This window comes from Echeneis naucrates, chromosome 10 (genome assembly GCF_900963305.1).
Source record: "Echeneis naucrates chromosome 10, fEcheNa1.1, whole genome shotgun sequence".
Classification (NCBI taxonomy): domain Eukaryota; kingdom Metazoa; phylum Chordata; class Actinopteri; order Carangiformes; family Echeneidae; genus Echeneis; species Echeneis naucrates.
The window spans coordinates 11815096-11883830 of NC_042520.1; the positions used below are offsets into that span (position 1 = coordinate 11815096).

Genomic DNA, 68735 nt, shown 5'->3' on the forward strand with positions numbered 1-68735 from the left:
TGAGTGTAAACACAATTATTTGAAATGATTGAATTTTGGCCAAATAGCAATAATCACACAGCAGCGTCAACATATGATCATGTGACTCCACCCATAAAATGCTCTTTCGGACATGCACACCCTTGTAACCCAAAAACATTGTCACTGATTTTCCAGCCATTACAATGATCTTAATAGCAACCTACATCAATGTCTCAACACTGCTTTGTTTTCTACAATTTAGTGCATCAGATCCTCTGATTTTACACATATACAAAGTGCGTTAGATCTGCCGCTGCACTACAGGGATGGGCTTTGAGCAGGAGGGCGTGGAAGATACACAAGAAGGTGCTGACATAATTATAGACCTCGAAGACTAAGACAGAGAGGAGGAGGGGAAAATGACGCAGCTGGGACAGAAATGCATGTGACGCAATGACAGAATGGGATTAAAGATAGACACTTATTTTTAAAACCATCTGTTTTGTGTTGAATGAGTAGATGCCACATTTAACTGGGAGAGTGAGAGAAGACATTGGAAGATGTTTTACCGTGCATCTACTTATAGTGTCTCCAGATAACATCTGAAAGTGAAATGATATGAGGAAAATGTACATTTTTACATGTTGATGATAACACCTACCCCTGAAGCCATCCCTCCATTATCCTCTACCTATACGGAGTATATGTACGCAACTACATGTTTGTATATACTATATGTGTACAACCAGGGTTTCCACAGCAGATGCAGCTGTCTGGCCCACTGGACCGTGCCAATGTTACTGTGACTCTATTTTGGGACCTATGTTGTTCAAAGGTCAGATAAAGAAGTGTAGGAATCCTTACAAAGCGGAGGGTGGGGGTGTCGGGTGAAAGGGGGAGAAGGGGGGTATCCATAAACCAACGCACACATCACAAAGTCAAGGCAGCACAGACAGAGAAGGGCAGAAAGGGAGACAGGAGCAGGAGAGCAAAGAAGGAAGTGAGACATAAAGCAGGACTCCTGCGAAGAGGAATCATCTTTGATTGAATGCAAACTTCCAAGTGAAGACAAGGGATCATTGAATTGTCCTGGTCATTGGTTTAAAAACAAAAAAGTCTGATTTGACCTTTGATCTGTTGAATCGAGAAACTTATCTGAACATCATGGATGGAGAAGCGCCCAACCAGGAGACAAATGACTCTACAGAGATGACTCATCAGACCGACACCAACAACAACAACCAGGTGTGGTTTTTATGTTAATATTGAAGTGTAGCAAAGGGTTGGACTGACATTACGATCTGCACCAGAAATAGGCAGCGAGAGTATCTGCAGCTATGGCAGGTGCTGTGTTTAGAGTCAGGCCGGCAGGACAGGGGAAGAGGTTTGCTGTGTTACACCTGTTCTTAAGTCTGGCTCAAAAATTGCACGCACACACACACAAAGACAAAGACAGACACACAAGTTATGCAAAGTACTGCACATGCACTCATACAAACACACACTAGAGTTTCCTATTCCCTCTGATGACTCACCGCTGCAAGGTTTGACCTGAAGTGACTGTTCTTGCAGCGGGTCATTGATAAGCACAGAACATGTACTTAATATTTTAGTGTCATTTAAAAGAAATCGTCATATTCAAGTCTGAAACAAGGTTGGTTTGAAACTGGCAAAATACTCATTAAACACCTCAGAGTTCAACCTCTCTCCTGGAGCTAAATAAGTGAGATACTCAACAAATCCCAGACTAGAGTACCAGGTCTCACATTACCTGTGAAGCCCCCTAGAGTAGAGGCACTTGTTTAAGTTGGCCAGCATTTTACATAATGTTGCGTTCAAATAGACACGATATATTCCAACAAGGCCATCACAGATTCATTTCACCTTCTATATATTTCTTGTTGACAACAAATTCAACTTCAAGTTAATTTTATCTCCACTGCAACTTGGGAGCAACACAGAGGCAGGAGCATACAAATACAAAGTACTCGGCATCCACCCATCTGTTTATATTTGGAGTGACACATGGGATTCATTTTTTTCACCTTCATAATTCAAGGGCATCGTCAATGGCTTTGATCATGTCAAAACTTTTTCAAATGTTCTTGGCAGAGAGGAAAATTGTTCTTCCCAGAGGGAAAGCGTTGCCATTTTTTCTTTGTCTCACAGAAATGAATTAGATGTGTGTTGGAGATTACTGAATTCTGGCCTGTTTCCCCTGAGCCCCCTTGGGAGAAATAATTAGGAAGATAATAGTTCAAGATCTAAAAACCAATCCTGTCAAATTTGTAAATATTAGAAGAAACACACAACAACCAAACACTCGATCACCATCACAACATCAGGGGTGGATCAGGTTCATTTATATGCTTCATCAGTCATGCTTTCTTCCTGTTATCTCAGGAGCTGGCTATTTCTGACCAGAGAAGAAAACGGAAATGAAGTGAAAGAAAACAAGAGTTTTACATTTTATTTTAATTGGAAATCTAGATTTTTTTTTCAGACGAGAAACAGGAAAAAAAAGTCAAAATTTGATATTGTTGCACTTGTTAAAATGAGCTCAATTATATCTAGGGCAATATAAGTGAGACAAAGAATAAATCTTATTTTCAGTCTTCCTTTCCTCTGGTTCTCTGCAACCCAAACAGAATGAAACGCCAGTTCTGAAAATTTCCACCACAAAATGTGTGTAGATACACAAACATGATTTGTTACTATCAATCTGCGTTACAGGAATACAAAGTACATGACAGAACACAATTTTATGTTTTTTGTTCTCCAGTCAGATGTGCCAGGGCAGGAGGACAACAAAGAAACAGAGACGGAGCACACCAAGGGGGAAACAGCAGGTGGTCAGGGGTCAGTGGAGGCGGTAGGAGAGAGGGAAGAGGCTACAGCACCACAACAGGGAGGAGGAGAGGAGTCCAGCACTGGGGATACAGATAAACCTCAGGTGGCATCAAAGCCTGTTGAAGGTGACACTGAAGTGGCTGTACAAGATAAAGACAAAGCAGCTACTGATATGACAGAGCCCAAACCAGGAAATGGAGAAAATAAAGGACAGGGAGAGGTGGAAGATAACTTGAAGGGGGGACAAGTGGAGGAGGTAAAGAGTGGGAATGGCAGTGAGGAGGTAAAGGACAAAAACAAAGATGAAGAAAAGAGTATACCTGGAGAGGACACAAAGGAAAAAGACAAAAATGCGAGTGCAAAAACAGCTAAGGATGCAGAGACAAAAAAACAAGTCAAAGAAGACGCTGAGATGAGAGACAAGGCAAAGGTGAAGGAGGTAGAAAAGCAAGGGAAGCCCAAAAGAAAGAGTGGACCTCCCCCCTCTTCTCTCTCCAGACCGAGACCTTCTGCCCGCTCTGTGAGAGCCTCCACCAAGAACAGCATCATTGCCAAGTTTGAACAAGCCGCACCAGAGTAAGTCATCAGACAGAGTTTCGCACCAAATATGAATCTGGTGGGGTTTAATCGGAAACTATTTAATACTGTGACACTTTTAGATCACCATTACCGCGCAACTTCAAAATCCAGAGGTCATCTGCAGCCATGGCCACGGGAGCATCAATCAAACAGAAGATGCTTCAGTGGTGTCGCAACAAAACTCGAAAGTATGAGGTCAGTTCAGAGCAGATTATTATCCAAAGTGTCACATTCAGCTGTTCAGGAGATCAGAGAACATGCTGAATTACAAAAACTTGACACTAGGGTGAAAGTGTGCTTTTTGTGTGTCTATTTGGTTTCTGCCCCTTGATCTTTCAGGGCATCAACATAGAAAACTTCTCATCTTCCTGGTGTGATGGGCTGGCATTCTGTGCTCTGATCCACCGTTTCTTTCCTAACGCTTTCGACTACAGCTCCCTCAATGCAGACGAGAGGGAAAAAAACTTCACTCTGGCCTTCCAAACAGCTGAGTATGCGCATTTCTTCTTACAGTTCAGTTTAAAAAGCTTGCTCATGAATGTCAAAGACAATGTTTGCTACTGAATGAATCACAGTGAAGTTGATATATTCAGCAGAAACGAGAATTATTCAATTACAGTAAAGATACAGTACAAACCTAAAAATTGCCTTTAATTGACTACTTCACTACTTTTATGTTGCACCTGAAGCCTGCCCTTTCCTTTCCTCTGACTGTCCCCCTCTCCCAGGTCTCTGGCTGATTGTTGCCCTCTGCTGGAAGTGTCTGACATGCTCATGATGGGCGAACACCCAGACCCCATGTGTGTTTTCACATATGTCCAGTCCCTCTGCCACAGCCTGTCCAAAATTGAGAAGGAGAGGAAGGAAAAAGAAAAGGAAGGGAAGGAAAAGTCAGGCACTGAGGGAGAAGAGGAAGATAAAGGAGAGGCCACAGTAGGAGAGGAAGCAGCGGGAGAGCCATCAGCAGAGATGCATGAAGAGCAGTCTGCAGTAGGTGAGAAAGAGGAAGAAGAAGCTGCTGAGCCAGAGCAAACTGGCAGTGAGGAAGCTGCACCACCAAGCTGTGAGACGGAGGAAGATGGAGCAGCGCTGATCGAGACAGAGTCCTAGAAAACGTTGACAGCACCCAGATGGACTGAAAAGACCAAAAAGATTGCAGATGATTGTGGTGCTGCAATGAGTAAGTCTTAGTTTGGTTTTGGACTGACTACTAATGAGGCACATTGTGTGAAAGTGCATTGGACTTTATTTTTTATTGACTGCCATGTTGTTTTTTCTTGAGCACATAAAGGAGAGACTCCAATTATTCAGTTGGTTCTGTGAAATAGAAAATTAAACATTAATTATTGAACTTGAATCATTGTTTTTTTTGTGCAACAATAAAATTATGAAATGAGTAGCATTCAGAAAAAAAACAAATGAATCATGAACTGTGTGAGGGATAGTGGCAATAATGGGCAACCATCAACCATCAGACAGTAGCATTATAGCACATAAATTATATTAAAGTACAATGAAATTATGTGAAAAATCTAATTTATTGGATCATATAATCTGCATATTTGGTGGAAGGCAAATTTAAAAAGTTCTTTGTTGAGTGTCAGCAATAGAAAAGTTTATTGTGTGATTTCTATCACTTCTTTCACAAGCAAAATGTACGAGAAAGGATCAACTTTCATGTGATTGCATGATCAATCACATGGAAGCTCAGATGGCTCCTAAGACTAATTTTTTCCCATGAATATTATTACAATTATTATTTCTAAAATTAATAAAATCCTTATTATTCTTATTAATGTTGTCATTATTATTACTACTGCAGTCACTAAGGATCCATGTTGGAGCTTTCTAATTTAATATTCTGTTTATTCTTCAGTTCGAACAAGTAAAGTTGTTTTTTTATTATTATTATTAATGATTAATTATTTTTCACTCAAAGCTCCTGAACGCTCCCTCCACCTCTGGTTTTAACAAAGAGCAATACCTCAAAATTGAAAATGATAAAATAATGATTTAAAAAAAAAAACCCGTATAAATTACTCTCAGAGCATCCACTCCTCCTCTGCTATGGCACATGGCTTGTCCCTTTGCTGCTGATTAGTCGGAGTTGTGTGAAGTGTCTTCGCTGTTTGGATGAATAAAACATCAACACTGACCACATGGAGGCTGTAAACCGGAATAAAGGGAGGGCCCTGCTATCGGGTAATTACGGTAATGAACGTCATGCTACCGGAAAGGCCATTGTGTTGCTGCTTTGAGCTCAGTCGGCGGCTGTCTCGCCGTTTTCCACCGTGATTGTCGGCGGTATCGGACCCCAACATGTCCACAAACCTCCCGCCAGGCGGCCTGAACCTGGAGTCCCAGCTCTCCTCCATCATGGAGGTGCTGGTGAAGGCGGCGGTGGCGGAAATCAGCCAACTGTTCTCGGAGGGCTCGGCGTCTCTGCGCCTCCATCTGAGCCAAAGCCTGAAGGAGAACGAAGCCCTGAGGATGAGGATGAAGGTGATGAGGAGCGAGCTGTTCTCCCTCCGTCTGCAGACCCGGACCAACAGACCGATCAGAGGATCCGGACCCAAACCGCGGACTAAAACACAAGGTAACCAGGGCTTTTACTTTGAAAAGCACTTCACACTCGAGTAAAGTGCTGTTGTTGTCCTGCTGACTGAGCAGTCACGCAGTCTGTGCTGGTTCATCAGTACAGCGAGAGTTTGCTCTCTACTTTTATTTAAAACAACCTACACCTGTTGAAAAGGATTTTCTTAGCAATCGATCAGCTTGCTGTCCCAAAATTTTGATGGTGATCATTAACTTCCTAAGAAATGATACTCACGCGCTTGTTTTTATGGCATCATGCTTTTCTTTGTCGGTATCGAAGTGCTTATGTTTGATGTTAATATTTTTACTGACTACTACTTTAACATTTTTCATGAAATAATTGTGAAATAATTGAAGAAGTTTGTCTGTCAGCGCTTGTATTTGGTTCTCATACAATTATCAACACATTTGTAATATCCCCAGACTTTTGTTTCCAACTGTATCCCTTTATATTTATTAAAGTGATGGCCCAGACACCGCCCCATCCACCATCACGAACTTGTCCTAAAATCCTTTCCTCCTCTAGTTGTCATTAAGGCACCAGGTCATCCAAAGGTTGTTGGGGAAGCTGTTTCCATGTCTCTACAATCAGAGAACAAGGCTTCCTCCTCTGCCACCCAAGTTCAGGTAAAAACAGAACCTACTGCAACAAACAGTCTTCTTGATATAAATGTGTGTGTTCATGTGTTTGTATCCTTCTTTGTTAGTGTGCAGATGTGGAGACTCCAGATGTGATCCTGATCAAAGATGAAGATGATGTTGGAGGATGTGGACCAGTTGGAGGTGAGATGGCCTTAAAAAAAAAAATAAAAACGTGACTATCAGTTTGTGAGCTGAGAGGTGTCCTATTTGTTACTTTTTTTTTTTTTTTTTTGGTCAAATTAAGCCTGGAGAAAAAGCTGCTGACCTTACTTAACTCCATCTGAGCTGTTGTGACTGTTCTTTGTAAAGATGGAATATGTCAACAGTTTCTATATTTCTCTGTAGTTTGCTTTAGCAGATGCTGTATGTTATCAGAAACTGGTTGAACCCGACGACACTTGGTAGCAAACATGGCAGTAGCAATTGACGAGAATAAGTGGGGAGGAATAAATGAGCATTACCGAAATGGACACAGGAAACTGTCACCGCATGGTTGAACACTTAGATTTACATATACAGACAGGTGTGCGCCCTCAAAGGGAGGAACAGAGATTTTACACTTTGTGATGTTTTCGTTTCAAAATGTGTCCTTCCAAGATGGGTTTGAAGTGTTGTGGGAAGTAGGAAAATGGTTGCAAATCAGAAATATTATAAATTCATAAGAATAACCCCTCAAATAAGGAGTTGGTAGTAAATGCCTGTATGTAGGTGCCAGTGAGGACAGACTGAGGTAGAAAAACGCCCTGCAAATTGGTGCAGGAGAAAGTAAAATAGTAATGGCATATATATCCAAAGGCATTTTAATATCCTGTCCCAAAATATTGCCACTTGAGGACAGGCCCAGAATTGATGGGGTAAGGAAGCTGGTGCAAATATGCATGCAGTGCAGGTGGGCTTGACTCCGGTGACTAAGCAGCTTATTTTGGACCAACCCACTGCACTGCACTGCACTTTACAGCAGTTTAAAACTCAATCAAATTCTGTCTGTCATTAAAGGAAGATGAAAATATCCTGCCCAGTTCTCTTTCCCATGTGTAATTTACTAACTCTTCACACTCAAAGAGCCTGGAATTATGTAATTGATGGAAACCAGGACCTTTAAGAGCGTCATGAAAACTTTGATCTCAAGTCTCTTGACATCTTGGCCTAATTAAGGACATCATCGTTGGTTAATGGGGGTTTAAGAAGGATGTTGGGAGCACAGGACTGAATGAAATGTCTTTGAGGCATCTGAAGTAATGCTTTGATGACAGTGGAATTTATTTTGGAGCTCTGTGAAAGAGGCAAATTGGTTTTCAACACGAAGTTATAAGAGAAATATCTGTCAACTATGGAGGCCAAGCAGCAAAACTAGGAACAATTCTTTTAATTTGCAAATAACTTTTATCACATTTCAATGTTTTATTCTTTTCATTCTTATGCTCTTTTTAGGGGTGGACAGTAATGAAGGAAATTTAGTTGAGTACTGTACTTAAGTGCAGTTTTTAAATCTGTGCTTTACTTGAGTATTATTTTTGGGGGATACTTTTACTTTCACTTCACTACAGTCCAGGTAAGAATATGGCCACGATGTATAATACTCATCCTACCTGGGGATTATTTAAGCAATACATCACGCCTGAAGTGATGTATCAAGTTTTGCTTCCTCCTGTAACAGCTGGTTGTTGTCATGGAAACACAGTTGCTTCTCTGACAAAAATCACAATACTGGAGAGTAATACACAATCAGTTTTAATGTAGTTTATATTCAATGAGAAATACATAGCCTATTATTAATAAAAAAAACATTTTAACCGTTTCGAATAAATAAATGAAAAATCACAGCTTTTACTTCATACATTAGACATTTATTTTCAATATTTCCGTGGATTGTGCATCCCCTAAAAAACTGTGTAGCGTCAGGTAGACCACTCGTACTTTCAAGTGGAGCGGTTGTGTAGTGTGTGTGTGTGTGTGTGCGCGCCGAGGATGTTCCTCCACTTTCTGCGGTCTTCCTGATTTGGTCTCCGGTAGCTCTGTAGAGACGTTTCACGTTTGTGACCGCTCAGTCACGATCTGTCTGGTGTCGAGGCCTGCATCAGACAGCTTCTGGATGGTGGTGCTGCGGAGGCGGTGGTTGGTGTATCTGCTGTGCGTCGGGGTGATTGACGCCCATCGGCTCTCGTGTAAACCTGAATGTTACCACACACGTTTTAGTTTTCATACAAATTTACCTTTCATCTAAATATGCACTACGCATAATACACTTACCGAACTTTGTCAAACGCGCAATTCATATTTTTTCTTGGATGTCGATAAAATGCTGGTGCGTCATGAGGGCGATGTCAGCTCCGCACGTCGGCTCTTGCTCAGTTTTTTTTTTTTTTTGGAGACAGGCAGTCCTCAATCCATTCATCCATCGTTAGCCCTCCCCGGAGATCAAACATCCTTAATTGTTAATGCCGTCAAGAAAATACAAGTAAAAACCAGCTACTTTTTCGAACTTGCTGTAACAGTTGGTTGTTGTCATGGATACATTGTTGCTTCCCTGACGCGGAAAGCTAGACTAACGGACGTTAACATTAAAGCGCGCCAGTTAGCTTACAGGCAAGCTAACTGCGCTGTTTCTTACCTTGCTCTACGTTTCTCGTCCCAGTTTCACAGTCACCGCCTTTTTTTTGTAGCTGTAACTGCTGTAAGTTTTATAGTCAGTGTGATAAACTCATAAAAATCCTGTGTTGTGATGTTGAAGGAAGAAAAGAGCTGAATAAAGCCGGTGTGTCAACCGATTTGGTTCCCCCCTACGCTGATTTACTGCTGAGTCGTGCGTAGTTGCTAAGTTACCGTGCGAAACACAGCTGGGTGTACGGAAAGCGAAAGGGAACTAGCCAATGTGTAGGTTACTTGTATGGTATTTATTATATAACAAAATAAATTGAGAATGCATTTGTTTGGCCATTCATTGTCAATCTTTGTATAAATGGATACCAGCTAGCATAGCTGTGCGAGAGTAGCCTACGTTAAGTAAACCTCACTGCCAGATCACATACACTAGTTAGTCGCTTCGAAATGGACTGCTAGCTAACTGGTTAGCATGCTCGACTGACGGATTGATGACATTATTTTTGACGTATAACGTAACTTTTGCTTACCGTTCTTTTGGAAACGGGCAGAGTGCCTGCGAATGACATATTTCTGCTCCTCGGAAACACCCACCGGATAGTGTCCATATGTTTCATAATTCACGAACTCGTTGAACACAAGTTTGTCCATTTTATCATAATGAACATACGCTCACATGACAAACGCTCATCCTGGCCTCCAGAAAGTATCAACTTTGCGCCCTTTGGGAAACTGGGTTGGGAATTAGTTTATGCCCTAGGTTGGTTCCAAGTGATTTATCCGAAAGTCAACGATCCATTCACTGAACACTTAAAATATTTTTTCCCTGAAAGCCTACACATTATCTGTTATCTCTTGCACGACATGCCCATAAAATAGGCTATAGGTCTACATAATTATCATTGATCGATCAACCAGTTAAACTGTAGCATATACACAAGAACAATTCAGCAACAAAGCATGGTATTTACTTACTTAAAAATTATAAACAAGTCAACAGGCGTGGACTCGGAGCTAAGAGGTCACATGAGATGCCGGAGCCAATCGCAGCCCACTCTGGGTGCCACGTCATCACGGTTAGGTCAGGTGACGTAAATGTGAAGTGGTGAAGTAGCGCAAATGAATGGGGCAACTCGAGCAGCGCTGTGGCGCAGCGGTAATGCTGCCGCCCCGCACCTAGGTGGGAGTGGTTCGATTCCCGGCTAGGGTAGGTGATGTAAATGTACAATGTAATGTATAATGTAATGTAACCCCGGGGTTAATTGATGATAATGTTAATATGTATACATGATGTAAATGTAATGGTGATTGTATAATGTAACCCTAAATGTATGTAATGTAATATGTATGTTAAGTATGTATGTATGTTCCCGGTGTGGGCACCTGAACGTGTCTACGGAGTTAATTGGTTACGAGTAATGGACTGGGCTAATGCAGATATGGCGCCCCCCCCAGGACCTAGGCCGAACCAGACCAGACGGGTGACGGCACCCCTCCAGGAACGGACCGAGACCAGACCGGACGCGACCACAGACTAGACCAGTAAAGTGAACAAGTCACCCACTGAAATTAACTTTTTTAGTGAAAGATTATGTAATAATCAGTACATTAACTTGTTTTCTTGTTTTTCTCCCTAATTGTAACCACCCCCCCCCCCCACAACAAATGGCCTTCGCTAAGCCCCGCCCCCATTGGTTACTGTTCTGGTTCTGTTGTCTGAAGTTCGGTAGGAAAATATCCAGTCAGCATCAGTCCAGTGATCAGAAAGGAAAAGAAAGAAGAATAAGAAAATAAAGGGTTTAGAAATTTTCTATACAAATGTTTTTTTTAAGAAGGTTGTGACGGTGAATTTGGGACGAGAAACGTAGAGCAAGGTAAGAAACATGGCCGTTAGCTTGTACATCATCTACCCTAGCCGGGAATCCCACCTAGGTGCGGTCTTGTAATCTTGTATGCCAGACAGATGTGAGTGTATATTCATTATTATTCGTGAATTATGAAACATATGGACACTATCCGGTGGGTGTTTGCGAGGAGCAGAAATATGTCATTCGCAGGCGCTCTGCCCGTTTCCAAAAGAACGGTAAGCAAAAGTTACGTTATACGTCAAAAATAATGTCATCAATCCGTCAGTCGAGCATGCTAACCAGTTAGCTAACCAGTTAGCTAGCAGTCCATTTCGAAGCGACTAACTAGTGTATGTGATCTGGCAGTGAGGTTTACTTAACGTAGGCTACTCTCGCACAGCTATGCTAGCTGGTATCCATTTATACAAAGATTGACAATGAATGGCCAAACAAATGCATTCTCAATTTATTTTGTTATATAATAAATACCATACCAGTAACCTACACATTGGCTAGTTCCCTTTCGCCTTCCGTACTTCCGAACTTGGGGGGGAACCAAATCGGTTGACACACCGGTCAATGTGTTCAACTACTCCGCCTCTCCTCTTCTGTGTGCGCCAAATTAGACCGACTGCTAGTTACCATGGTTACCAGCGTCAACAGCCAAGCTAAGGTGAGACAGACTACAGCTACACTAGCATAAGCTGAGCTAGCTAGAAATTATTATTATTATTATTATTAAAAAAATTTTTTTTTTATTTTTTGCATTCCAGTGTGCATTAAACCGCGATGAATTACACAATCACCCCTGATGCATAAAGTGCAGCACTGGCTGATTCATTGCTTTTGTGTGGACCTTGCAGCACCCGTTCTTTTTACAACATTACGACAGACAGAGCAGACTTACAACGGACACGCGGAAGGCTTAGCACTTCGACTTTGATGACATAGGAATATCGCTGAGATTGAATCATTCTCCATTCATAAATTTTGTATTCTTTGGTATTTTCAGGTCAGGATGACTTTGGGAGCCACACTACACAGGGAGATGTTACCACAGGGACTCAGAATGTAGAGCCTCCTGGTTCGTCGTGCCTGATGGGTGATACTGAGGGGCTGAGAATCGTGAGTGTTCATGGCAGAGGAGAAGGGCCTCTACAGGAGGAGGCTGACACCCTCTTTACTGCTTCTGAACTTCAGGCTTTTAGCCATCTCTCTCCAGACCACAGTGCTGCCCACGACAGTCTCATAAACTTTGACACTGATGGAAATGACAGAGCACCAATGAGAGCGATGCAGGATAACAGTATTGGATTGGTAAGAAACAACCAGCTGGAGAGAAATCATTCCACTCAAATAGCTTCAGCCAGATTGAATAATGCAATAAAAACTACAATGTTAGGAGCTGATGATCAAATGGGGCACCCCAGTCGTATCGGCCAGTTTGCTCAGATACAAAACGTCTTTCCTCAGAGCGTCAACAAATCTCTGGACTGCAGCTTCTGTGGCGAGCGCTTCCTCAGCCGCGAGGACCTGATCGTTCACCGGGCAACTCACACCGGAGAGTCGCCCGTTCTGTGCACCTTATGTGGCAAGTCATTCGTCAACAAGACAACCCTGAGCATCCACATGCGCATTCACACTGGTGAGAAGCCGTACGCTTGTCCTCAGTGCGGGAAACGCTTCACACAGAACGGCAGCCTGAAGATCCACCTGAGGACTCATTCTGGAGAGAAGCCCTACACCTGCAATCAGTGTGCAGCCAGCTTCAACAACCCCAGCAACCTGCGCAGACACATGATCACCCACAGTAACGGGGTGCTCTGACCATGGCTGATTAAAAAAGGTTTTGAGCTTATAACATGGGCTTTACATTTTTTATTTTGTTGTACTGAGATGCAAGGGGTTCAATTGTCTTTAAACTAGAACTCTGTATATCATAACAACATCCAACCAAATTCGACTGTTGTAGTTCATGAAGACACAAACACTCACAGCCTCTGGTCCATGAGATGAGCTTCAATTCTTTTAATTTAAAGTAAACAAGCAGTACAACAAAATAAAATGCCTTTTTGTTCACATTAACTTTTAGTTTGAAAATGAAAACAGAAATGCATCAGAACAACTCCATGTCCATCATGTAAGGTTACTATCTATACCATTACACAGCTCTAGACTGCTACCTGATTGGCTGAGTGTGCAACAAATACTGGTGAGGAGGCTTAAATGGACAGTAACGATGACAGTGACACTGAAGTATAAACAAAACGCACTGTAGCTTTAGGTCAGCAGTACGGACCCATTTTCTATCTCTCTAATGTAATTTTATAGTGTGATATTAATATATATTGTGATACAGGACATTTTGTGGAAACTGAAGAAAAGACATTTGTTAATTTCTAAAATAATCAAGCAGGACTTATTCTAGTTATTTATATTACTTAAAGTTAACATATTGAAATGAAGTTAGATTAATACAACAATTATGTCCTTTTAGTTTTAGCCTAAAGCATATCTTGCAGTTATACTACCCTCACTGGCCTTTCAAAGTTAATTAGAGGATAGTTTAAATGTTTTGTTCATCTCTGATGTGGTCCATAATTTTTTATGTTACGGTATGTATTATCACATCACCAATTCACATTTACAATAGAAAATGACAAGTAAGTGCTTATGTGAAGTGATAAAGTGTTTTTAAAAGTTTGCAGAGCCCCATGAGTTGAGTAGTTTCTCCCATCACACACCTGGCGCACAAACATACACTCAGATGCTCTAATAAATAAAAGCATTATGATTAATTAGGAGTGTAAAATGTCCGGTTTGTGTTAGTGCTCTCCATATCTTGCGTAAGGTGAGAGACTCCCCTCCGTTCATTTTTGTATGTATATTTCATCTAAAAAAATTATTTAATTTAAAACCTACCTCCACTATTCACTCTGTTGCAGCCCTTTTTTCACTGTTTTTATATTTCCAAATGGTTCTGGATTGGACAATAATCAAATTAGTGTGGATTATTTGTGTAGGTTTGTATTCTGGATATGTAAAAATAAATAGAGATTAAAAAATCCCACTTCAGTGTCTACATTTTGCACCTCTAGAGTGCAGCATTGTTTTTCTTCCCACCATTATTGCAATGTCAGTTTACTCATGCTGTGGTGCTGTCTTTGGAGGCTGGTGGGGGGCTCTCAAGGAAACTGGGGGAAATTCCTTGCATTGTTCCTCTTTCCAGCCTGCCCACACTTAAGTACTGTTTGTCATGTTCATGTGTTTGTGTTTGCCTTTGATTTCACCTCAAATTCTGGAAAGACAGGAAAATACAAAGGTAGAAATACATTTCACCCCAAATTCTGTTAAGGTAGAATTACATTAAACCTAAGAAACAGGATTTAAAGTATGATGATGATGATAAATGATTTTAAAGGCTGGAAAAAAGAATTAATATAAAACATAGTCACATCAGTGCTTACGGAGAATTATAGTCATGCAGTGATCCCAAAATAGTTTGGCATGATTAACCATTTACTTAACATGTTGCTGATCAGGCACATGCAGATGATGTGATGGTCAGCGGTAACGAGTTCATGAGCCAGTGGCTTTGTCGTGTTGGTGTGGTATGCAGTTGTTGTACTTCCCCAAGAAATGCTGCTTCCTCTCAGGCTATTGTTCTTGGGCAATCAATGAACTAACATCAGTGGGTGTATATGTGAGTGAGAGGGAGCAACAGATGGAAAATGGGAGGAGAGAGGACACTGGGAGGCAGCCTATTTATTACACTACTGCAAAAGAATTTAAAACCCCTATGAGCCCACCCCCCCGTTGTATATCAGGAAATGTGTGATGTTTGATGAGTTTAATACAAGGCTGGTCTCCCAAACTTTCATTACTGACCTACATTATCAACCAAGAGCACTCATCCTAAATCTAAATCTTGTTTCATTTAGCCCTAGTTTTTTCTGCAGTGCAGTCCAGCGATTAATTTAAGCAACTCCGATTGATTCTTGCTCGTTTTCTTTTTAAACGGAAGAAAACAGTGGAAAATAATCTGACCCAACAGTTAAAACCCCAAACATGTTGAGTTCATTGTCACAGGAAACCGGGAAACTCACAGCACATTTGCTGACTAACGAATGAACCAACCAGAATCCTTTACGACATAGGTTGGTGTCTGGAAAAATACTCCACCAGCAGTGTGGTCATAGTTTTTGACTGACGGGGACACAAATGACCGGGTGAAGTCAGTCCGGAGCGGAAGTTGTGACCAAATAACACCTGTACGAGAGGAGGATATTGTGTGTGCGCCGTCTTTACGGTAAAGCCGCCGTGTGGCCCCGCCCCCTCTGTGATAGAAAACTCGGTGATGTCGCTTCGTCTTTAACGAGTTTGACCCAGAACCGGAGCAGGAGGGGAGCCGAGGGGAGAACACACCGAAGCGGAGCAGTCCGGCCAGGGTTTACACGAGCAGGTGAGCGAAACAAACCCACGCTGCCAGATGGTTTCACGGTGGGGACTCTCGTTGTGTGTCTGTGTGCGTGTTTGTGTGTTCTCCCCCTTCCCCACTTTGGAGGTAGTGGGTCCACTGCAGCGTTGGCAAGGAGTGGTCACACCGACATATCAGCAGCACGGCTAGCGCTAGCTCCCCATGCTAACTTAAAGTTCAAACCGTCAGTCCCGGTGAACCGGGAGCCGGTCCGTGATACCGGCTGCACTCCGGCTCCTCGGACCAAAGGCTGAACCAGACAACCCCTCCTAAATTAGCCTTAAAGCCCGCTTAGCTGACCGCATGCCAACTCTGGCTCTTGCGATTAACCCGTTTGCTTTGCTATGCTAAGCTAAGGCTAGCCCGCTCGTCGGCTATGTGGGTTATTGTGATGCTAACACCGCGGGACAGACAAACCAGGTCAGCCGGGGGCTGAGCGAGCACAGCGGCCACACCGGGACTCGTTTCCTGTCCGACACGGTCATTTATCTGAGCCATAGCGTCGGCAGAAGCACCGAGGACCAACAAAGCTGAAGTGAGTGTGAGTCTTTGTTCAGTTTTTTTTTTTTTTAACTGCAGCGTGTCTGTCTGCAGGTGAAGCTCGCTGCTACACACTGATGCGCGTTGTGTTGGCAAATCAATCCAGGACAACATGCGAGGTTTAATTTGTGTCTGGGATCAGGAGGAGACTGACGGCCACATCAGAGAGTTCAGAGAGATTTTTGCTTGGGAGAGGGAGGGGGGGCTGACAGCCAACGTGACGGTCAGGCGGGTTGCATCGCAGGCAGGTGGACCGGGTTTGATTCCCCGGATAGCATTAACCGGGTCAGCCGTCCGGTTGTCTCGTTTTCTGCGCAGTTCTGTCTGTTTATATAGATTTTAATCACATCAGATGGAAAGAGAGTAGCTGAGGCTAATTTGACTTGTTGGACCAGACATGATTTGTGTATTTGAGTGTGTTTTTTTTTTTCTGGGTGGTGGTCCTGCGGTTATACTCTTGTCACACACCCTGGGAGTTTGAGTCTGTCATTCTGTGAACCTGTTGGGTGGGTCCTGCGTCAACTTGCTCAGGTAGGAAATTAAGCCTGGGTGGAGATAACTGCCAGTCTGAGTGTTAACAAGTGAACTGGCCTCTTTCTGGTAAACATTAGTTTCATGCATTACAATCCTTGTGGGATTTAGTCCTGTCGGGGTTTATGGTTATACTGTGTGTGTGTGTGTGTGGATATCACAAGGTGCAGGTGCTGCTGCAAATTACACCGTATGTGAACCTTGAACAGCCATGGATCAACCTTTCCTCGCTACCTGTCTGCACGTCATTGTTTGATTGTTGATGCATGCTCCCCACACTGACAGCAATTGTGTCTGCTCTCTTTAGGTTTACAGGTTAATCCAGAGGGCCTGAAGTAAGTGTGTGTGTGTGCGCTTATTTGTGTGCATGACAGCATGATGTGTGTATGTGTTAGGAGGTAAGTGGATTACTGGGCTAAAGCTTCAATCTCATTACACACCACGCTCATCTTAAAACAGAGTTGGTAGAATCACACTGACTGTAGTCTCAGCTCCCTTGATGTGTGAACAGATGTGCATTTTTGCAGTGAATCACTGTTTTTTTTGTTTTTTTTTGTTTTTTTTGCTCCCAGCAGCAGGTGTAGACCCGTATTAAATTAGCTAGAGTTTCATTTAGTTGACAAAGGCCGGATTGTTGGTTTCTTGTGTCTAATTTCAGATGTCGTCAGTCAGGATTGAGTGAGTCATGCTGACTGATGGCTCCAGAAGCAGATGGAGATATGTGATTCGTGGTGTCGGGAGCCGATAAGATGTTTCTAGCATTGACCTCAAGGCACTGCCCATGACTTTTAGCGGTTTGTTTCAGTCGGAGACAGGAGCACACAATCCTTTGACAACACTCTCTTGGTTCTCTTGTGGGATTGACCCACCCAAGGGAAAAAAAAAAGCACAATGTTTAATTCCCATTTAGCTATAGACATGCTTGTGGACTTGATCTATTATCAAAGTTGTTGCTAGTGGATTTTACAAATTGTTGGTGTTTAACTATTTGTTTCAGCTCTTGAAAAAAGTAAAAGGCTTAAGTGATAGGATTCAATCACTTCTTAAATAAACAGGCCAAACCTAAACTATTATATGTGATGATTCAGCCTTGCAGTGAAGATCTTACTTCCCAAAGGTTGTCTGAATGCAGAACAGAAAACTGGAGTGAAGTGGGAACTGGCTTGTGGTCGTATGATTGACCATGTGGGTTGGTTCGCTACAGAGAAAACTTAATGGAGGAAGTAACCATCAGGGTAATTATTAAAGGGCAACTCTTTTTGGCTTTCATGATTATTATGTACACACACTTCTATTGACAAAGTTTTGACATATATGTCCTTTATTTGCTTTTCCCTTTTTTTGAGGGGGGGGGGGGGGTGAGGGGAAAACTCGCTTTTGAGTTGCTCTACTCATCTCTGATGTTGAATTGAATCCATAACATCCTGTTTCTCAGGAAGCAGGTAAGAGGGGAAAGGGGAGGGTAGTGGCTGTGGCTCGACGCCAGTTGTTTTCATTGTTCAACAAAACTTAGTGCAGACTTTCAAGGCTGAAACTAAACAGCTGTGAGAGAGGGAGACGGGTAGAGGACAGAAGTCATGAGTCTGTAAAGATGAACATGAACTTCACCACGCACGCACAGATGCATTTGCGCTCAAATGTGTCCAGTGATCCTTCTTACACTCAACTCTTCACACTTGCGTTCATGCTGTCTTCACACAAACTTCTCATTGTTCCAACAACCTCCTGGACAGACAGCTGCACATTCTCTCCTTTTGCTGTGGTTAACACACATGCACTGGCGCCGGCATACATACACACACTACATAAACTTGCCATTAAATAATTATCACAGTGTATAATTAATCTTGTATGCCAGACAGTTGCATTCATTAATACAATGAGATAGCATGTAACATGCTCATAATTATATTTTCTGTCTGAGATGAGGCAAAGAATGAGACTGTGTTTATCGGTGGTAAAAAATTACGGTTGCTTTATTTGTGTTTGGGTGCTTGTGACTGCTGTGACAGACCTCTGGATGATTATTAGCCAGTGTTTCACTGTGGATGAGTGGGTGGGCTGTTGGGCTGAATTGGCAGGAGACAATGCTAGGAATGCAAGATTAGCTTTTATCTTTTATTCATCACTCCTTTCCTTATCTCCACCCCCCCCCCCCCCCCCCCCCCCCCCCTTTCACTCCTGCCCCTTCTCTGACTCCCCTTCTGTCTTTTTCACTGCCAGTCCCTGTGGTTCTTTTATTTGTCTCAGGATCGCTGCCTGTTTCTTTCTCTGTGTGGTGGATAATACTTGCCCTGGCTATGGCCATATATAGGTAGGAGTGGTACAGGACAGCGGTGTGTGATTTGCTCAGGTTATGACTCTGGGATGCACAGCCACCAAAACACAGTACGTGTGTGTGTGTGTGTGACATCATTTCTTCCTGTCAGTCAGTTTTTATCACGTATGCAAATCCTGGTTTTGGTATTTACACATTCTTTTGTCTTGTGAAATTCCCTTCAGCCACTCCTTATTTTCTCATCAAGCCATCCCACTTTCCTCCCTTTTTTCCCACAGTCACCACACCTCTAATGGGGGATTTTTTTTCTTTTTTTTATTTATTTTTTTTTTAAGTAAGCAAAGTCATATACCTCTCTGTGTGTTACTCATTCATTTGACAGTCATCCAGGAGTGCACACAGTTACTACTGACTTCATTTCACCAGGAAATGAGTGTTGCAATAAGCTATCACACATTGATTTATTCTTATCTGTCTTTATTTTGCACCTGATGCAGGTGAAACTGAGTCGTCACCATGGCTGCCTTGTGAACCTCCTTTTGAATTACACCTTTGCTTGTCACTTTGTTTGCACTTTCTAACACTACCTGTCATGTTAAAAATGCCTGTTACAAAGTATAAATGCAGGACTTTGTTTGCTGTCCAAACTTTCAACTCTTAGTGCCTGTTGCCTAGACAGATGGAAACGCTAAGGGGCTGAAATTTGGCCGTGTGTGTACACGTACCTGGGTTCATTCAGCCTCTTAGCAATGGCTGAAGGGAGTCGGGCTACAGCAGCAGAGGATGAACCCATTGATAAGAGGATCTGAGTCTCCACTTGTTCGGCTCTGATCTAACAATGTCCTTTGCTCTGAGCACAGCCAAGATAACACAGATCTGTAGAGGAGGAATAAAAGGCAGTTAAGTTGAAAGAACAGTAGCGGACTGAAAGAGTTCGCCCAGAAGTAGATGAAGCGTGATTAAAGGGGAAAGGCTGGGGGGGGGGCAAGGTTAAGCTGCATAGACAAAAGATGAGTCGATAAGAGAATATACGAACATGTTGAAGGACGTCATTATCTCTAAAATGATCTGTCTGTTTTTCAGACAGTCAGTGCTCTCTGGCCCCAGAGGAGCTGGTTGCAGATTGGTTAGCTTACGGAAGCTGGCTGCCGTATGGAGGCCAAGTGTTGAGTAAATACAGGGTGTGTCTAAAGCCTGGAGGCCTACTATACGTCTCTGTCTTTTGCTGTGTTTTCCTGTGCACAGAGCAAAAACAGCCTTGTTAACACATTGTACAGTATTCTCACTATGTTGCTGTGTTTTTCAGTCAGAGGTGCTTTTACCAAAACATCTGTCCATTCCTGGCCCTATTATTCCCTTCTCTTCATCCTTGTCTTTCCCTCTCACTGCAGTTCATCTCCTTGTTTCTGGGCTTGGTGGTTTGCTGACCTTCTACACATGAGCAGCTAGAGCTTGACCTCTGACCTTGGTGTGATCTCTCACCTCTTCTCCAAAACAAGCCTAGAGGTGAAGGTGTGTATTCCCTAATTTTTTTTTTTAAATGAGCTTTGTGTCTGTGTCACTGCTGGTGTATGCGCTCTGCTTTGTGCTTAACCTGTACAGAGAAGTATGCAGTTCTCAAATAGCATAAATTAAGGTGTTATGACCTTAAGCTTCCTCCAAACAGTGCCTCTCTTTGTCTGATACAAGCTTCATTTTTGACAGTATTGTCAGACCCTGTAAAATGTTGAATCTCCTGGAATTATTCTGCTGATGCATGGACTAAATGGACACAAAACATGCAATGAATAAATGAAGGATGGCTAAGTTTTCATTTATAAGCCCACACCAAGCTTATGGTTTTTAGTGTGTTTTTTTTTTATTCTTTTTTCTTTCCATCTCACTAAAATTACACATTAATCAAATTACTTGTCAAAAGATGACACATTATATTCTCCTAAAATAAGAAAAGCAGCCAAAAATACATTGGTGCTGTGATTTTTACAAAGTCTGCAAACTGCAAACGCTGCTGTTTGGGTCAAAGAAAATATTTATATTCTCTGATACAACCTCTGAAAGGGTCAAACTCTGTGGAGTCCTCCATGCGTGCATTGAGTGCTGACATGTATATTGATCAGTATGTAGGAAATACTACAATAACTCTCCACATTAGTGTGGTCAATATGTTGCAATATTTATGTTGGCTGTAATAGCAAGGGTTTTAAAAACTCAGAGCCTTCTCTTTGCTATCCTCCTCCTGCAATGTTTATATTATATTGGTTGTCAGACCACACAAGTTTACAATGTTGCCATGTCAATTTTTCAGTGGCACAAATGAGGTAGTTTATCATTGTGTTACACTTTCTTTTCGGTGTGCGTCACCTTACAATGATTTCACCTTGTACTTGTTGTTGGCAGTGATTGATTAGACACACACACAGACATAACTCACATCAGTGCTGACATGCTTACATACTTCAATAAATAAGAAATTTGAACGGAGCAGTTGTTGGTCTCTGTCTGGAGAGTGTGTGAGAAACTTTAAGTCATTGAATTATATCACAACAGGCTTTTTCATGAAAAGTACACAGGGACGTAATCTGATTCTACAGTCGAAACATGTTTTACAAGTTCTCATCTTGACTGAGTGTTGACTGCTGAGGTCAAAAGTAGAAATCTGCTGTTGTGCAATCCCACCATTGCTGATGAGTTTTCAGAAAGGCATCTCAACTCAAGCTATCAAACAAAATCTGTCAACAGACAAACTAGAGCCTATTTAACATCAACGCAAGAATTATCTTGTGGATGTTGCTTTTCTCGGAGACACCTCTTTTACGTAGAAGGGGCTCAGTCTGCCTGTGCTGTAGTGTGTTAGAGGCTGCATGGATGTGTGTGTAACGTCCCACTCTCTCCCCTTGGGGTTGTGTAGTGTGTATGGAGCAGTGTGAGAGCGCAGCAGCTCTGCTGGAGTCGGTCAGGGAGCAGGAGGTGCAGTTTGAACAGCTGACCCGGGCGCTGGAGGAGGAAAGGAGGAGAGTGGGCCTCCCTGCCACCAGCCCCTTGCCCCTGGGTCACCCCCTCCCTCACACGCAGGTAACACTCCCCAAACAAACATCCCCATCCTGAGTCTTGTGGGTGCCTAAATCCCCACCATTCTCTTCATATAATCCTTCCAATGAAGTTGTGCATCTGCTGCTGACTTCCACCCGTTCATCATTCATTCCTTCTTCCTCCATGCTGCCTCCTGTGTACCACTGCTCAGCAAGTTTGTGTATTTGAGTTGTTGTGCTTGTTCTTAATTCTTTATATAACTTTTAGGACAAATTTTCTCTTTTTCCTCATTCTGAAACATATAGATCTGCTGCTTTAACGTACCTGAGGTGGCCTTCATCACATGCATTTAGTATACCATTAATGTCGCTCGCTGGATACATTAACACATACACGAATACCTTTTCATCGGCCCTTCCTGAGGAATCTCAGTTATTTTCCTCTCTGTTCCCGCATGTTATGTTTTGGTATGCAGCCATCTGTCGTGTATATGTTACATAGTTGTGTACTTTGTCTGTTTTTTGTCACAATGACAAGTTTTGTCTCACATTTTTCACGCATCCCTTATCAAGCATTGAGGCCATTATCATTTTTAAGGTTATGATAGCCTCAGTCATTTTCTTGATTAAACCTTTTGAGCTATGAAATGGCAGAAGACTTTAAACATTCCAGTTATTATAATTTAACAACTGCATTTTTAAGATAACATTTTAAAAAGAGCACTGAGCAAACCTGTGTGTTTTGGCATAATAAATGACTTAGATTAATAAAACAGTTGCTGATTGTCACGGTCGGCAGATTTTCTGGCAGTAGACTAATGAATTGTTTCAGGTCTAATACTGTGAATACTACGGTAGCTGGAGCTCTAATATGTTTGAATGTGGCCACAGTGAGTCAAGTTGCAAATCAATGAGCAGGACAATTGGAAGCAGTTTTCCATCAGTATTATGAAGTAGCTTCATCTTCAAGACATTTAAAAGGCTGTATGAACCAAACAACAAATACTCCCATGAGGTTATTTTATTGATGAACAATTTTCGGCTGAGTTTACAGTTAATTAACTTTATCATCACGTTGCTTCAGTGGCACATTGAATTGGTTGCTTGGTTGTTTGGTTGTACGTGGGCCTCCTGTTTCCTTGTCCTGTATTATAGTCTTCAACTTGACTATCACACATGGGTAAAGTTCAGTCTGGTGCCTATGGGCTTGGAAGAAAATTTGAAGCTGATCTGTTGTCATTCTGCTCTCAGGCAACAAAGTGCAGTGTTCAGACTTGACATTTAATCATGTTTCACAATGGCGGAGCATACAAATTTTGAGTCTATTCCTAAATATTTTCCTTCCTTTAAGGGCTTGCTGACATAGATTGGATCTAATGTTTTGTCTCTGTGAATCCTTGGAAGGGGCTCCTGTGATTAGTGTGCAGTATTCAGTATTTGGCCTTGTCCTAACTTTGCCTGGTTTTGCTTCTAAAAATATTAATGGATGAGAAGATATGCATGCTCTGCCAGAAGTGCTCTAAATGCACAACAGAGCTGCTTATACATTTTGTGATGTTGTGACTGGCCTTTTTTTCTTTTCTTTTATTTTTATTTATTTATAACCCTAACCCTTTTTTTTAAATAAACAGTTTTCACTTCCTCTTTCTTGTAAACAACTGTCTGGCCGCCTTGTGGACATATTGTAAAGTACAGTATGACACAATGCCACCAGTTGGTTGGGTTTGGGTGTTTTTCATATTGTTTTGTTTTGTAATAGTAGTATCTCAGATAGAAACCTCATTATCTTGTGTTCCCATGTGATTCAGCTTGAGGGTATTGCTCATGACTGAGGCAGTTCTATTGCACAAAACTATTACCAAGGCTTACATAGAAAATGTTCAAGTTATTTACAGTTAGTGACAATCATGGATTATGTAAAAGAATGGAGCAGGAAGAAATGGTGTCGGTATGAATGGCTCCATTCCAAAATGTCCTCCAAGTTTAGCAGTGATTCACTAACCATCAACAAGTAGAGATGATTTGGTCAGCACTGAATGTGCTTCAGTAGCAGTAATATCATCTGGGTAGTTGTTGAAGTCAGCCACAGTGGATACCTTGAATCCAGCCTTCAGTTTCAGTGGTGGCATCACAATATTTTTACTATATTTCACAGCTGCTTTTCTCTTCAATTCCAGAACGGGCATCTAGGGGATGCAGACATAGAACGACTGAAGCTGACTGACTCGTACATTAACGGCACACAGGTATGTGCTTGTGTTTGTAGGGTATCATCTATATTTTTATAATTTTCTCATTCTTTATGCAGGGTGTGCCAGTTACTTAAATGTTTATTATATATCTGCTACAGTACAGGATGGTGGACCCAGCACACGGTGCTCTAGATGACAGCTACACACCGGAGGATGACTCCCAGGAAGTACACTCAGTCTTTTCTGACGAAGGGACCACACGGCGTCCTGACACAACTCTCCCTCAGATGAAGAAACCAATCTCACGCACAGTCCTGCCCTCTGATTCTATGTCCATTGACGGGGCCTTGTCAGTGTCCGGCATGGGCGGCTACAGTGCCACACTGGACCGTCCCTACAGACCTGCTGTAGCAGGGGATTACCCAACTTCCACAGTGCCTAGAAACTATCACTATGGCCCTGTAGGGGGTTATGATGACTACCGGGGTGGCCCACCATCTGAAGCCTACACGAGTCTGAGCAGGGGCTCACACATGGATGACCGTTACAGGTATAAGACAACTACTTTGAGTCCTGTTATATTTCTATGGAGACACATTTATCTTATTTGTTTAAATATCCACGAGTGTATCATTTGAAAAGACCTATTGTCTGAATTTTGCGAAACCACAAAAAATTTTTTTTTTTTTTGGGCTTCACATTACGGTACAAAAGCACAGGAAGAAGTCCTATTTACTGTATGCACACACAGACTGTTAAATCATACATGAATATTTTGTCAATATTTGAACCATTTTAACAACATCTCAAGTTACTAGCAGAACACTATTTTTAAACTAAGAACTATAAACACAGCATGATGTCTTTGCTGTTCTCGTAAAGTGACCACAACAACCTTTGGCCGCAACATCCACTCAGTCTTTTGGTTTAACAGTGACTTCCTTCCTTAATACTGTCAGTGTATGGAAATATAACAAAAAATCAGGCCATGTACCGAAAATTACAATATACTTGTACCATAATAACCAGAGAATAACCTGCAGTTATGCTTATTCTTCACACCAAAATCAAGAACTGACAAACTATCTTTTAACCCTGGTCAGTAACTGCGCTGTGAAAGCTGAACAATCTCTGCTTATTTCCCTTTTTTCCTTCAGGCCAGTTGATGGCTACAGGACTCTTGATTCTGGTTATCGGGCACCAAGCCGCCAGCAGCTTGACCCCTATGCAGCACAGCCCCAGGTTAGCCGTGGAATGAGAGCCTTGGGCTCAGCAATGGAGATGCGTTATGGCCATGGACACTATGGTCTTGAGGATGACCAGCGCAGTGTGGGATATGATGACTATGGCATGGGGCATCCACCAATGCACCCTGGAGGCTATGGTACCATGCCACGCCTGGGAGCCGGTCCTGGGGGTATGGACAGAAGAAGACTCAGGTAAAAGCCATTGACTTGCAAATGTACCTGCATATTGAATGCAGTGCAGATATAACATATGCATCTGATATCCCTGGATGACATATAGGAGCTGTGAGGACACTCTGGATGGTGATGTGGGAGGAGTTGACCATTATGCCTGGGGTGTTCCCATGATGGAAAGGGGGAGCATGGCTTCACTAGACAGCACATTAAGGAAGGCTCCTCCTACTTCATGGAGACAGCCAGAGCTGCCGGAAGTTATTGCCATGTTGAACTACCGTCTGGACCCTGTCAAGACCAACGCTGCTGCCTTCCTTCAGCATTTAACATTCAAAAATGACAAGGTGAAACAAATGTTGCATTTTTAGAAGAAATATCCTGGCATACTGGCAAAAGCATCAAGTCCTTGATGTGAGCTTGCTAATTTTCCTTGCTTATGTTTTAGATTAAGTCAGAAGTGCGACGCCTGAAGGGTATCCCATCCTTGGTGTCGATGCTGGACCACCCTGGCAAGGAGGTGCACCATTCAGCATGTGGAGCACTAAAAAACATTTCATATGGGCGAGACCAAGACAACAAAATAGCCATCAAGAACTGCGACGGAGTTCCTGCTCTTGTCAGGTTACTGAGAAAAACCCGTGACCAGGACCTCACTGACACTATCACAGGTATCACTGATCGTGTATGGATCCATTGTGCTTTTTTAGATTTGTCACATATTGATCTCATTTACTATTATACAATTCAAACACTTAAAGAAAATGGTCAACAACTGGTCGACACATGAAAAAGTCAGCGACAAAAAAAGCTCAACTCAGGGGCATCAGAGAGTACAGACATTTAGATGGAGATGCTCATTATAGAAAACGGTTTTACTATTAGAGCTCACGTTATCTAAGTTTTTCCCAAAACATTCTTTCACTCCCCATAATATGTAATTAAGCAGCATGGATTTGTTTTCAATCCCAGAGTGATTTCAGTTATTGAGTGAATCACTAACATACTGTTGTTACAAACAGCACATGGAGAGTATTAATCTTTCTGAAGAGTTATGTCAAATTGTCTCAAGGCCTTACTTGACAAGTCAAAATGTACGGGAGAGGAAGAAAACCAGAGATTAAATGTTGATTTGAGCAGAATTCACCCATTTTGTATATTTGAATGACCAAACTGTCTTTTCATGGGCTGTTGATAACAGTGTTTATGTCATTCCAGGCACCCTGTGGAATCTCTCATCCCATGACTCTGTAAAGATGGAGATTGTGGACCACGCCCTGCACGCCTTAGCTGACGAGGTGATAGTCCCTCACTCAGGCTGGGAGAGAGGGAGCAACTCTGGAGAGGAGAGCTGCAAACCACGCCATCTGGAGTGGGAGACCGCCTTGACCAACACTGCTGGCTGTCTTAGGTATGGACAGGATCAGTGAATGTAAATGGAGAAGGAGAATGTTATTTTGAGAAGAAAACATGCAATTATGTTAACTTCTCTCTCTATCCAATAGGAATGTGAGTTCAGAGCGTAGTGAGGCCAGACGGAAGCTGAGAGAATGCACAGGATTGGTGGATTCACTGATGTACATTGTCCAATCGCAGATCAACCGCAAAGATGTAGATAATAAGGTACCTATGCGTTTCAGATGGTAAAGGTGTTTTATTTTTTTTTAACTCCATAACAATTTATTTTTTTTTTGTTTGTTTGTTTGAATGTCTCTTCTCCCATTCTTTTCTTCTAGCTGGTTGAGAACTGCGTCTGCCTCCTGAGGAATCTGTCCTACCAGGTTCACCGTGAAGTTCCTGGTTGTGAACGTTATGCAGAGACCACACCCCTCGGCCAGGCACCGGCCCCCACAAACAAAGGCGGCTGTTTTGGCTCTCGAAAAGGCAAAGGTCAGCATTAGACAGCTGTAGCAGCTTGGAGTTACTTTTTCTGAGAGATATGTTGTTGAAAGATGGATAGCTGCTGGTGGGTTTGAGCTTATTGGTGGCAAAAGCACCTGTCGCTGTTTTTCACACTCTACCACTGTTTCCCTCCTTTTCCGCTTTCCTCTCTCTCTCTCTCTGTTGCCTTCCTCTTACCGGTGTCCCTTTTCCCACCTTTTTCACTTGCTCCCCTCTCTGCTGTATTTTAGATGATTGGTTTTCCAAAGGTAAGATTCTCCTTTTGGAGTTCTTGTGAATTTAAAAGGAAAAAAAAAATCCAGATACCAATCTGTCACCACTCATTATACTAACAGTTAATTAATATTCACTAGAGAAATGAAACTGTTACATTAATCCTGAATTCACTTGCAGTACATGGGTATGATCACACTGTCAAACATCACTGCATGATTAAAGTGCTTGTTCCACCCTTTGCATGTTCATTTTACCAAATGTTTCAAAGTAGAGAACTGAGGATAACTGGATGCTCCTCAACAACACTCTCACATAATCTGAAGTACTTCTTCAGATCAAACTTTCATGCTCTGGCCTCTTATTTGTTTTCTCACTGCAGGAAAAAAGGACGGGGATGATGGAAGTGGAGATCAGGTTGATATTCCAAAGAGGACAACACCTGCTAAAGGCACATATCTCTAATTTTGCTTCACACATGAACTCATAAGATGCCATTTCACCAAGTACTAATTCCCTTTCTGTCCTATTTATAGCTCCCATTAGGGTTTTTATTAAAGCTTTTCTTTATTGGCTCTATTTATAATTTCATCAGTAGTTACAGCTTTGCGCCTCAAATAAAGTAGTCTCAGATATTCGGACCACATTCTATTTAATTTTTATTTTCAAAGACCAACTATGTTGGTGTCTTTGGCCAGTCTGAGTGTGACTTGTTTTTTGTGAGTGAGCCAGTGGGTAAGGACACACTAACAGTGAATTTTAAGCCATTTTAAATCGGAACAAAAACAGATTTCGGTGGTCTGTCTTTATAGACATGTACAGGAAATACTGACAAGTATGTAAATATTTTTGCTTCGTTGTGGGGGGAAATTGTCAAGACACATTTGTATTTCAACCAACAACATGGCTACAGATAACCTAAACCATCTCTGAGTGTAGTCTGAAAGATGAACTCTCAGACACACATTTTCTGTGTTTGGAGCTATCCACTTATCATATTACGCAATACTGCCAGGTCTGGAAGGGCTTAAATCTTGCATGTTGAGTCTCAAATTTATCACTATACCTAAAACCTTTCTCTCTCTCTCCTCAGGTTACGAGTTGTTGTTCCAACCAGAAGTGGTTCGTGTTTACACATCACTGCTGAGAGAGAGTAAGAACCCCTCGGTTCTGGAAGCTGCTGCTGGTGCCATCCAGAACCTGTGTGCTGGTCGATGGACTGTTAGTATCCTATAAATACAGAAACTCATTATTTCTTTATTTTAAAATATTATTTCTGAGTGACATGTTGGTTTTATGCTGAATCTGAATAGTTTAAGTCTGTAGTTGTAAAAACTATATTGATTATTCTCTGTTTCTTCATTAGTATGGTCGATATATCCGGGCCACTGTGCGTCTGGAGAAAGGTCTTCCTATGATGGCAGAACTATTGGCTCATGGGAATGACCGTGTGGTCAGAGCAATGTCTGGAGCCTTGAGGAACCTAGCCATTGACAACCGCAACTGTGAACTGCTCGGTAAGGATTTTAGCTAGTAGAAAAAATCTCATTATGACTTGAATTTGGTCATAATTAGGTCACATTTATTTACATTTTGGAAAGCTTGATTTTATTGTGATTTCACAGGGTTGCATGCAGTGCCTCATCTGGTGGCCAACCTGCCTGGAGGCCAGAGTCAGTCTGGGCGCGCGCTGTCGGAGGAGACGGTGGTGTCTGTACTGAGCACGCTCACTGAGGTGCTGGGCAACAGTCTGGAAGCAGCAAAGACTCTCCGAGCTTCACAGGGCATTGAAAGGCTGGTACTTATTAACAAGGACGGGTAAGTGTGTTCTGTGATCTAAACTGAATTCATAGGAGGGGAAAAAAAAATTCCAAGAATGAGAACCAAGAAAACAACCCTGTATCTCATAGCAAACGCTCGGATCGTGAGGTGAGGGGAGCAGGCCAGGTGCTGCAGTTGGTCTGGGCCCACAAGGAGCTCCGACGGCCTCTCGAGAAGGATGGCTGGAAGAAAACTGACTTCATGGTCAACCTCAACTCCAACACCAGCACCACCAACGGCCCGAGCACCCGAGCTAATGGCACCTATGAAGACAGCACCACACCACTGCTGGACAGAGGTTGGTGTCTGAAAAGTGTACAGTTCACATGACTTTTAGCCACAGTTACAACCTACTTTTGGTGGATTAGTTACAGACTAGACATTTTATTGGAGGCAAAAATGTGTCTGCGGTGTAATTTTTAGTTTTGACTTATTTTGCTTTAACTTCAGGAGAAAAGAGGGACTTGATTCCATTAAATGACCTCGGCCCTGGTTAGTATTTCGATTTATCATCACTGCTTTCGTTTGGGAATTTATAGAAAGTGAGATGACAGCTGATATTTTTTACCTCATTGTAGAGGCTTACTCTACACTGGACCAGAGGGAGAGGAGACACACTCTTGATGAGACCACAGACACTTTACCGGTACGTCAAATACAATTTTCACACGGTGATGTTGGATTGCTCATACAACTACACTAACCCCTGATCTCCTGCACCACTATAAATTTGTTCCTAACATGAACCTGGGTTTTTCATTGGTAGCCTTTAAAACCTCACAATTGCTGACAATTTTCTCGCACTCACCTCATCTCTCTTTCTCTGGTTGTCTCTCAGCGAGGGGTGTATGGGGGCAGAAAGGGCTCCCTGCCCCTGTTGGACTCCTACGATGGTTAGCCCTTCCCCTCCCCTCTTCCCCCTCTGCATGTAACAGCATGGTATGTCCAACTGACCACTCGTCCTGCATGGACTCTTGAGTTCTTTTCCTTTGTCTCTTATTAACATCAAACCCTCAGTGAAATCTTCTCTCTGTCTTTGATGTACTGAAACACCCATCGAGGTCTCATACTGTTACCCTGATGTGACGTGTACTTGCTGGTATAGTATGCTGAAAGGTGCTCTTTGTCCATTGTGGTCCATGCAGTCTGTCGCTGTAGAGAATCACAGGCTGATAAAGATGCAAATCCTGAGTAACATTGTTTTTGTGTGGTAGTGTTGTCACAAAACCAGAAATGTCCCTAAAATGACATTGCTGTTAAAATAAAAAGAATATAACTACTATAAAGAACAAAACTAATGCAGCATCACAGAAAAACTGTTTTTATTTTGCTTTTGACACCAAACCTTCCTTGACCCCCTTAGTCATTTTTGTAAATACACTCTAAATAGTCTTTAGTTGCAACTGCCAGCATGGATTTACAATCCCTGACCCATTTCACAACATGGAAGAGCATGACTGAGATCTAGCTCCATCTCTGCCTTTGCAGATCTGTGTGTTTTAGAGCAGCCTCTTGTGGCTCTGCAGAATAATACAGCAACAGATTTACCAGGATCTTTATTTATTTTTTTTATCTTATCAGTTTTATAGCAATATTAATATAATCCATATTGATTAACTGGTAATTTTCCAATTATTTTGCTTTTAAAGGACTTTGTCACATTTTGTGACAAGGCAAGTAGCCGCTCTGACACAGCAATAGTGCACTTTGACACATTGGCACCTAATATTTAATTAAGCATTAGACTGATATTTTTAGATTGCCATGGCATGGTAAAATCTTTCATTGGTCATTTTTATTTGTACTTTGCTGACCTTTAAGCCTCCCACATATATTTGCTAATGCTGGAAGACATATTTAGAATTCAGTGGGTCAAAGGTAAATTGTACTGAAATGTCATATGTGTCACAGTTCAGCGTCATAGTTTGTTTGCAAAAGTGTTAGAGGAGAAACTCATAACTTTAAAGTGTTTGATCAAAGGGTGACTAAAAGGTTCTCTCCATATCCCGGTCAATTTAATATTGTTGTTACAATAAAGTTGTATTTCATTATTGTGACAGCACTACTGTGCAACGTGCCATACTTATACCATATGGAGTCTTTGTGTTGCCTCCTTATTTAGTATGTGAATGAACAGATAGGGCTGATTTTTCAGTTTTTGCTATAATCACTGAATATTTGCTGTGTTTCTCCAGAAAAACTGATAGTGTGCATCACCCAGACTGGGCCGTCCCTGCCCTACCACTGCTACTGAGGAGAGAAGACCCAGATGCACAGACTCTCTCCCTCTCACCCTCTTCCCCTTTCTTTATCTATCTCTCTCTTTGTCTCTCTCTTGCCACACAGATGAGATCAGAGGATGAGGGTTGTCATCCAAAGAACGTGGTTGTGTTGCAAATCTTTGTAGTACAACACATGCCTCCAGATACATGCATACTTTTTACAAATTCATTCATGTGTAGCAACAAAACGATTCTGTTTTTTAAATTATACTTCTTCTGTAAAGGCAATCACCTTTGTTGACAATCATTTAATTATGGTGTTGTCATCCTGCTTGTAATTGTTTTTCTTCGTGCTATTGTCAACATTTCTGAGTTTTGTCATGGTTGATATGTTGCTGCCAACACCCACATCCTAATGATGAATTTGTATGTAGACTTCTATGTAGGGTATATATACTGTATATAAAAAGAAAATGGGATGACTGCAGTAGTTTTGGCTCATTAATTTAAATCATCCCTTGGCTGGGATTGTTTGGAGGTTGGGATGTGCCAGCAGAGCAGTGGCTGCCCTGTAGATTGAGAATGTTGATATAGGAGTTATTTTCCTGTCTAGATTTTTTATTATTTTTTTTTTCCCCTTCTTGGTTGGGATGAGCACAGGTGTGGACAAGAAAAGGCAGTCCAGTGTGTATTTGCCATACAGTAAACCTGTGGCCATGTGTGCATGTGGAGGATAAATGTGCGTTTGTGTGTGTATGCGTGCGTGAACCAGACCCATAAGACCACACGTTATTTCATGTGTTCATGTTTCTATTGTGTGCTTCTGTTCCTGTTCTTTTTTTTTTTTTTTTTTTTTTTTTTTTTTTTTTTTTAATGTTCTTAGTTTTATGTACCAGCTGCCTCTTTTTGTGTTCAGTACCTTAATTTTATTTTTATTTTTTTTTCCATTGGCTCCCTCTGTGAATGCCATTTTCAGCTGTTGTGTTTTGACTTTGACCAATACAATACATGGGACCAGTTCCTGAAATGTGAGGCTATGAACCTGCACCACTGAACTAAATGTTGACACTTGGCACAACCTACTTTTCTGTGTCTTTTTGACAAATTCTATTTATTTTATTTTTTTTCCATCAAACTCCAATATCTTCACAAACCTGTAAACAAAACTCAATACTTGCTGTTTATTTGCTATGTAACTATTCATGTACACACATTTGCATTCTGCTGTTTTACGATAAAACAGTTTGGGAAGCTTCTTTACTCAGAGGAGACTCGAGTGGACTGATTGGGGAGATGTTGACATTTAATTTAAGAGTTGGATAAAAAGCACATTTTGGTCTTTTTTTGAGGGCTGGGTGGGTGTTCTTTGTATGTGAGGAAGTGGGTGAGAGCGTTATGCAATATGTTCTTTTAAGTCCCAGTTTTACCGCCATCATCTTTGAAAAGCAAAAGAGTCCAATCATCTTTGTTTTTATTTTTTAACTCTCCACACACATAGTATATTTGTACTTTTGCCTATCCATTATGTTGTACCTGCCTTGCCTCTGAGAAGTTGCTTTTCCAGCAAAGTATGTAACTGATAATACTTGTTTTTATAAATAAAGACCTTTTCTTAGACAAGATTTGGCCTCATGTGGTTGGTGTGACTGACTGGAGGGAAGAGGAGTAACGGCTGTATCCTGTAGATAAATGCATCTAATTAGAGAAAGGCCATCTGTCATGCTGCGTAATTTTATCCCCTTGCTCTTGTAATACGAATGACAAACACACACTTTGTCACTTGGTCAATGATTTACTCCTGCGCTTCAGTGGTCTCCATTTTTGTTAGATTTTCTTTTTCTCTGCTAATTTTAAAGGCTTATTTGACGTATCTGGTGTTATTTTTAAACTCACTGCAAACGCATGTCCAAACTGAAAACCCCACACTGTCACATTTTGTGTTCATTCCTGAAAAGAGCTGATTAACTCTACATGTTACAATTTGCACTGGATCACAGCTAAAGATTGTCGTTTGACATTCTCTGCTTTGCTGCTGTCTCCAGTTCCACTCTGAGCCACATGCTGACGGGGAATAGTAGTTGGGATTGTGTGTCTGTCTGTCACACCACAGACATGTTGACAGAATCCCTTGGGGTCATATGAGGACAAGAAGGTGTGTGTGTCTCCAGTATGCAACACATCTGAAATGCATCCCTTACAGATTGAGAAGCAGCTGCTGGATCACGTGGGCCAAAAACGTAAAAGACGGAAAATCTGATATAAGTAAGAATATCTTCAGGACACTTTTCTAGTCCTGAATATTTTCCATTCCCCCTCTGCAGACTAAGAAGGTTATTACAGTTGAAAAAATTATCAATTGCTACTAAAAAATTGTGCCTTTCCTTTTAAAAACTTAAGTCCTTTCTCTTGACCAGTCCAGTCAGAGCAACTTAATTTTCTTGACTTGGGTTTCTAGATCTGAAAACAGCAACTTATATTTTCTGTTAAAAGGGTTTAGTTTCTCAGCCCTTTACATCCATGCAGCAGCATGTTTTCAGCAGAATTATAATTCCTTGAAATCCTGAGTGGACGCCAACAATCTGCACTGATGAACTTGAGCACTCCTTTGGTGCACAGGTAAAAATAGAGTCTTCAAAGCACTGACTGCACCACTCATTACTGCATGCCGAGTTTATTACTTTGATGGGACTGTCATAACTAACTGACAAGTCTATCCGTGTTTTGATTAACTCAAATTGTCTTTCCTGGACAGTAAGAACAAGTTTCACATTGACAAAAATGTGTCCGTCTGGAATATGACAGAACTCAGTATATCGACATCTGACATGGCTGAAGGGGAACAGGACAAGGGTAAAGTTTATGTATGTGTAGAAAAATTCTATAGCTGCACCTGCTACCACATAAGAGCTGTGACATCAAGCAGCTACGGCATTTTTATTAGAGCTGTAAAAAATGAACATGAATCATGTCGTCCTCTGGCTGCTGCAGACCTATTTAACTGCAGTGTGTGCATGTCTGTGCTGGTCACTCAGTGTATGTAATGTTTGTAATCTGTGCAATTGGTACACACACTTAAAGACACACCTTTTTTAACTTGAGACGACTCTGCACAGCACATTTGCCCTCCCTCCCCCCCTGTGTCCTGTCATTCCGTGTCATATCTATTTAAGGCTCACCCGCTGCTCTTCATTTCCTCTCTGACTCTCCCTGAAGCTCAAAAAGAAGCAGCGACTTTCACCTCCCAGCTTAGACCTGGGGGGGAAACTGCTGGGAGGACTAGCCCAAAAGGAATACAGCGCATGTTCAGAGAAGACAGGGATTATTGTGAGAAACTGAATAACCCTTCTTGGGGAGACCAGTGGGTCTGTTGCCATGCGTGAAAGGTAGGAATAACACACCTCTGGGAGATTTTGGTAGGCCTTTTCCCGATCATATGATCTTTGGAGCTGGTTTGTGGAGTACAAACTGGTCTAAGAGAATAGAAACTGCTTTGTTTTGCTATACGACTCATGGATTCCCTCGATATCCCTAGTGCGTCCTCTTTAAACACAGATGAGGCCTCCCATAACCCCACTCCAGCCCCGGACTCCTCACGCCACACTTCTCACACAGGGGGCTTCAGTGGCCTGATCTATGGGCTTAGAGTGGCCTGGGACAACCTGAGACCTTTCATCCCATTCTTCCTTATCAGCTTCATGGTGGTGGCCCTGGTCTACCTGATGCAGGCGATCATCTATGGGGGCCCCTTCACAGACCCTCTCTTCTTTGTCAAGTTCAATGAGCGCTGGCCCAGGCCTGCTCCGGACAAACAGAGCTCTCCAGAACCTACCAAGGTGTTCAGTCCGGTTCCCTCCTCGTTCGTCCAGCAAGTCCACATTGACCTGCCCAGAGACAATGAAACCATTCAAGGTGTTTGATCAGAAAAACTGGAGGAACTGACATTTCTTTGTCTCAGTGGATATGTGCAGCAGGATGCCGGTGTGAATGTCACTGCTTTCAAAAGAACATGGATTCATAAGTGACTGTAAATGTACATTTAACATCCTTTCTTTTGATTTATTCAGGCTGTGCATGTACTCATGCTTATTATCGGGCTCCAGGGATAGTCATGGCTGCAACATATAAGAGAGGGCCCAAATTATACGACAATAATATCTATCATGCTCTAACTTTCCAACATTCTGTCTCCAATGCTCTTTTTTCAGGACACAGTTATCCAATAAGGTCTTGCAAATAGTTGCATTGAAGCAAATTACTTCTTCAGTGGTAGAGTACAGTCTTTTATTTAGAAAATGTGATTGTTAGATATTTATAGCATAACATCAAACACAAACAGTATACATTCACTATAAAATAAAATAACTATAAAATTTAATTACAAGCACCAGAAAACTCATTGTTCCCTCTTTAAAAAATTCCCACCCAGCGTTTTTGTCCTCACTGCACACTGCAGATAATTAGCAGGGATGCACCGATCCAAGTTCCTCGCTCTTGACGCTCAGGTCCCAGCTCAGGGTTTATGCTGCTTTCAGATAGTCGCCAATCTGATTCCAGTAATCCCCTTTTTCCAAATGTAAAAACTGTGAACCTCAATACCCAGAAATTACAGGAACTAGCTTTACATAAGGTAACAGAAATTTCTTTCTTTATTGGTCCCACAGTGGGGAAATTTCACTGTTGCAACAGCAGAGTGATATATTTGATGACCAAATCACTGAATTGGAAAACACTGAGACAGATTATTGCAGTCCTGTTAAATGGTAGACATGAAATCATTAGATATTTGCCTTTGCCTCTACTTCTGTCACCTCTGTGACTCTGATACAGCATTTGGATCCAGGTTACATGCAATTTAGCAAGCAACCTGGTGTAAAGTGGCGTTTGTGTCCAGTTACTTCTAATGTAATAACAAACCTAATCCAAACACCTGGACCAAACTAAGATACAATTCACGGGATGTAGTTCATGTACCAACCATTTATCATCAACAAATCCTAACAAGTGGTCCAGATGCACGCAGGGCGGTATTTTGTTTCCTTTGCAAGTCTGTGTCGGCAAGATGATCCACAGTGACAGCAGAGACATTTCCATATCCATACATCACGTGTCCTCATGCCTGCTATAACTGCCACAGTATCTTGAGGCAAACAACACGATGTGGAGGTATATAAATATGACATCCTGTTTATTTGTTTATTCATATTATTAACTGGAAGCCTATCCAAGGTCAGTCACTACCACAGTCTTAACTACGCTGTGGGGGAGTTGGGTGGGAACAATTTACACAGGATCATGTTTTATTTTGTCACCATGTGGACAGTGTCCTCAGCCTCAATGTGTTATTGGCAGTATTTATACGCACTCCATCATAGATAGAAAATGTAAGGATAACCACGTAAACCCAAAAAATGTAACCTAAAAATTACAGTGTGTTTCTGAATATGAAATAGTAAGCAGTAAACCATATTTGACTGAGGCATTTTTATACAGGTACATTTTGCTGAACAGCAGTGAATGTGCTGACTAGTGACAACTGTGGGATCATGATAACTGTTAAAAATGAACACTGATATAATGTATTAATTTTGAATGAAATGTTAAAAATGTTTAAAAATTGTTCTTGTTGAGATAATTAACAATATGAATGTAAACTATTTGAAGACGTTTTGGTCATTTGGGGGGCTGTAGCTTGCATTGCATTTTGTCTTAAACGTGTTCGTGATTTTTTTTATACTGTACTATAATTTGAATACAACGGCACAAAAACTATCACCACCAAAATGACAGCAAACTGTGTGTGTTCATCACCCTGACAGTAAAGCTTTAACAAAGGCTGTTCTGTGGTATAATGCTTTCACTTATTGGAGAATCTCTGAATAAAATGGACCACTTCAGTGTTTTCTAACTGTACCATGTCCAACTCCATCAGATCGCTCGGTTGATAAAACTCCGGTCTAAAGGGTGCTTTGTCGGAGCTGATGCGGCCGTGAAGTCTCTTCAGCTGCACAAAACGCACCCAGGCTCGGAGGATAGCGGCGTTTTTGTGTTTCCCTGTTAGTAAACCTGTGGACCTGATGTCCTGACAGGCTGGAGTTTGTGCGGCCTCCACAAACGCAATCATTTTCCGTGATAACGCTAAATGGCTGATGGCTGCCTCCTCCCACACTGACGGCAGAGCCCACCATATAGCTCCCTCTGCCTACGTCATATGACGCGCCGTTGAAAAAAGAAAGAGAGCGTTTTTAGAGGCTTAGCTCAGAACTGTCACTTTTTTGGCTAAATTTGCACTCTTTTGCCTTGAAAAAAAAAATCAAACCTCCACTGACTTTGTGTACCCAATATATATACATAAAAAAAAATGTAACCTGCAATATAATGCTTTCCATCTGTGTTGTGTCTCCCAGCTGTGGGGGCTCTGCTGCCCCCTGCTGGCCGCCGGTAACCCCGCTGACCTGTGGATGACCTCACCAACATGGACGGAAAAACAAAAAGATAATCTGTCCGTTAAGTCTGACTTCACAGATGAACACTTCAAAATGAGGGATTAGTTACATTTCTGCACCGTCGGAGGCGGTTTTGTTGAGAGCTCGGAGCTGCGGACTGTGAGGGGAGCCGCCGACCTTGACCCGGCCACGTTTGCGTTGGTCAGCCGGTGAGGAGGAAGCTCAGTCGGTCCGAGGAGATAACGTGTTATTCATCACATGTAACTAACATGTGGCCCGCCATGACTGTCTCTGCTCATGACATGTAACTAACATGTGGCCCGCCATGACTGTCTCTGTTCATGACATGTAACTAACATGCGGTCCGCCATGACTGTCTCCGTCCTGTTACCGACGACGGTCCGTCGGCTAGCTCCGTTAGCTCGGTGCTAACCGACGTCAGGGATGCTAACAGGTGCAGGTGTGCCTCAGCGCAGGCTTTTATAAAAATATATTTCGATAAAATATATATAAGAAAATAGAGGACCATTTCTGGATGTAATCATATATAGTGATGGCAGTGAAAGCCATCCTGTGTTCATTTTTAAATGGTTTTCAACATACAAATAAAGTGGTGATTATGCAGAATGGCCTAAAAAGAAAAGGTGAAATGGGAATGTTTTCAAAACATAAAGCCATGAACAGTTTTGTTATATAGAGCAATCAACACACCAAAAACAAACAAACAACTGAGTAAAGTTAGCTCTTTCTTCATATAATCCTGCACCGACTCTCTGATGCTCATCAGGTATTCTTATTTCAATATTTGGCACATGATTACTTTATTTGTTCCACATTAAATACTAACTACATGTATTCTCTGTATCCTTTCTCCTCTTCCGAAGTGGATGGCGAAATGTGGCGCTACCAAAAACCTGGGTTTGAAGCCCTTCTCCTGGCTGAGCTGCAGAGACAGCAACAGTGTAGCCAGTTCTGTGACACGCTTCTCAAGGCGGACGGTATGAATACTCTTTCACTCTCATTTTGCTTGTTGACTGAAGAGAGTGTTGCCTTTTTATGTTTCCTGTTTGTTTTTTTCATGGTCAGTACCAAATTTATATTTACATCTCCTGCAGTTGTGGAAGACTTTATCATCCTCATATGTGCTCTTGCCCAGGTGTTTCAGTGCCTGCACACAGTTGTGTTCTCTCAGCCATCAGCCCCTGTGTGTCCTCTGCTCTGTCTTCCATGCCAGCGCCTCAATCCGGACAGAGCTATCTCTTGGACTTTCGTGCTCTCGGCCACTGCACCCTTCTTCACATGGTCAGACTGCTTTACTCTGGAGAGATGGCGGGGGAAGGGGAGAAGGAGAAGCAGGATGCAATTGCTGCTGCAGCCAAGCTGGGCATCCATGGGCTGGTTGAGGTGACAAAAAGTGATTGTAAAGGCAGAATTCAGGGAGGAGGAGGACAACACAGAGAGGTGGGAGTTCAGACAGAGCCTTTAATCTTTGAACAGAATGAGGGGAGACAGGGAAACTGGAGGAGAGATGTGAGGGATGGAAGCACTTTGCTGTGGAAAGAACTACCCTCAAACGTTGAAAAAGACATATGGACACAAACAGAGGAACTGGAGGTAAACACAGCTCCTCCTGCTCACTCAGCAGCCTCCTTTGAGACCATCGATTTGACTGCTCTCCAAAGCTTAGGACAGACGGACTCCCATTTTGCTCTCACTGAAATTCCCTTTGTTCCAATATCCGTCATCTATCCATCAGAGCAAAACCAAATGCCCCAACCATCCTCTGCTCCTTTTGACTCCATGCAAGATGCTGCATCAGCTGGACAAACATCTGTTGCTGTTGTGGCACAGCCTTATCACTCTGTTGTCCCTTTTTCCACCCAAACAACCCTGTGTACTGCTGATCCTCAAAACTGGTGGCCTGGTCCTCATGGAGCAGGCAGAAATTTTGCTGAGACTGAAGAATGGGATAGTGAGAAGCTCGAGCAGTTCCAAGGCAACATCCCAGGATTCATCAGCTACTTCCTGAACTCAGACAAAGATGAGCATTCCTGCAGGGGACGAGCAAGAGGGAGGCGGAGGGCAGGTGTGGGCGGTGCCAGGAGACAAGGGACAGGTGAGAGACGAGCCAGGAGACCGCGAGCGAGAACAGGAGGGAGACGGAGAGGAGGGTTAACGCAAATAGTTGATGTGCAGGATGTTGGAGTGAGCAAGGGGCAGAAATTGTTCCTGCAGAGGTGGGGAATGAGGACACCAATGACTGGTCAGGGTGGAGGAGCTGCAGGCAGAAAGTTGTTCCTGAAAACACGAGCGCTTCTGAAGCCAGCTAAGAGGAGAAGGAGGTACGGCCAAGTGTTGGAGTTCAGCGAGATTGAAGGCATGACACAATATAGTGAGCGAGGAGGAGGACGTAGCACACAGCAAGGAAGGAAGAGCACAACAAAGCAGTGTAAACTGGTAAGGGAGCTGTCATCCATTTGGGAAGAAACCATGTGTGATTTTCTGTATTTTCACATCACAAACATAACAAGAAATATAAATATTTCCAGCTAGAATAATAAGAAACCAATGAAGAAACTCTAGCTTTGTGTAGTATGTTTATACACCTCTGTAGGCCCCAAGTGTTCTGCATTTTGAAATGTAATTAATGCACTTTTCATTTTCGTTATAGGACAATTTGCCGGTTGGCAGAAACCAGAGAGGGAGGACCAATTTAACAACTTCAGATTCCTTTTCTTCTCCTCCGATGCCTTTCTACAACGTTCAGCCCTTATCTTACCCCAGTCTATCCCTCCAGCCTCTTCCATCTCCCATCATGATCTCTACTGCGGCTGGCTACATGTCTCCAGCAGCATCTCTCGTCCATACCACCACACTCCCTCCTCCTGCCTCTCCACCGCATGAGGACCAACCTGAGCATATTGATCGTCTTTTGGAGGAAGTGATGATGGGACTTGACATTTTGCCAAACAACGATAACGCACATTCTCAAGCTCCTCCTCCAACCAGTAGCAGCAGCAGTACCTCCTTTCAGAATAATTTGGGTCAAAGAAAACAGAAATGCTGTACCACTGGCCCTCTGAAGGCTGGTCCAACTTTCCATGGGTCCACACAAGTTGTTGCTGTTGCAAGAGGAGCCAGCGGTTCCATTCCTGGCGTGGCATCTGTTCTTCAGCAGCAGGGACCAGGAGAGCTGAATGATATGCTGGACCGCTTCCTGCAGTCATTTGAGCAACACATCAACAGTTGTAATGCTACTGAGAGTATGGACAGTGAGAGATCCACAAGGGCTCGGAAGTCTAACAGTGCCAATAACAAAAAAAACAAGACCCAGACCGAACCAGAGAATGGCACTTGTCTACAGAATACAACTTTACCGCGACCAGTTACATCTTCACAAATTGTCGAATCTCAGCAGAATGATAAAACTGAAACTCCACAGAGCCATTCACAGCCAGGCCAGGACTCTGCTGGGAGTCATGGTTCCCCAAAACATGCTGACAGACAACCAAAAGAACCAGTCAAAAAACGGAATAAGAGAAGAAAAAGCCAACACGTTTTCTCATTTGAGAAAAGGAGGGTGAGGAAGCCAGTCTCCACGAATGAGACCAAAGTCCTTCATGACCGAAGACACAAACAGCTCCAACAGATGCCTGCGCCGAAACTGAAGAGGAAAGGACAGCTGCCTTTCAGAGTTAGGCTGCAGGAGCACAACTGTCAGAGTCGGCAAGTCAAGGTGCCTCTCCACTATTGATGCACCCATCAACCAAACCCAAAATGACATTTGTTGTTCATATGAAAAGGACACATTGTGAATGTTTTGCCTGTGCTTATATATGTTTCAGGGTTCTGCAAAAGAAAACACAAGATCATCATCAGTGAAGCCGGTGTTATGCAGCACAAAGACCTATCCAATCCGGAGTAGATTTAGAGAAGCACGCATCTTGGTGAGCACTGAGCTTTTAATGACCCCAAATCAGTTTAAATGTCTTATTCAAATTTACAGAAGAAGCCAGCTTTACACGGCTATGGATTATTACCCATATATCATTTCACCATATATATTACTAATATTGAATAAAGCGAATGTGCTTTGCAGGACACGCAGCCGTTTCTTGAGGTACAACTTGTAGAGAAACGACGAGGCCACCAGGGCTCCAACAGGAAAGGCTGGCAGGGAGGCAGGCCCAGGAAAAATGGACAACTTCCTCATTTATCCAGTTGTGGCAGTTCAACACCAACAACACAGACACAACCTGTGACGCCCCATGCCACCAATGAACAACTGGGGAAAGATCAACAGAGATGTGAGAAAGAGGTACCTTTAGGTCCACAGGAAGAGGCAGAGGGAGCTACAACAAAGGGAAAGAAGAGAAGAGCACAGTCAGGAGAGGAGACAAATGATGACGCCACTGCGGCCAAAAGGACTTGTTTTGCATTAAAGACAGAGCCAACTTCTAAAACACGTACATGCAGCTGTGAACAGGCAAACATGGATGTAGGCGATGTGATTGATGTAGAGACTGTGTCACTGGCCAGTGAAGGAGACTGTGTGCAAAGAGAAGAACAATATGTAAAAGGTACAACGTGGAGAGAAATTGCACTCGAAGAAACGAGGGAAAATTTGATCGATGAGGACAGCAGCTGTGATGAGATAATCGATGTGGAGGGAGACACTGAAGAAGAAATCCACTTGGAGACACATTTAGACCACCGAGCACAAATAAGAACGGACCTGTGGCAGATCACAACAGCACCTACTCCGTCATGCTCACCCAGTGAGGTAAGTGTGAAGTCAGGAGGAAGCTTAGAAGGCGAGGACATTGATGTGATTGGAGATTCCAGTCCCATCCCTGATCCAGCAGTCATCAGCTGGACATCGTCATCAGACGGTGAGGAAGAAGAAGGGAACAAGGAAGTTGATGTTGTTGGAGAAAACGCAGACTTCGTCTCAGCACTTGTCTTCACTACAATGATCAATGGAGAGCTCATTAACAAGAAATATCAGACTGAGGTGCTCTGACATGCACTGAGTGAGAGCAACCTTTATAGAAACGGACATAATGTTTTTTTTTGTTTTTTTTGTTATTTTTTTTTACTAATTTGCCACTGTTTGTTTTATTTCTGTATTTTCCAAGAAAATATTACTGCATCAGTTTCATTTAACTGTGAGGGACAGGCAGAGATATGAATAGTGACAGATACTAAGACAAATGTGGTGTCATAGATAATTGTCAGTAGTGGTGTCTTCTGTTTTCGTTGTGTTATTCTGATGATCACATGGAGGAGGGAGTTTTCCTTTTTCCAACCATGTTTAGGAGAAGAAATGCTTCGATCACCTTCACTATTTGTTCATCTTGAAAGATGTTGATGTGGCAACAATCACATCAAGAACAGACTTGTATCATTGAGCATAAAGATGGTAAACTGGTCAACAAAACAATTCCTGTACGGTTTGTCGTGTCTACTCTTTGGTTGAGTGTACAGGTGACTAGGTTTGTTCAGGGTTTTTTGTATTTTGTGGATATTAACAATTCATTTTATATAGAGTTGTAATATTGTTGCTACGTTTGTTGACTTGTGACTAACACATTTTTTTAGAGAACAAACTCTAACCAATAGTTCAAAGAGATAATAAAAAAAATCAGGTTTGTCTGAAGTCCAAGGAAGTAGTGTTTTATTAGTTGTAAATATGACTGACAGAATTAGTTGTGAATTTGATTGATAATATAAACTTCTGTTCTACCACCATTTCTTAATGTTCCAGGAAAATGCTTGTCTTCCTTGTTTTACTGTCAATACACGACAGCGTTCCTGGTGGCACTTCTGAGTCCAGGACTCTGATTTCTATAATAAAGATTTCTCTTTTTTTCTTTGCATGTGTCAGGTCTGTACAACATCAGTGAAAACATACAAGCAGTTTAGAGCCACCACTGAACCTCAATGGCCAAAGAATCTCCAAGTGATTGGCTATTTAAGCAACTCGTTTTCAATTTTCTTTATTCAGATGCTGCTTGTCAAAATGGAAAATTTATTTCTTAATTTTATCGTATATTATTGACTAAGCCGTGTTGAGATTATTAATTGAAGATGTTTTTCCCCCATCCTGACTTCAGCTGCCTTTACAGTCTGCTCTGTCTCATGCATGACGTTAAATTATTTTGGCAGGCTGCTTTAAATACAGATCGTTGTGTGGCTGTAGACTTGAGCACGTGACTTTAAACATCACTCAAGTGTGCACAACACACTTCATTATGTTGTTTCTCCAAGTTACTCCAAAGATTCACACAGTCAGGCATCACTTTTATCAATAATGAGATCAATAATAGGAATGCATGAATTGAAAATTAGTTTATTAGTTATCAACCTGTGCATCAACCTCCTACACACAACAACGTAACACATCTGAGCTGCACCATGCCGCAGAGCAGATGGTGAGGTTTTCATGGTCGTTCATCTCCCCTATGTGTAGCACCAGCTCGCCCAGGAAATGCCCTGCTCATTGCCCAGCTCAGCTGAGAGTACAGCCAAGGCGTGTGTTTGTGTGTGTGTGAGAGCATAGGGACCTGTAAACCAAGTAAAAAGACACAGTGGGAGTGTCAGTTATGTCAGCATGTGTGTGTCTGTATTTCCCTGTGATTTTAAAAGTGCGATATTGTCTCTTATCACACTCTGGCAGCAGCTGTAATTGGGTGGTGTTGACTCAGGTTGGGGGCGGCTTTTGAGGCTCAACAGAAGGGAAGAGTTGGTGAGAGAAAGAAAGAGAGGAAAGGGTTGTGGGTCAAGAGGGGGGAAATCAGGTGACCGTGGTCTCTCAGTGTTGGATGCGCCTGATGGACTGGATCTGGGGGGTCTGACAGTGGGAGCCCCAGTTCCTCCAGTGCTGGTAGTCCCCGCTGTGTCTCTCACACTCCATGATGTACTGCTGGCCCCTGTAGCCGGGGTACTGATAGCACACGAAGCTGTGGGACAGACGGAGGAGGCAGCCAGGGTTAATTGGACTATTTTCGGTGCTTCATGAGCTGCAATGACAAATGTGTCAGTGGGGATTTAGCGCTTGCTCAGAGCTTTCAGCTGTTATGTCTATTACATACAATACAAGCTGAAGTGGGATTATAGGGATGGACAGACACGTCTATTTGAGAAGTGTGTAGGCAGAATGAGATATTAAATGGTCCATGCAGGGGTTTTGGATCATGAAAGCAACAGGAACTAAGACAGGGATAGGAAATAAAACGTTAACAGAAGTGTTAATGTAAGATAATCCAATTTATCAGAGACATAAGAAGACATAAAATGGATCGCCAAATTTAGGAGCATTTATCCAGGTTTTGCAAATGAGCATACCACTTGTAGAACATTAGATGTGCACAGGGAAAGTCACAATCACTCACGCGCCACACTGCACATGCATGGAGCCAACTTCGGGCATCATCCAGCCCATGGCCTGCAGAGAGGGGTAGTCATCGCAGATCTCCACATTGCGGCCCATGAAGTTCTCTTTCTCAAAGATGATCATGCGACTACTCTGGTGAGACTGTAGGAGAAAAAGGAAACATCTGTTAGCGTGTGTGTGTGTGTGCGTGAGGAGGTGACTGATGATTGTCACTAAGAGCCTGGATGATGTACTCACAGCGCAGTAGATGGGGCGCAGAGACATGAGACGCTCCACGTGGTAGGACAGGGAACCGCTGTAAGAGTCCCAGTGGGGGTACTCTCCTCTCTCCAGGATGAACTGCTGGCCCTGGAAGTCGTGGTGCTCGAAACCCACCCAGCTTCACAGAGAGGGAAAGAGACAGAGGCCCATGGTACACATACATGGTAATACACAGACACCACAAAGAAGATGTCCTTTTGTGAAATCTAATTTAAATCCCTCTGTGAAGACCGATTTGGTCCATTTTGTCAATTTTTCGAAGAGGTGGCGCCGCTCCTTTTTCATAATCCACTAAATGTCTTTTAGTGCTTCTAGCATTCAAGATGACTCTCTGTATGTGAGACTGATGTGTTGAAGACACTTTGCCTCAAAGTTCATTTCACTCTTCTACACTCACTAAACGGGGGGCTCATATTTGTCATGGCCTGTGGGACTTACGCTCCGCTCTCCACCCTGATGGAGCGGATGTTGTCCAGTCCACAGTCCTGGATGTTGCAGCACTCAGAGGTGAACTCCAGACACTTGCCCTGGAAATGCTCCTGCTCGAACACAGTCACCTGAGGACACGGGGAGGCGAGGGGATGAATCCACATCAGGCAGGATGTATACAGCACTAAGATGTCCCTGCTTCTACTACGTGAGAGTTTACCTTAAAGAAAGGGGCCATGCCCATTCCTGAGTTGACCAGCGGCTGCATCATTGGGGATCTTGTAGTTCTGTACATCTTTACTTCTGCAGAGAGGTGGAGGTGAACAAAACAGGCAGGAGAGCACATTTCCATTCATTCACAGGATTTTCTCAGTTAGTGCTGAACTCAGTGTCATTTCCAGTTTTAAGAATAAAGTCCAGCAGCTAGATGGGCTCTGGGCAAACACTTGACTGTTTTAATGAAGTGCATGATGTCGGAGCTGCTCAGGGCAGCCTTACCTAGGATGGCACAGTACGGGAGAAGCTCGGGAGTGGTGCGTGCCTACCGCCTGCCTCGCGTGGAGCTTTGGCAGAACCTGGCGCCTCACTTTTATACGGACGGTGTGGAAGAGCGCCTGGAGCTGCGCATGCGCGGCAGCCCTGGTCCCAGCACGGCGCGTGGCCGCGCGTATTTGCACAGCGGCGGGCAGCGGCGGGCAGCGACGCGCGTCCCCGCGGTAGCCGCCGAGACCAGCTCAGCAGATCCCATAGTGCCGCCGGGGCCCCGGAACAAAGGCTCCGGTATGTTCGAGCCCCGGTCAGCAGTCCACCGCGGGCCCCGCCACAAAGGGCCGGGATCCGGGGACAGAATGCGGGGATTAACGGGGGAGGCACCTGGCAGGAGAGAACCAGGCTGGTCTGGATGGATGTTTGGAAATGTTAAATTAAAAGGCAGTTAAAGTTTCATCATAACTGAGCCAGATATGAGCACACAGGTGAAGTCTGCTTCAGCTCATAAACAGTTCAGTCTGATTCTAAATGTGACTCATCATCTAACATCACATCCTCATTTAATCGGCTGGCCAATTATAAACTGTGCCAAACATAGAAAAGGTTGTTTCTGAAAGGTTTGCCAAACTCAGACCTCATGTGGTGAAAGATTTCCTTCACATTTATGAATCAGAGTGAATGATATTCTCCGTCATATCATGTCAGAGGTTGGAGCCATACAGCCCCACAGCAAACATTAAATAATTCATGGCATTCAAACGTGAAAAACTATATTCGTTTATGTTAGAATAAATGAAATGCCACAGCGACAGGAGAATTACAAACTGGTTTCAGTCACATGGACGTTTAAAAGTTGATTTCAGGAATTCTAGCTTGTCCTAGTTGCTTTAGTTCTGTGAGTAAGTCAGTCCTCACTGTCCGTCCCACTCTGATGATGTGGGGTTTCTTTTGTCTCTTGTCTCTGACCTCAGCAGGTTTGTTTCTCTCCCCATAATCCCTCTCCTGTGGGCGCCAGCGTATAAAAGGCACAGGCGCACTCCGAGCCGCACACAATCTGAGTGAGGCTCGGCACAGGCATCGCACAAACAGACAGGTAAGAGACACACACATACACTGCAAACCAGCAGGTGGGTGGAGATACAAGGCAGGCCGTCCGCTGCTGTTTTATGCCCTTCGTCTATCTCATTTAATTCCCTTCGATTGGAGACATGATTGTACCCCCCTCTGAATGTTTTTCTTCTCTTTCCATCCAGTAATCATGTCCAGTGGAGATAAGTCCAAGACTTCTTCCCAGACTGACGGGAAGGCCGCTCAGAGCAAGAAGTCTGAGATGGGAATGATGTCCTACAAGGTGGGAATTCTGCTGCACAGATTGGAACTTACAAATGAACTACATTTAGTTTGTCGCTGTGCTGACCTGGCTGCGTGTATGTCACCTCCTTCAGATGTACGTGTTCGACCAGGAGAACTTCCAGGGTCGCATGATCGAGATCAGCAACGAGTGCATGAACGTGTGTGAGATGGGCATGGACCGCGTGCGTTCCCTGCGTGTTGAGTGTGGACCGTAAGTGTCCCAAAGGAGATGTGTGCATTTTCAAACCTATCCTGTAGCCTTACGCGGAAGCTTCATAACATGTGGTGTGGTTTGCAGCTTTGTGGGCTTTGAGCAGATGAACTTCTGCGGTGAGATGTACATCCTGGAGAAGGGAGAGTATCCTCGCTGGGACTCCTGGAGCAACTGCCAGAGGAACGACTACCTGCTGTCCTTCAGGCCCGTCAGAATGGTAAATTTAACTCTTCCCTCTCTTTCATGCTGTTTTCTCTTTTGCTTCAGCCTCTTCTCTAACCTCAAGTTTCTCTGTGTTTTTCTCTCTTCCAGGATCCTGAGAAGCACAAGATCTGCCTGTACGAGGTGGGAGAGTTCAAGGGCCGCAAGATGGAGATCATGGACGATGATGTTCCCAGCCTGTTCTCCTACGGCTTCACCGACAGAGTGGGCAGCATCATTGTCAGCTGTGGAACGTGAGTGATTGCATCACGAACATCAGGTTGAGAGGTCAAAGGCAGGACTTTGATGACATAAAAACGTGAAAACTTTATATCGCCCTTTTTTATGGCGTAGTACATTTTAATGAACAAATACAACAGAATGTGCAAATGCCTCAGATTATAGCCCGAGGCTGAGTTCCACCTCTCCACCTTTTTTCCTCAGATGGGTGGGATACCAGTTCCCTGGATACCGTGGCAGCCAGTACCTGCTGGAGAAGGGTGATTTCAGGCATTTCAATGAGTATGGCGCCCGTCATCCTCAGTTCCAGTCCGTGAGGCGTATCCGTGACATGCAGTGGCACCAACAGGGCTGCTACACCATGGCCAGCAAGTGAGGCTCAGGGAAGGAGAGAAAGAGAAAGAGCGGAGGTGAGGGAGAGGGGCGGAGGAAGAGGGAAAGGGGAAGAGATGTCTGAGGCCTTCACCTCAGTAGCTTAACGCAGTGAGGGGAAGGGTGAGGCTCTAGATCTGCCCCCTGATCGGAGACAACACCTCAGAGGAAGGACCATCCTCCACTCTTCTCTGTCTCTACTTTTCTCTTTCTCCCCTATGGGCTGAGCTTTGCTTTTACCCCTTTCTAGCTTTTTTTTTTTTTTTTTTTTTTTTTTTTTAGTCCCTCACTTCATTCCCCTCCACTGTCCTCTAAGACACCAGCGAGGGAGCACAACGCCTCTTGCTGTTTTACAAGCATGAATCTCGGCTCAGGGTATGATGCACCATGGGAGGTTTTCCTTGAGCCCCCTGCCCCCCGTCTTCTTGCCCCTGTGCACTGCACACTCTCTCTGCTGTACAGAATCCTGGCCAAAGTTTTCAATAAAATGGAAAATATTGATTTCAAAGATGTTTTTGTTGTTATTTATTACTGAAAAAGCACACAAACGAAAATGTCAGTGAATGGAACTGATTAAATAAAATATAAGATGATATAGATATGATTAATCATCAACAATTAATGGTATGAAACTCTATTTTGGTTGCTGACTGGTTACCAAGTATTATTTCAACCTTTACTTCAAACCTTTTCCATGAAATGTATCACCCAGCAGTTTCTATCAAATACTGTTGTACAAAACAAGCAAACAAAACTGAAACACATTAGAAAATTTTCCTGAACACAGATTTTAAGCTGTGTAACAATGGCCCTGATATCTGGCCAGTGTTCCAATAACTGATTTGGACATTATATGGTTGAATTGAAATAGATGTAACCGGTTTTTAAGGTGTTTGTAATGAACCTTTTTGAGGCCATTTGTAAGCTAATGGAGTGAGCGGCCATTAGCCACACAAGCTATATTGTGACTACTGATTTTTGTTGCAGTATGGCGGCTCAGTGCAGTTCACCAAATGAAGCATTTGTGGGAAAAACAGAGCATTTCGACTGATATCCTTTGAAACAATGTCAGTTTTCACAGTAATGCAAGCAAACATCAGTCCTGAGGTGACGAAAAGGCCGCTCACTCCTCTGGAATGTGAACGTGATAAATTCAACCAAGACTGACATTCGTCAAACCGCAGCGCTTTCCTTAACTGTCTCATACTAATCTCCACTCAACGAGGTTTTGTTTTGTTTTGTTTTGTTTTTTTTAACTTGTAGCAGAGACGGGTGGTTCCTTCTGTCCTTTTGCTTACATACCTTCTGGCTTGTTTGGAGCAGTTGTTCCTCTTAAAATTTTCCTACACACTCGGTTTGCCTGAGCACAGACAGTGTATCCTGTCGATCCACTCCATGCTGACGCTGCATTGATCGAGCTCAGATCAGTCGTTGGATCGCATATATATTGTCTTTAATGGAAACTGTAGTGTTATACAAAGACTTTACACTCAAGGGACAAACATTGGTATATAAAAATACGTCTAAAAAAAAAAAAAAAAAACACAGTCTATGAAGCTTTTGATATGTTTCAGAGCAGTTGTAATGCTTTGTCGTGATGTTGCACCGTGCGTTCAGGTGCATACAGTCATGTTAACTGTCGGCTGGATGCTATCTGTCAATTCAAAGCTCCTAACTTGATATAAAAATATAATCTTGGATTCTTGCTCCTCGGTGCAGAGGAAGAAAGTTCACCACATGTGCAGTGTCTTCTCTTATCCAGCAGTTGCATAATGCCTGTCTGTCCAGCTGACATGAGGACAGCCAGTCAGCGTGACATCATTCGCACGAACTCTGCAAATCCAGAGCAGAGGAGTGAGAAGGATGGGGCCAGAGAAATGCGTGGTATGGGAGTATTTCTCTTACCCTCAAAGTCCACCAGACCGTCTCCATTGAGGTCGACATCCTGGAGGATCTCATTGATCTCTCTGTTGGTCACTTGTTCTCCCATCAGCTTCTTCATGGCCTCACGCAGCTCTGTTAAGCTGATCTGACCATCCCCATTCGAGTCAAACTGGACAGAGAGAGAGAGAGACACTGGGGATTTGACTATAATACAAATGAAAGATTTATTGTCAACTGCATTTTTCTTTCCTCGAGGTACTTATTCGTTTCGGGTGCAAGAAAATGTGTGGGGGCACTCAGAGACTGTCTAGTACGGAGCTTTCTAAACATGAGAAGTTTGCCATGACAGTAAGAGCAAACATGGGGTTCACCTAAATGTCCCGACAGCTTTCATGAATATCTATCTCCTGACCTCTTTGAATGCATCTCGTAATTCTTTGACTCCGATCATGTCTGCCGTCTCTGAAAGCATCTTGGGTCCCATCAGCTCCACAAAGTCTTCAAAGTCCACCTTACCGCCACCTGCAGGACAGACAGACACACACGAACCACCATGGAGCTCAGCTGAACACACAGGAAGTGCAGCTCAGTTGATCTCCCTCCTCCTGCTCTTCTCTTCTGCTGCTGCACTCACAGATCTGCTGGCTCAGCTCGATGAGCTCCATCTCTGTGGGCATGTAACCCATGGTCCTCATACACTCCCCCAGGTCCTTATGGCTGATGTACCCATCTTTATTCTTATCAAACTCCACAAACGCCTCACGGAGCTCTGGTGGGAAACATATCATACATCTAAGTCAGCTTGTGTATTTAGAGACTGTGAGGCAGAAACACACTGTGCTGTAGGTAACACAACTCACCATCGATCTCCTCCGGTCTCAGCTCCCTGTCCTGTTGGAAGGAAAAGTTTCCCACATTAGCCTCTCGCGTTGGACTGCACCACTAATAGTGCAGTATGGCACACTCACACACACAGGGGAAATGTTTAGGAAGCTTGTTTGGCGTAGTACAGAGAGGTAAACACTGTCTGATTTAATGCAGCATCAGTGCAGTAACACATACAAACATCTGCACACTCACACACGTTTGTAATGATACAGAGGTCTGTTGAACAAGGAAGAAATGAAAACACAAAACACTAAATATTCAAAAGAACACGGGACAAATGAATAAAGAGTTGAAACGACGATTAAACAAATATTTTCGCTTATGTGTAACCAAAGTAATGAAGTCTGGACTTTGACTTTAGGTGGCTGAAGTGAGTTAGAGATTTTACACATTTATGTTGTTTTAAAACTGACCACGTGTATCGTAGTAAGGACTTTGTCTCTTTAATTTTCAAATGTAAGGAAGAGCTCCAGCGCTGTGCGTTTTTATTCTTGTTTTGTGAGCTGTATTATCGCAGACAGACACAGCGGCGCATCTCCAAATGAAAATATGTGTATAAATCTGTCTGGATTAATTGTATTCCACAATATGACATATATGACTGCACAAGTCACGGGCAGCAGCTAGATTAGATGTGCATGGTTGCCAGGCAACCAGAGATAAGGAGATCTGTGAGGTTTAGCTGGGACACACGCTCCCTGTTTAGACACACACACATACATATACACTGCACATCCATATCCTAGATGCACACGGCACTCCGGCTCACACGCAAGCCTGCCCGAGCACACACACCGTGGAAGTTTTAAAGCTTTAAAGTTGAGATAATATGGGACAAATCCTCAAAGATCATTTTATTTACTTTGGTTGCTCTGATGGAGGCTTATTTTCACAAGACAAACTAAACAGGCAGCGCCGCAAGTTCAAACTGAACTGTAAGTTGGCGTCCTGCACTTTGTCAACAAGGCATTCATTTTGCTCAGGTATTTATACAAAGTACAATGGCAGAAGTGTGATTTGCAAAACTGTAAAAAAAAACAAAAAAACTCCCAAACGTCCTCCTTTTTGCCCCAGAACCACAGAAACAGCCAGTCCTACTTTGGCGTACTGATGCCACAGGTCATTTTCTTGGTGTAGGAATATGCGGGTAAGCATGATCACCTGCAATACTAACGGTATTCACATGTTCACAGCTCCAAGGGTGGGTAAAAAATCTTTCTGTATTATTAAGCACCTTATCATTTTAGTTTTTATTGTACTTTTTTGTGCATGATAAACAAAAAAGGCCTCAGCGGCCCTTTCCGGGGCCTGAGGGAAACTACATGTGGTTGGAAAGTTTGCCCTGACCTCCACAGCACCACACGTTTGAGCAGCTGTCTCATTCCACATAGTCAGTCAATAGTTTTCCATGGAACTAAACGATCGACCCCTTTGGACATTGGCGGTGCCAAGGGTTTTGGGACGTGATGCGGTGTGGTGACATTTTCGGTGCGATGCAGAGCGGGAGAGTGGACTTTCAACAATGTGGGGATGAAAAGGAGCTGAAATGAGTGCAAAGTGTTGCATTGGGGTTGTGCGAGGACACGGTGTGCACACTTTGTGTATTTTTACATACGAGCGTCTGAGAAAAGCCCTGCTTAAGGAAGACGCAGGCCGGGCCCACTATGTTGTGCAGCATGTTGCAGTTCTTCACCAAGGCACCAACGGGATCCTTGAATGGTTTATCCTTCGAGTCCCGATCCTCCTCCTCCTCCTCCTCCTCTGGCTGCAGACCCTGCTGGCCCCCTGACCTCACCTTACCCCGCAGGGGCCTCTCCAATACCCCCTTCAGAGACAGACCAGGCCGTTAACCTGCCACGCTCGCCATCGGTCACACATTCTGTGTCTCCATCATTGACTTCTTACACACAAAACACAATCATATCTTTCAAGGAACAAGGCAAACAGCCTCTGGTTTTCAGTCATGCAAAGGTCAGATAGAACTTAGCCAAAAGTCTGGATTACATAAACGTCTTGTAGTTTCAAAGCAGTCCACTCACATCAGACGTTTCTCCCGCTGTGATAAACCATCTTGGCCATGACTGCCTCCCTTTGCATCCGTGCTGTCAGACTCTCAGCGAGTTAACTCTGCTCAGTGTCTGGTCCAACTACTGACCACTTGTGCCATCACATGATAGTGAGCACGTCGTCCTTGATTATGATTTTGAATCAATTTTTTGGTGAACATTGTTCCTGCATTTACTAAAATAACATTGAATATTTAGGGCAATTTGTTGGAAAGTGTACCAAAAGCAAATAAGTGGCATATCTAGGTTGGATCACTTTGCTGCGTGAACTGAATAAACTTTCACACTCAAAGTTTCAGAGATGTCTTTATGTGTATAGTTGCAATAGGTAAACGCAAACAGATGAATGAAGTTGCATCCAGCCAAATCCTACCAAGGAGGAGAAGAAGTAGTGATACCTTACCTTCTTTATTTTGTCTTTCATAGGCGGTTTGGTGCAGTTGCCCATGACCAAACCCTGGTCAACAAGCAATCCCACCTTTTTCTGTCCTCTTTCACTATCAGACACGTTCTTCTGTTCTCGACTATCTGCTAATCAGCTCTTTTTCCCTTTTAAGATGTGTTATCTCTTCTGGCTTCAGAGGAGCAGCTCAGGTTCATGGACAATGGTTCTGAATATTCCATACCAGTTGCTTCTTGTCACATCTGTTACCACAAAGAAGAAAACCAGCTCTAATCTCTGCAAGAGAAATCCCGCTGAATGACTCCACCCATCTTAATATATGTTCCAGAGTCAGACGATGCGACCAAACAGAGCAGCACGAAACCAAACAACCTGATAGAACTCAAAGCAGCTCACAAGTCTCTTCTCACAGCAAAAGAGCATTGCTGTCTCTTTCCTCTTCACACTGATCAACACTTTTAATCCCCCCCTACCTCCCTCACACTCCCTTTCCATTTCAGTCTCTCTCTCTTTTGTTCACGTCATATCAGCATCCAAATGACTTCATCTACAGCATGAAGAGTTTTAGAGGGAGAATTAAGAGGACATAAACAGGGAGGGATTAATCCCTACCATTTTAGATTAAAGAGGAAGATGGGGTGATGAAGGGAAAAAAGAGAAAAGGGTACAGTAACGAGATGGAAAAGAAGAAGCTAAATGAATGATGGACCTCATCTTAAGCAGCGTACTAAAATAAGAAACAAATTTGGACCAAAAGTGTGTCTGTGTTTTTGAAGTGGGCGAACTGAAATTCATGCAGAAAAAACCGAATGAGATCAATTAATAACAAAAGATTATCAAATTCAAAATCAAAAAAATGCGTTCTCTTCATCTCTTTATTCGCCTCCTTGCATTCCTCTGCAAGGCATTTAACTTGACTGGCACAAATTCACCGATAAAACACAAATACAATTCTATATAAGTATAAGTAAACGTATAAAATGGGTGCAAAAATGTTGCACATAAAGCAAAGATAAAACATTTCTCACAACGGCTGAACAAAAGTGCAACAAGGATGAATGTGTTCATTCTTTATGTTAAATTCCTTGTAGAAACATTTTCACAATCTCAAGGAAATACTTAACCTGCACCAAGGTATTTTCTTGTCCACATGGGGGCAGCAGACAGAGCATTGCCTTATCAGCACTTCAGGTGATGTGATGAACTTGTTGGGATGATGAGACATTTTGAGACACGCTCACTCTCTTTTAACTCTGTTTGGAGTCTCTAACAGCTGCTGGTTGGTGAAGTCTGTCTGCTGATGGTTTAGAGTTTTTAGGGATTCAGCGTCTCGGTGGTCCCATTTGAGCAAAAACTGTACACAGCTTTGCATATATATTGGGAAAATAAAATACAGTTACTTTTTTTTTTTTATTTCTACTGTTGAATCTCCGCGTTGGATGAAACAGAGAGGTGGCTTCTCTCTGTCTGCAGTAAGCAACCGTCACCACGAGAGGTCAGTTTGTGACAGAGCCAATAATTGGGTTTTATCTGACAGCTGCTGCAGTAAAGACCCCAGGCTGTAATGAGACAACTTCTATTTCTGTCAGGACTTCTGGACAGATTGAGCCTTGAATGGCTGCTGTACACGAGCAACTCGTGGAAATGAAATCTTTCCCGGAAATGTTGAGGAAGTCGAGCCAGACTGTTTGGAAAAAAATTATAATAATAATTGTGTTTTATCTAGCCAAGCGGATGCAGCATTTTCCAAATCGTCCAAGCTTTACACATAAGATTTAAATAGCGGTCCTTCCCAGCAAGTCACAACATATTCATTGTAGTGTTACTGCTGTAGTACTGTATATGACAGATTAACACAGACAGAATCGTCAAAATCATTGAATTTCAACAAATGCAGTTTCAAATATCTGTAAGCGGGGAAAAATATATTTCAGATGAAAATGGAAAAGTATCGAGTGAAAGATAGAGTGGGTTCAAAGAAGCTTTAAGAAGGTTAACCTTTAGTTGTGGAGTTTTACTGGTTTTGAGTATAAATAGATGTGTTTCTAATATTTTACTTACTCGTGGAGGACAGAAGGTGAAAGGTCTTTAATTAAAATGGAGCTCAATAAAACTATTTATTTTGCCTCATTATTTAAACATATATTGAATTTACACGTCTCTGATAATGTCAATGAAACAGAAAGTTTGGTCACCCTTGACTGTTGATCCTGAACCCCTAAATCTACCCACTTCTTTCCGCTCCATTCAACCATACTCCCTGAGCTCTTTAAGCTCATTCATTCATTCATTCATCCTCTTTGATGACTGCATGTTGGTTACATGACTAACCCACCACACAACCAATACCATTAAGCCTGATTAATCAGTAGGCAGGTTCTCTCTGGTTTCAATTAGTCACACAAATGAGCAAATGAGATTCTGTTAGTCCATGTGTGTATATTATACATGGTGTGTGTGTGATTGGAAACAATAAGGTAATGTGACTCTGCTGTGTCTTGTTGATGAACTTAAGAGTGTGTGTGTGTGTGTGTGTGTAGATATATCAAGTACTGATCTCTGGTATCAGATGTAGCTGGTATCCAGTAACATGAGCTGTCGATCCGTAAAAGGCTTAAGTGACTGCACAGCAGGTCGGCTAAACAATTATTTAATACGTACTGGAATTTAAACTGAACACTTATTTTTAGGGGAATAAACAATTTATCACTTACGTGCACTAGCAGGAAGCAGCGATAGCCCATTCAAAATGTAAATATAGATTTCCTTGTTTATATTATACAGGAGGATTGCTGATATTCGTGCATTATAAAGAGGACTGTAATGATATAACAGACATTATTTAATGTTTTGTGTTTGTTAGATGTGAATCTTTAGTTTTTTTAATGAACCAATAGAGGTGAAAAGAGCATGAAACTGAAATACTTTTGTAAAATTTGGGTTCTTCATTGGAAATTATTTGAAATAATAATTGAAGACCCACACCCCATGTTTCTGTGTAAGTTGTATGAAAAAAATTGTGAAATATTACTTTTCTTCAAGCTCCATCTGTTTCCGTTGAGTTCAGCGTGTGGGGGCTGAGGTTCTCTGGGAATACCACATGCTCACTGTCTATCACTTGCATCGCTTCATAAGATAACGCACTGGTTGTCAAATGTCCAACATGTCCTTAAGTCCAACAAGTAAGAAGATAAATCATTTCTCCGCTTCTGTTCAGGCCCTTATCAGTTCCGTCCTCTATCCCACTCACGCTGTCCTCTCTAATGTTGGATTATTTGCTTTTTATATTGATTGTTTTCATGTTCCTAAGCGCCGCCTCACTCAGCAGCACCCCTTTCAGAGTGTGCTCACTTGATCATGTGGCTGTGACTCTTTCTGCATATGATTAAAAACAAGTCTTTAAAAAAAACAAAACAAAACCCAACAACAACCAAAAACCCCAAACAAAAACAAAAAAACATCCGGGTTGACTCAGCAGCAGGAAGCATGTGGGGTTTTAACTTCTCTGTAATCTCTTTTGATTTTATTTTTGTATGTACACACAGATCACTTTCTCATGCTACAACCTGACTGCGGAGCGACAGAATCTGTAATGATGGAGCCTGCCGCGCAGTGTCGCGTGTCACTGCTTACCGTGTGAGTGATGGGATGTGATTCGATACCAAGCTGATACAATGCAGAGACAGATCTCTGGCTGGACTATGGCTGTATCTGTTACGGATTACACTTAATGTTTTCCAAAGTAAAGGAGCTTAAATCTTCCCAAACACACGCTATCATCAGCCTTAGTTCTGGTCCCAGTCCATTGCTGCTTTATTTCCACCGGTGTTTGGAGTCACACAAGAAGGTGGACTGGTTCATGTTTGTGTTGCCCTGTGAGTTCAGCTTTACGCTCCTCTGGCGGATCAGAGCGATTGGGGGTTGAATTGGAGGCTTAGAGTTTCAGTCAGGCCATTGGCGAGACATTCAATCAGCTGGAGAACTTGATGCAGCAGCTCATTAAACACACACGGATGTAAGTACACACACAGAGACAGAGACACACAAGATGCAGACTAACACAGCTGCAGAGACACACGGACACGCCGTAGCAGAGGGCTCCTACCTGTCCAAACACAGATTCCACGATGGGCAGCAGGTCGGCAGTCTCCACCTCCTGCTCTCTCTCCTTGTCTCTCCTCTGTGGTCCCTCCATCATCTCCTCCAGCATCTCCACATCCTCGGCAGCTGCAGCTGTCTGATGGCGAGGAGGCGGAATGTGTGCGCCACCTCCATCCCCCCCCTGCTCGTTGGTTCGCTTCCTCTGCTTCTCCATCTTTTTCTTGATAGCAGCCTGGACCTGAGGGGGGGAGCAGGCAGAGGGGTGGAGGAAATGAATCATGTGGAATGTGTTTAAGTCTCATTGAGCCACATCATGATAAATTCCACTTTCGATTACTCTGAGTTTGCAATTTCTGGTCTAGCAAAGTGTTAAGCAACAACCTTTGCTATGAGAAAGTAACAGCTGCTTTTAACGCAATGAAAAGGGTTTGTTTTTGTTAGTTTTTCCTCTTCTTTTTGTTTTCAACACACAAATCAGCTCCCCAGTAATCTAACTGACCTCAAACCTTTTCAATTCCAAATATTCTAGTCACATCAATTGAAACATATGTGAAGATCATCTTCAAGTCATTATCAATTTGAATGAAGTTTAGAGGGACACCATCATAAAGTCATCAAAAGTGATCTCAGATCTACCTGTGTGCATAGAGAGCATAAAAATATTCATTTGTAAAGATGGAACAGAACTTTCGGACACACAGACTGTATACATGTACAGAGATGAGTGGATATGAAGCTAGAGACAGCCACACACACCTGCTTTGCGCTCCTCTCTGGCGGTGCACTCATCGCTTCAGCACCGCCTCCTACGGTGGATGGCTCTCGAATGATCATGAACATCTTGCCGTCACAGGCTCACACGCGCTCTCTCTCCGTCTCGCTTGCTTGCTCGCCCTCCCCCTCCCTTGCCTTCTCTTGTCACTCTTCTGCACTAGCTGTCTTTTATTTTATGTGTTAAAATCACTAAAGAGGTCATTAGATCTCCCTCAAAAGTAGTTTAAAAATACTAACACAGAGGCATCAGTCTTCTTTGTTTGGGGTGAGGAAAAAAAAATGAATGAAGGGCTAGCAGGAAAAATAGTAACTCAGAAGTTCTCTGTATTTGTTCTTCTTCCAGACTGTATTTCCTCCAGTATTTTCTTCAGTGTTGCCTCGTACCTCTGTCCATAGCTTTCCCCTGGTGTGTGCAGGTGAGGAGGTTTTTATTCTGCTGATGTCCTGACTCTGGGATTGAGTTCCTGCACCTCTGCCCCCACTTGCTGTCTCTTGGTTGTTTAGGTGACACTCTATACCACCTGAACTTTACCTCTCTTGTGTTATCTACCAGTAACACACTCACCTCTCTATCTGTCACTCTCTTCCCTCCTTTTCCAGTTCACCACAGCTGAGCACTCCTCCTTTTTTCCTGAGCCCTGACTGTATTTATCCTTTATTTGGTGTTTCTCCCCGTATCTATCAGACAAAATCTTGTGTTTTTCTGTCATGTCTTTCCTTCTTGTCTTTATATTTCTCAGAATTGCTCTCGTCCCATCCTCACCTCGTTCTGGTCATTATCATTTCCCTGACACTAATCCACATTGCTCTCCACGTTTTCCCTGTTCCCCATCTCTCTCGGTCTATCTGCCCTCAATCCCCTGTCCTCCCCCTTTCATATTTGGACTCTTTGTTGTAATGCAAATTGGATTGTATTCGGATGTTCACAGGTCAGCTATTCATTCAGTGACACGGGGAGATAAGAAAAGAGAGAGAGATACAACAAGCTTAGCAACAATATGAGGATTTTTGCGTAGCTATAATGCATCGCCTCCGTGTCGTCCATGCATAATCTTATCCAACAAGCATGGTTGAGTACACACACAGACACATAGACACACGCAAACCAGGTGAACATGTCACCACTGACCTCTATTTTTAGACATGAACATCACACAAGCATGAAAACATATTCAGTTTCACTAAAACAGCCGTATAGCTTTGAGGCGTTTTTTTCTAAAGCGATTAATTCCACTAAAAGCATCACTTTTTGGACAAAATGACAAATGTCCCATCAATTTATTTTTGTTTTTACCTCCCTCCCTTACAGCAGAAAATCAGGATGCTGGCAGGTGTTTGGCATCTTTGAGCTGATAAAGCGTGTCACCTTTTTGCCCCAGCCTGCCTCCCCTGAAATGTCTCTATATCTGTCCTGTCCTGCTTTATCTCTTTCTGTATCTTCCATTTGGCATAATAAGTTCACTTCCAAATTACATCTCTGATATATATGATATGTATAGCTCAACTTCTGACCAGTTCCTAATGAGGTTTCCATTATTCAGTTCAATGCTGTCTTTCGGTTGCCTCTCCATCTCCCTTCAGCCTCTGTCATCATTGATTATTGATGGGAGGGGAGAGGCCAAAAAAAAAAAAAAAAAGAAAAAGAAGAAAAGAAAAAGAGTGGAAGCAGAAAAAAGATCCATTACAGAGAAGCTGAGTTACATGCTGCGATGGTTAAAAATAGGATTTGTATTTTGGGAAGAGATCACTCATCTCAGAGAGGAAAGATAGAGGATTAATGAGTAAGATGAAAAGAGAAATAAGACATAAAAAAAAAAGACTTTCTTGGAAAAAAAAAATGGCAGAAAACTTTTCTTCTATAAGCAAACGTATTTGCCTTTGCCTTGGCTTTCACCTTCACACTCACTGAAACCGACAGAACTCAGGGATGAGTGACAGCAGTGGCCACTGAGCAGTAACGTAGGAATGAAGGCTTGTGTTACTGCACGTCAATCAGCCCATGATAATATCTAATTACAGGTGAGATAGGTTAGGAGGGAGAGGCGTTGGACTGGATATAACCCTGATAGGTCTAAGACCAGCAGTGGAAGGTTAAGGGATAGGCAGAGGACACTCAGGGATTAAGCGGGCATGGATAACAGATATGCTTTATTTGGGACAGACAAATTCTCATGACTTATTTGTTGGTAACAGTAGTCAGAGAACATTAAATTGTTCAGTAGGCACAAGGTAACTCAATGATGTGGCTTACCTGGGTTGTCAAAAAAAAAAAAAAAGACAAAACAAACAAAGAAAAAACACAGTGACACCTAATTAACTGATATATCTGTAGGTATTTACAGCTGTAGGACAGTATCGTGACGTTAATGTTCGGGTCTTTTTCAGCTGCTGCTCCCATATCTCTATCGCGGCCACTTCATGCAGCAGCTCCCCCCCCATTTGGTCGAGGCAGCTACTGTTGCCAAGTGCTTGCTCATGGGGGGGATCTGTTGGGTGTCTAAATAATTTTAACAAAGATATTTTTAATTTTAATTGAAAGAGTTTGGTCTAGACCTGCTCTACATGTAAAGTGCCTTGGTGTAACTATGATTTGGTGCTATATAAATAAATCTGATTTGATTTTCCTAATCCTAACCCTGGGTTTTAGGTGGGGGTCCTTTGAATCAGGCCCCAAATTTTTTGGTGTCATCCTGGATCCATTTTGATAATTTATCTTTGCAATCTCTCTATATTATTGTCATCCTTATTAACCATATTGTAGAGTTTTTGCTTGTTGTCAAGTTTCATCCAGTCTTCTCTCCTCACGATTATTTGTTTTCTTCCTTTCAAATGATGGTCTGAGCATAGAGGGTGTTGTAAAATGTAGGAATAGTAAAGTCCATTGGGGTAAATATGTTATTGGTGGAAAACCTGAATTAACGTAAGACCTGATAAGCTTTGAAAAATGAAATGCCTAAATGTCTTGAATGGACGGCAGTTTCTGGGTTGGCTCTCATAAACTTAATGAAAGCTCAAAGCCTTCACATTAAGACCAGAGAGTCCCCTGTTGCTGACTACAAAGTTAGCTTTCAGCGCCCTCTGATGGAACCAGATGTATAAACACTCTGATCAGCTGTGTCAAAAACGCAGAGAAAATATATAGGTAAATTACATTTTAGAGGTTCAGTGTTTGAGAAATGTGATGGCGAGGGAGATAAAATCTGTTCATGGCTAATTATTATCTGAATTTTGTAAGTAAAACGATTTCCTTTTTAATCTGGACTCATCACCCATACACATGACAGTAGCAGGACAAGATATCTAAAAACACACAAAAAACACATGTTGTTATATTGGTAGATATTGCAGCAAAACCATTTCAGAAAATGTTAATCTTTTTAGTAATTTTTATTCTTTATCTGTCTTTGTCGCATAAATTTAGAAGCCAATGAAAAACTTAAAGGATAAGGAAAAGGAAAGTAAGGAAAGTCTATATTTTTCTCATGGCTATAAAATCATCTGAAAAGAAGAAAAACAATAACATTTTAACAAATTTGTGTCCTGAACGTCGTCTTCAACAGAAGAAGATTATGCAAGAGATGTAAACCTTAAAAAAAAAAAAAAAATTAATCAATATCTCCATTAAAAAGAAAAATCCATCCAACAGCTGGGTAGCTTTTAGCAAATGCACTTTAGCACACATTTGTGAGTATTTATGGCAACATCAGCAGGATGTTAGTGGGATTTACTCAAACTAAATTGTGTGTTCGTAATAAAGGAAGACATCATTCTTTCGCATTTTTTTTAAACAATCCTTTTCTATTGTTTACTCTCTTTCTATCCATAAGAATATAAGCGAGGATATAGAGCAGGTTTTCTTTCTGCCATTTCCCGTCTTGCAACAATGTTGTAATAAAGTGTACGTTCATAAGCACCACATCATTCATTTTTGCAAAGTGTTTTAAAAAGCCAGACGTGTGAATACTCATGAATGGTTCTGCTGAATCTCTTTGGCACTCAATATGATCACAACAACAATCAGGCCTCTGATCAAAACAGAAGCTATCCCCAGTGTGGCGTTACTATGGTGAGTGGCTCCTGGTTGTGTCCATTGATAATCGGCCATGGATTGAAGTATGGGAATACAGGCTCTTTGAATTTAGCATCATAAAAGGTGAAGAGGTGGCTCATGTCCGCTGCATCGTAGAACCCCACTTCCCCACGACCATAGTCCAGATAAACCCCCACCCTTCTCGGGGGCTTAGAGGGATATAACAAGCTATCCTCTGAATCTGTGCATGCCTCATACTCGCTGGTGCCGTTGCCGTTGTCCCTCAGGACAAGGGTCCAGAAACCATCATCTGGACAGAGGCTGATCTCCTCCTTTCTGTTGACAGAGGCAGTGGCCACACCCAGACCCCACGCGGTCTTACAGCCCACCTCCACCTCCCAGTAGTGTCTGCCAGAAGAGAAGGCTTCAGAGCCCAAAACAATGTTGTAGAGGGTGAAGCGCTCTGGGTTGTTGGGCAAGTTTGGCTGGAGTTTCCCCACCTTGACGCTTGTGAGACATGGGGAAACCCACAGGCAAGGGTAGGCTGTGTCCGGGTTGAGGGTCACCATAGCGAGAGCTGGGAGGCCAAATAAGGAGTTAGAAATACGGAAATACAGCACAGAAGATTTGTTGACAGAATATTACCCAACAAAGAGTCTTTGACAATGACCGTCAACAAGACATTGAATCCTCAATTACTGTAAGATGAGCTAATTGAGAGCATCAGCTACACAGTTACAGATAAAATATAAATGATATACTACATTAAGACAGTAAACTGTTATATAACACCAAGGATTTGTTTAATCCAGTCCATCTGTCTACTGTTACAGAATCAACACGATGTCATGCATTTGGCAAATTGCCTGCAACACCCAAATGAGTCTTTGCACAACCGCGCTCTGGCTAGCAACAGAGTGGTTTTACTTTTGAAAGCAAATAGTCATATTTAAAACTTATCATCATTCAGCTCACACAGAAAGAGCATGACATGACAAGTGAAAACAATTGCGTAGACTTTCAGGTTCATATCCTATGTTTTCTCTGTATTTTCTTTCCCAGATTTTACAAACCTTGAGAGGAGGAATCTATCTGGCCCAAAGATGAAGTAGAGAAAACAATCTTATATAGTCAAAGCTACAACAACATATTAGGAACATTTCAAATTTTCTGTCAAATGTTGCGTGATGAACAAGGAAGCTGTTCAGTATTTGTAACAAGGTTGACATTTACTGTCATTTAAATTCTGAAATCTATTTTTTTAATGAAAACACAATTAATACACCTAGTACAATAATTTGATCTCACTTATTAAAGAGAATTCATAAATGTATTCGTTTATCAACTTTGCCTTTGTGCCTAGTCAGATTATTTCTGGTGTAGGTGGGTGCATTCAGTATTTATATTTTAAGCGCTTAGCATATTAAAAAAAAATCAAGGCTGTATTTCTGAGAGTCTTGTGTAACAAATCTCAGGCATAGTTTGAAATTTGTGGGAGGTGAGGGGAGCCATTGTTTTCAGACCCTAACAAGCACAAGGGACTAAAAGTCAGGATACTTCAGCCTCTACTCCATCTGTTTTGATCTTTGTTTTTCAAAAGCTATCCTCCTACATAGGCGTCTCATTTCAGTTAAATACCTGGCTGGAAAATGGAGCTCATTCTTCTCCAGGTCTTGTACTGCAGAGGTCCCAGAAACTTTCCTGACTGGAGATCAGTGCTCACCTCTGGAGGGCACTCAAAGAAGCTCTCAGCCCTAAGGACGATAATTCAAGAGGTAAAGAAATCCTCGTTATTTTTTGTGAGACACACAGATTATCATCATTTCTAGTGAATGCCTTGTATGTACACATAAACAGAGTGAACAGTGTCTGCATTTTCTCAGTCTATTCAAAACTGGCAAGCAAATGTACTTAAATGTAAAATGATAGAAAACAAAAATCACAAATTCATGCTTGTCATATTTTTTTTCCAACTGCTGAGTTTTATGTCTTAATTCCTCCTTGAAATTATGGGCTGGACTGACAATGTATGACAAAGATGACTCAATAAATGTCAATAATGTCTATATACAGTATCTGGTTTAAATGAAACTAACTTGAAAACAAACAAAATGTTTTTTTGTGACTTTAGACTTACACAGCCACATAAATAAAGAACAGAAAGTGGCTTGAAAGATATAACTTTCACTGGTTAATGTTATCACCAAAATGATACTCACCCTCCAATGAAATCTTTGATTCCCTGAAAAAGAGTAAATCACAACAAGCCTGTGGTTACAAAATTTGCCAGCCTTTGCAGATAACATTGCTAACACTGCTCTTTCAGAGACTATAAATAGACTTAAGCATTTTCTCTGTTGTGTTTCTTCAGGCAGTGCACCAGTAATTCATCCTTCAACCTGTTTCTTACCTTGAGCTGCTCTGGGTTTTCCTCTTCCCTCAGTTTAAGGCGAAGCTGGTCAGCTGTACTTTCCAGTTGGCTGATTTGCTCTGTCGCTTGAGTGAGCGCCTCCTCCAGCATGCGGAGTTTCTCCTCTTTCTGCTTCTGAAGTTTTTCCTTGATACACTCCTCCTCTTCAAGAAGGAAGTCCCTCAGACGGCCAAACTCTGCAGAGACAAGCTCTTCCAGATCTCCTGCTTGCTCCTGAAAAAAAAAAAAAAAAAAGAATGACTGTATTCACTGAGGGTTATATATATATATATATATATATATAGGGTATATACCAGTCATATGGATGTGGCAGTGAAACAGATCTGTTTGTATATGTCATAAAACCACATTGACAAACTTCCTGTCAACCTATCACCCACATCCTGTCACCGTGACATAGAAACAGAAGTGAAAATCTGTAAGTGTGCGCATAATCTGGCTCAAACAGACAGACAGGAAAACAAGCATACCCAGACAAGATAGAGAAGGGAAGAGCACAGACATGCAGTTATCTCCTGCTGCTCCACTTTAAGTTCATATCTTAATTTAGCACACACTCACACAAACATAGGTTAATGCTGAAGTGGTAGAAAAACTGGACCAGCCTAAATTCTGTCTGCTGTTATCGCCTATCTGAGGGTGTGTAGCATGCAGTCTTTTGTATACATATGTGTGTATGCATTAGCTTTTGAAAAATGCGAAGGGGGAGAAAGACAAACATGACATAACCTGTGTGAATGTTATGAACCACCTATGGCATTTCGGGACCACACGTCTGCAGTTGGAAACATGAGAATCACCATGTTCGATGAACAAGGCTGAGTAACAAGCTATTGTGTCACCGCTGACCATCAACAGGATGAGTCAGCTGTCATTTATGCCCATCTAACAGGTGAAGGTAAAGGAATGTGGGTGGACGTTGCCTAGCTACAAGAATTTCCTGTTCTTGTCACAGGATGAGAGACATACATACTTGTTGCATTCAGACTTATGTTCTCGACCATTTATGTTTGTGATGACTCACAAACACACACAAAACAGAATACCTTAATGAGGAGGATCTTTTCATTTGTCCGTTTTTGGAAGAGTGAAGCCTCCTCTGTCTGTAGTTGAACCCTCTCTAGAGCCACAGACAGCTTGTCCTGTTGATATGCAGCATAAATTGAAAATCACATGCAAAATATTGCTGTATGGAGTCAGTGAATCAGATGTACTTAAATGAAGAGTTAATTGGATTGGTGGCTGTATCTGAACAACATCACCTAAAATGGGAATCATATGATCTCCACCCTTTCCCAGAAAAACATGCTAAAAAACCCTGAAGGCCTCTCTGTGTAAATCTCTGAACAAACTGATGGCCAACTGCGAAGTTAAGTCTGGGTGAGTTTTAAGAGCTCACAGTGAGCTGCTGAATTCCTGTAAAACACCAAGTAACCAAAGGCTGCTGGGGGAAAACAGGGTGTCACCTGACTTCAGAAACATAGATAAATAAATAAGTAAATTCCCAGTATTTTCTCTCTGAAAGGCCCTTTTGTTAACACCAGAGCAACAGTGTGTGTGTGAGTGTGTGTGTGTGTGTGTGTGTGTGTGTGTGTTTGCTTCAATTTCGTTTCCATAAAGTTTGACTTGATTTTTAAGGAGTGTTCGTTAAACTTCCCTGAGCAGACGGGGAGTGTCATAAGGACATGGTGGATGCGGCACACCCTAAAAACTAAATCAAATGTAATCCTGTGGCCATAGTTATTGTCAAACATCAGAGTATAAGCCAGATCATAAGGTTAGGTGAGCCATCGATCATCTCAGACAGTGGTGTGTGGTGAGAGTCTCTACCTTGTAGTTCTCGAAAGCCTCGGTGATGGGGATGACGTTGTGGGTCTTGTGGTCCCGGGACATGCCGCACACCAGGCAGATGGGGAGCTGGTCATCCTCACAGTAAAGCTTCAGCTTCTCTTCGTGCTCCTCGCACATATCCATACCGAGGCCCGGCCAGTGTCCGACGGACGTGGCTTCGCTGCTTGTGCTAGACCTGGGCTCCCATTCTTCCGGTTCTTCCGGCGCGCCTTCCGGATCCCACCAGGTGAACCCCGCGGTCGGGTCTGTGACGCGGGCTCTGCGCACACTGTCCACGACGTTGCACAACAGCGAGTTGGGTCGTAGTTTGCGGGTGCACGACTTTCTACACTTGGGACAATTCGACAGCTCTTCCGCCTTGGCTTCCCAGCACTGGATGATGCACCGTTGGCAGAAGTGGTGTCCGCAGTCCAGGATCACCGGATCACGGAAAAGCTCCAAACACACCGGGCAGGTCAACTCCGACTGCAGCTCATCGAGCGCGTTGGACTCAGCCATTGCCAGCCGAGCACATAGTCCTGAAGCGGATCCTCTGGTGCCAGCAGCGTGTCAACAGAAAACTAGACTGATGATCCGTTCACTGGCTCGGAGGGAGTGGCCCGAGTCTGACGGAGCCTGACGGAGCCGTGATGTTTGGCGGAGGGCGTGCAGAAACAGGTCCCGGATCTTTACCGGCGACTGAGCCCGCGGCCAAACAGGTCTGCTTCGAAAGAAACACAGCTCGTTACACATCACCTCGGCTTCATGTGTTTTTTTTAAACCCAGTTTACTAATTATAACAACTAAAGATCTACTTTGGCACAGTGAGCCATCTGAACATAATAAAGTCGTCTTTATATATATTTTGGAAGTAATAGGCGAAATCACCAAAAAGAATCCAGTTGTTAACATTTTGATATAAAAAGTTTATATATATATATAAAAAGAAACCAATCATGTAGGCACAGCCCAAAAGTCAACAACAACATGTTTAGGAAGTCATCCGTAATCGTATTAATCAGCTGGAGTGTAGGCTTTAACTCCAATCAGTTCAATTTAACATCTCTATCAAGTGGAGGTGCAACACCATACATACAATTAGAATAATAACATTTTCCAATGCACTTCATTTGTGACAAATACAATCAAACGTTTGTAATCTAAAAGAAAATCTAAAACAGGGCTTAGAAATTTCTAAACTAAACCATATTTACATGATTCAGATATCGCTC

The 68735-nt window shown here is 42.6% G+C and overlaps 8 protein-coding genes across 10 annotated transcripts in view; 5 read left to right on the forward strand and 3 right to left on the reverse strand.

The window, feature by feature from the left end:
• Positions 1–925: 925 nt before the first annotated feature.
• Positions 926–4741, forward strand: smtnl1 (smoothelin-like 1). Its single transcript, XM_029512920.1, has 5 exons — positions 926–1206; positions 2744–3387; positions 3471–3585; positions 3730–3881; positions 4119–4741. Exons 1-5 carry the CDS (start codon positions 1126–1128, stop codon positions 4498–4500), a joined length of 1374 nt encoding a protein of 457 aa, XP_029368780.1. The 5' UTR covers positions 926–1125; the 3' UTR covers positions 4501–4741.
• An 897-nt stretch (positions 4742–5638) lies between these two features.
• LOC115049523 (zinc finger protein 205-like) lies at positions 5639–14141 on the forward strand. 2 transcript variants are annotated; one of them, XM_029511797.1, is made up of 5 exons: positions 5639–5986; positions 6512–6612; positions 6693–6768; positions 12088–12392; positions 12549–14141. In XM_029511797.1, the coding sequence occupies exons 1-5, from the start codon at positions 5710–5712 to the stop codon at positions 12900–12902; spliced, it is 1113 nt and encodes a 370-aa protein (XP_029367657.1). In that variant the 5' UTR covers positions 5639–5709; the 3' UTR covers positions 12903–14141. The 2 variants fall into 2 exon arrangements, with proteins under 2 accessions (XP_029367657.1, XP_029367656.1); XM_029511796.1 differs by having other exon boundaries at positions 12088–14141.
• Positions 14142–15479: 1338 nt separating this feature from the next.
• Positions 15480–33320, forward strand: LOC115049518 (catenin delta-1). Of its 2 annotated transcripts, none has more exons than XM_029511790.1 (20): positions 15480–15537; positions 16931–16958; positions 21810–21973; positions 24108–24176; positions 24281–24672; positions 25280–25561; positions 25650–25887; positions 25989–26211; positions 26759–26951; positions 27046–27163; positions 27277–27430; positions 27673–27690; positions 28038–28106; positions 28749–28876; positions 29022–29172; positions 29281–29473; positions 29566–29774; positions 29927–29968; positions 30055–30122; positions 30315–30374. In XM_029511790.1, coding segments are annotated over exons 2-20 (2772 nt in total). In that variant the 5' UTR covers positions 15480–15537; positions 16931–16957. The 2 variants fall into 2 exon arrangements, with proteins under 2 accessions (XP_029367650.1, XP_029367651.1); XM_029511791.1 differs by lacking the exon at positions 27673–27690 and adding an exon at positions 31672–33320 and having other exon boundaries at positions 15481–15537; positions 30315–30415.
• An 11635-nt stretch (positions 33321–44955) lies between these two features.
• Positions 44956–46522, reverse strand: cryba1l1 (crystallin, beta A1, like 1). Its single transcript, XM_029511802.1, has 5 exons — positions 46448–46522; positions 46237–46355; positions 45775–45916; positions 45536–45678; positions 44956–45103 (listed from the first exon to the last, which is right to left on the reverse strand). The coding sequence occupies exons 1-5, from the start codon at positions 46520–46522 to the stop codon at positions 44956–44958; spliced, it is 627 nt and encodes a 208-aa protein (XP_029367662.1).
• Positions 46523–47752: 1230 nt separating this feature from the next.
• Positions 47753–49100, forward strand: LOC115049531 (beta-crystallin B1-like). Its single transcript, XM_029511805.1, has 6 exons — positions 47753–47809; positions 47970–48067; positions 48162–48280; positions 48368–48500; positions 48596–48738; positions 48929–49100. Exons 2-6 carry the CDS (start codon positions 47975–47977, stop codon positions 49098–49100), a joined length of 660 nt encoding a protein of 219 aa, XP_029367665.1. The 5' UTR covers positions 47753–47809; positions 47970–47974.
• A 1803-nt stretch (positions 49101–50903) lies between these two features.
• On the reverse strand, positions 50904–54382 carry LOC115049529 (calcium-binding protein 2-like). Its single transcript, XM_029511803.1, has 6 exons — positions 54338–54382; positions 51841–51871; positions 51615–51749; positions 51393–51502; positions 51002–51149; positions 50904–50929 (listed from the first exon to the last, which is right to left on the reverse strand). Exons 1-6 carry the CDS (start codon positions 54380–54382, stop codon positions 50904–50906), a joined length of 495 nt encoding a protein of 164 aa, XP_029367663.1.
• Positions 54383–62511: 8129 nt separating this feature from the next.
• Positions 62512–68113, reverse strand: LOC115049521 (zinc-binding protein A33-like). The gene is made up of 6 exons (XM_029511793.1): positions 67504–68113; positions 66720–66815; positions 65653–65886; positions 65462–65484; positions 64881–64996; positions 62512–63819 (listed from the first exon to the last, which is right to left on the reverse strand). Exons 1-6 carry the CDS (start codon positions 68020–68022, stop codon positions 63254–63256), a joined length of 1554 nt encoding a protein of 517 aa, XP_029367653.1. The 5' UTR covers positions 68023–68113; the 3' UTR covers positions 62512–63253.
• Positions 67460–68735, forward strand: part of LOC115049525 (endonuclease domain-containing 1 protein-like) — a 5238-nt gene continuing 3962 nt past the window's right edge. The window contains exon 1 of the mRNA XM_029511800.1: positions 67460–68222. Within this exon, the coding sequence (XP_029367660.1) occupies positions 68154–68222 (69 nt within the window). The 5' untranslated portion in view covers positions 67460–68153. The remainder of the gene's footprint in view (positions 68223–68735) is intronic.

What these genes read in the sequence shown, in the direction of transcription:
- smtnl1 (XM_029512920.1), top strand. Translation starts at nt 1,126, where the DNA reads ATGGATGGAGAAGCGCCCAACCAGGAGACAAATGACTCTACAGAGATG. An exon ending in ACACCAACAACAACAACCAG is followed by an intron (nt 1,207 to 2,743) that starts GTGTGGTTTTTA and finishes TTTGTTCTCCAG; the next exon opens with TCAGATGTGCCAGGGCAGGA. An exon ending in CTGGCCTTCCAAACAGCTGA is followed by an intron (nt 3,882 to 4,118) that starts GTATGCGCATTT and finishes CCCCTCTCCCAG; the next exon opens with GTCTCTGGCTGATTGTTGCC.
- LOC115049523 (XM_029511796.1), top strand. Translation starts at nt 5,710, where the DNA reads ATGTCCACAAACCTCCCGCCAGGCGGCCTGAACCTGGAGTCCCAGCTC. An exon ending in ACCGCGGACTAAAACACAAG is followed by an intron (nt 5,987 to 6,511) that starts GTAACCAGGGCT and finishes TTCCTCCTCTAG; the next exon opens with TTGTCATTAAGGCACCAGGT. An exon ending in CCTCTGCCACCCAAGTTCAG is followed by an intron (nt 6,613 to 6,692) that starts GTAAAAACAGAA and finishes CTTCTTTGTTAG; the next exon opens with TGTGCAGATGTGGAGACTCC.
- LOC115049518 (XM_029511790.1), top strand. An exon ending in CACATGGATGACCGTTACAG is followed by an intron (nt 24,673 to 25,279) that starts GTATAAGACAAC and finishes TTTTTCCTTCAG; the next exon opens with GCCAGTTGATGGCTACAGGA. An exon ending in AACACTGCTGGCTGTCTTAG is followed by an intron (nt 26,952 to 27,045) that starts GTATGGACAGGA and finishes TCTATCCAATAG; the next exon opens with GAATGTGAGTTCAGAGCGTA.
- cryba1l1 (XM_029511802.1), bottom strand. Translation starts at nt 46,522, where the DNA reads ATGTACAGAACTACAAGATCCCCAATGATGCAGCCGCTGGTCAACTCA. An exon ending in GCATGGCCCCTTTCTTTAAG is followed by an intron (nt 46,356 to 46,447) that starts GTAAACTCTCAC and finishes CCGTGTCCTCAG; the next exon opens with GTGACTGTGTTCGAGCAGGA. An exon ending in ATGCATGTGCAGTGTGGCGC is followed by an intron (nt 45,104 to 45,535) that starts GTGAGTGATTGT and finishes TCTGTCCCACAG; the next exon opens with CTTCGTGTGCTATCAGTACC.
- LOC115049531 (XM_029511805.1), top strand. Translation starts at nt 47,975, where the DNA reads ATGTCCAGTGGAGATAAGTCCAAGACTTCTTCCCAGACTGACGGGAAG. An exon ending in TGGGAATGATGTCCTACAAG is followed by an intron (nt 48,068 to 48,161) that starts GTGGGAATTCTG and finishes CACCTCCTTCAG; the next exon opens with ATGTACGTGTTCGACCAGGA. An exon ending in ATCATTGTCAGCTGTGGAAC is followed by an intron (nt 48,739 to 48,928) that starts GTGAGTGATTGC and finishes TTTTTTCCTCAG; the next exon opens with ATGGGTGGGATACCAGTTCC.
- LOC115049529 (XM_029511803.1), bottom strand. Translation starts at nt 54,382, where the DNA reads ATGGGCAACTGCACCAAACCGCCTATGAAAGACAAAATAAAGAAG. An exon ending in GAGACCGGAGGAGATCGATG is followed by an intron (nt 51,750 to 51,840) that starts GTGAGTTGTGTT and finishes GTTTCCCACCAG; the next exon opens with AGCTCCGTGAGGCGTTTGTG. An exon ending in CGAGCTGAGCCAGCAGATCT is followed by an intron (nt 51,503 to 51,614) that starts GTGAGTGCAGCA and finishes TCTGTCCTGCAG; the next exon opens with GTGGCGGTAAGGTGGACTTT.
- LOC115049521 (XM_029511793.1), bottom strand. Translation starts at nt 68,022, where the DNA reads ATGGCTGAGTCCAACGCGCTCGATGAGCTGCAGTCGGAGTTGACCTGC. An exon ending in AAAAGATCCTCCTCATTAAG is followed by an intron (nt 65,887 to 66,719) that starts GTATTCTGTTTT and finishes TTTTTTTTTCAG; the next exon opens with GAGCAAGCAGGAGATCTGGA. An exon ending in ATCAAAGATTTCATTGGAGG is followed by an intron (nt 64,997 to 65,461) that starts GTGAGTATCATT and finishes TATCGTCCTTAG; the next exon opens with GGCTGAGAGCTTCTTTGAGT.